Here is a 72,089-nt window from a genome sequence, read left to right on the forward strand (position 1 = left end):
TATTTAAGAGAAATATCAGGAAAAATTTGGTTAAAATTTAATATTTTAATTCACTGTAATTTGAGAGATATGTTTAGTGGATGTTAGGATTTGTGATTCATTAATAATGACAACTGAATGTTCCTGGGAGAAATATATGGCCAGGAAACCGCTTTACTTTGGGTTGTAAGCACTATTTTAAATTACATTTAAAATCAAGCAGATAATCACCAATGTCGGCTCTTGAATGTTTTTTGGTATCTGAGCCAAGTGACATGAGTATAAATATCAGCGAAGCAAAAATTGATTTAGTACAAAAATTTAGCAGACAGAGTTTCTTCACAACATTTCCGTTTAACTTTAACTTGCTTAAACACGTTCAGAGCGTTTTGTTTCTGTGGATTCGCAAGGCCCGGAAAAAAGTCTCATCCCTGTTGTTAGAGGAGATGAGACGGAAAAATATGGAGGGCCAAAATGGTGATGCCTTGTCTGTACGAGGACGGTCCCAAAACATAAACAAAAATAAGTCATCGAGTTGGAGATTTAAATCTAGAAGGAGATCTAAATCTCTAGGAAAACCTGTAAATGTGTGATGGAAATGCAGAAAGGAAGGGCACTTCAAAAGGGACTATAAATCTAAATTTCCTGAGAAAGGAAAGGGATCTGATGATGCTCCTTCTGCAGATGTGAGAAAACCACCTCAGATGAAGGTGGGGATGTGTACATGGATTCTTCTTCAAGTACACATGTAGATCATGAGTCATGGTTCATTGACTCAGGTGCATCCTTTCACTTCAATCCCCGTAGAGAGTGGTTATGCGAGTATGAGAAATATGATGGTGATGATGTCTTCTTAGGGGATGACAGGAAGGCAAGAATCATTGGTCGCGGAAAAGTCAAGTTGAAGTTGCAAGGTAGAAGGATTAGAACACTTTTGGGTGTTCTACATATCCGTGCATTGGTCAGAAATCTAATTTATGTAAGCAAGATGGATGTTGTAGGTGTAAAAAGAGTGTTCGAGAAATATACCTACAAGATGGTTCGGGGAGCACTGGTATTCATGCAGGGAGTTCAAACTGGAACTCTGTACAAGATTCAAGGTAGCACTGTTATCAATGGGTGCAATAGTTCTGTGGTTCCTGAAAGTGGAGCAGAAAATCTAGTGGTCTCTAGAGAAAATACCACGCCATGGCATCAAAGGCTTGGAAATATTGGAGAGAAGGGCCTTCAAATAATTCATGGTAAAGGTATGGTAGAACGTATGTCTAATAGCTCTCTGGATTTTGATTTCTGTGAAAATTGTGTGTATGGGAAGTAGAATCGGTCCACAAAAACATGGTATTTGCAGGGTCCACACAAACATTGTCTTTGCAAATGATGTGTCCCAACAACGTGCCAAACATAACTGCAAAGATACACTTCTTCATGTTTAGGGAGATTTGTAGTTGTCTGCACCGATCGAACATTACTCTAAGTAAGCTAGAATGCTTCTTCAACAGATTGTAAACTATCCAATCGTCCATGTATACCTCCAAGAACTGGTGAATGTAGTCTCTGAAAACAGTAATAATAATTCAGGAGAACACAAAAGGCGCATTCTTTAGGCCAGAAGGCATGATGTGGTATGCATACGAGCCCCATTCTGTGGTGAACATTGTTTTCTTCTTGTCGTCCTCTGTTATTCGAACCTGATGGTACCCTGAGAACCCATTTGTGAAGGATTAGGCTTCATTCCCCGCAACATTATACAAGACCTCATCATTGAAAGGTGTGGGGAATGGGTCATGGACATAAGCATTGCTAAGGTTGTAGTACTATACACAAACCCTTATTTCCATAGCAGCCTTTTTGTTCTGGATGACTATTGGCCTGATCCATTCTGCTTCGTCTACTGGAAAGATGATTCCTGCATCCACCATTTTATCTATCTCCCTCTTGAAATTTTATTTTACTCTTGGGTTCAGCCTATACAGTCTATGGTTCAGCCTATATAGTTGTAAGGGTACTATCATTCAAGCTCATTCATAGTTCGACAAATATATCATCATCTTCTATAGGGTAGTCATTGATGGTTACAGTGTAATGAATAATCTTTACTGGTATTATTTGTCCCTTCCATAAGGTAGTAGGACCTATAGTAATCAATACACTGCGTAGTATTAATCACGACATGGGAATTAAAAATCAAACCTAAACCTTGAAGGAAAATGTTATAATATATTTCTCCTCGAGTGTGTTAAATCTTGGGAATGTTTTTTGGTAGCAATGAACAATTTTAAAATATTATTTGGCCTCTTCCCGAGGCGGAGAAGCGCAAAAATTAGGACTAAGAAGCATATTTGTGAGGAAATTGCTTTCATAATGAAGAATTGCTAGCATCCTCTAAAATTACTTGCTTAACATTAATTTTTTAGTCTAATAGAAACACTTGGTATTGACATTTTTTTGGTATTGTTAATGAGTCTTGCCACAATTCCCTAAACCATTTGCTACAGAATTGCCTAATTGCTCTGCCTTCCACCTCGATGATCATTTATGCTTGCTTTATGTGCTTTCCCTTTGGTTTTCAGATTTGGTTAACTTTGCTTCTGCTCCTTTCTCAAATGTTATTCTTCACTTGATGGTCAGGTTATCTATGAAATTGAGGATATGGCAAGTAAAAGTAGTGTGAGAACGAGCATCTATAAAATTGAGGAGATGGAAAGTGGAAGCACCACGGGCAAGGGAATCAAAACATGCAAAACTTCTAGGAGCATCTAATATTCTAATTCCATTTAATCGTGTTGATATGCTTTGACTTGGGAAATCTTACATGGCATAAAAAAGAGGAATTCCCTTGTAGAGTCTACTAATTGGTAATCGGTGATCTTTTAACAATGAATAATACATGTGACGTAAGGAAGAGATGACTTCATGACGATCTGTGAGTACCCATTTTTCGAGACTATTTGTTACTATTTGTTCATACCATCATATTGAATGATCTTGGTTGGTTAATTTTCTAGGAGGAGAAAATAGGTTTTCCTAGACTAAAGCTAGAAGGGATGGAGGCTACTTCCTAAATGGGATGGAAGTACAAATTGATAGGTGCAAAGGTAGGAATAATGTCGTATCCCTTTTGAAATTTTATGAGTAGAGAAAGTGTGTAGTGCCACAACACCACTCCCTTCCACAAATGCCTCAACAACTCCACAAGGCAAGGCAAGCCTGTATCCCCCAACATAAGTTACAAATAAAAGAAGTTGCTATGGATCTCATCAATCTCTATTTGTTGAAAAAGTGAAGATAATGACCATATGGAAACATGTCACTTTACGTTGATATTTCAATTAGAAAGTTATTACTTTCTATTGTTTCTTATCTATTAATTCTATACTTTTCATTTAAAATTAATATCTTGACTTTATGCTTTGGGATAAATACATTTGCTTTCCTAACCATGGCTACCATGGCTATTTTCTATGTTGGGTGAGAGGGTAGCCATAACATTGTTGTTCATGGCATGGTGTTGCCTATATTTTTCTAAATAATGATATTATGAGTGTGATAAAATGCAAAACACTATGGTTTATAGACTATGCTTAATATCTTTGTTGTACAATTTCTATTTGAAGTGTAAATTATTACAAGCAATATATATAAATGTAAAAAAATTAATATTTTATTTAAATATAAAACAAACCATTTTCTAAATTTAAGAATCAAGGTTTAATATCTTTGTTGTACAATCTATATATATATAAATATACAAAATTTAATTTTTTATTAAAATATAAAACAAACCATCTTCTAAATTTAAGAATCAATAACTTCATGGTAAAAAAGTTATCGAGGAAATAAAGAAACGCTTGAAAAAATCGTAAATAAAGATAAACCTAAGAAATTAATTCCACTTAAAGCAAAAGAAACTACATATTAATTCCACATAAAGCAAAAAAAATCACTAATTTTTTTATTTTATTTTTATGGAAATGAAAATAATGAGAATGGTATATGATAGGGGTTTCCATAAATCACATCATCAACCATTTGTGGACAAATGATAGTGGTTGACAAATGATTGATGATGTCATTTACACATAAGCCTCTATTGTATTCTTATTCTGGATTACAGAAGCCTCAATTCAACAATAACAATGCTCTTGTGTGAAACTCATATAGCATCGGTAATAAACGGAATGCTTCTTCTAAGAGAAAGTAATAATGACAACAGAATAGCATTATTTTAAATTACATTTAAAATTAGGCGGATAATGACCAAAGTCGGCTCTTCAATATTTTTTGGTATATACGCTAAGGGACATCACTATAAATATCAGCTAAGCAAATATTGATTTTGTACAAAAAGTGAAGCGGACAGAGCATTTTGTTTCTATCAATTCAGCAAGGCTGCGAAAATAAAAATTCTCAGAATCTAATCTACTCGATCTCCACCAATATGGCGTTGTACGATGATAACGAGATATATGACAGCAAAAGCGATGAAAGGGAAAATGAAGGGGTTGATGAATATGAAGAATTGAGATATGAAAGCATGGTGGAAATAGCACGCAGCCGTCATGATGACAATAAAAGACATATGAAATATATGGTTTTAAGTCTGAACGACATCCATGAGCATCAGCATAATGCTACCAAAAGCGTTTCCACTTTGTTGGTTATCTCTAAAGCCGAGGCAACTATTCTTTTACGTCACTTCGATTGGAATTCTATTAATGCCAACGAACAATGGTTTGCAAGTGAGGAGAAAGTGAGGAATGGTGTGGTCCTACTGTTGCAGCCCGATGATAGTCAGATTAATGCACGAGCAGGGTGCGCATGAAGAAGCAATTATTATTAGAATCAACTGCAACTTATTATTAAGTAGTGCAAGAGGGCCACTGGACTCGGATTAATTTTTCTCATATTTTTCCATATCTCTGTTGGTTCCAGCAAAAATAAGGATCTCGGACGTTTGTGGCAACCAAATCCTTTAGATTGATTATACAGTCAATATTATTGTCTCTTATTAATATTTGATGATTATTTATTTGAATAAAATGTGACGATTTATATATATATATATTTAATGTGCGATTTTACCTAGGGTTAATCTTTGTTTTCAGTGGAAATTCATAGCTGGAAGCAAAGAGTTTAACTTGGAGTTTAAATTGTAATGCAAGGTTCAATTTTCATGAAGTGTTACTTTTCATGTATGTATCCAAAATGTGGACTTGTCTTATGGCCTATGTATAGATAAGTGGATTAAAGCACGTCTCCATGTCTAAGTAGTTATTTTCCCTTGAAGATTAATTTTTATTATCTCTATCATATTATTCATGTATATCTTTGTTCGAACATAATAAGGATCTTGGTTCAGGGCACCCAAATCCTTGTGATTGATTACTAGTTCAATATTATTGTATGTTGTAATATCTATTTTAATAAAAAGTGATGATTTATATTTATATTTGTGTGATTTCATTTATCAAGGTTATATTAAATGGTCTTATGACATTCATGTATAAGTCTAATAAATTACATTATATCTTTGTCAATTTAATGTTTAAAGGGTTGGATTCTATAGTGGGAAGCAACAAGTTCTTCATAGTTAGGCAAGGTTCAATTCTGGCTTAGCTTTGATGTAGTTATTCAACATGTTTTAGCACCTAGAGAGACTAGATAAAAATTGGTTTGTAATGCTTGCATAGATAATTGGATTAAATCTCATTCCTGTGTCCTTTTAAAGCAACTATTCCAGTGTAGAATGGCTAGTGACTTGGTGTTTTTTAATCCACTCCTTCTATAAAGGTCAACCATATAATTTAATTACCTTTTTCCATGGAAATGGTATATATGGGCACCTAGAAATTTCACAATTTCAAGCCTTCACTAGGCATATATTGGCACCTAAAGATTTTAGTGTAATTGTGTTTTTTTTAAACGACCATTGCATAATACATAGAATAGTATCATACTCACCTCTACTGGAAGATAATTGGGTTGTTTTTTCCTACTTACATCTAAGCACAAAACATCACCTGAATAAACTAAAGGAGTTTGTTTTCTATTCACAAAGTAATCAAACATTGTCATCTCCACTATTTGGGGAGGCTCATTTTCACATTTTCCTTCAGCTCTAACTTTCATTGGAAAACTTCAGATAGGAAGGCCCTAAATTATCTAGCCAAAAGAGAAACTAATAGCATTGATGAAAATAATAAATATAACATGTTAATCCATAAACAATAAAAAAATAGCTAGAATAGAGCACAAGGAATTATACAACTATTCCTTGCAGATTTTATCACTTAAACCAGAGATCTAAAACTGCATATTTCTATGTATTTTTTTAATTCTTATTCCTTTCACATATTGTTTTTCTTGCCAGAGAATAGAATTTCACAAGCCTTTAAAAATACCATATGACAGTAATCTAATATTTTACATATTTTTTGTTGCATTTGCCTTAGTCTCAAAAAAATATGTAAAAATAAATAAAATTGAGGAGAAAACTCATCTCACTTGGTGCCAAGTAATCCCTCTTGTAACTTGCCTTGATGAAAGTTGTGGTTTACCACCCAGAGTTTATCCCAGAACCTTAGCACTAAGCATTGTTTCCAAATCAAAAGACAAACATCATCGTGGTGAAATATGACTACCTATCATACCCACAAACAAAGGAGTGCACAACCTATATTAAGTCAAATTGCCTAAAGGCAATAGAAAACCTTAGTAAGGACATTCAATTTCACATAACTTGATTCTAGTTTATGATTAAAACCATACTTGATAATTTTTCATAGAATCACACACTCTAAAGCCCCCAATGACTATGGTTTGTTTCACATTACTCGTTCAATTAAAATAGATTTCATTTTTTTAAGGCCTGTACCACCTGAATTCCATGAGTTTCATAGTGATGAGCCTCAATCCAAGACTTAAACTGCATGAGAAAACTAGCCAACCTTTTTTAGGGTGGAGTGAAATTTTATTAGGTAGGGAGGAGCTCTTATGGGATATATTTTTGGGAATCATGCAAGGATGTCTCCAAAGTGAATGCCACCACTTGAGAAGCACTCAATTTATTCACATTGATGGTAGCTTTACACACCCATCCATATATGAGATAGATAACTCCATTCTAGGTAGAATTATAGGCTCTTGGCATTGCCTCGAGGTGTGAAGAAAGAAAGAGACACAGATAATCATATAATTTGGATGTAGAGAAAAGAGAGAAGCACAAATTGATTTTAGAGAAAGAAGTGAAGGAAATGACACTCATTGTGTGCATTTGTGTTTCTCTTATTGTCATTTTTTTAGTGGAAATATGATTGGATTTCAACTTCAAAGGATAACGACCTTATAAAATGTGGATCAAAATGCAACATCACACTGGGTAGAAATATCTTTAAAGCATATACCCCCTCCTGAAAAGAACAAATTTAAAACAAAATCTCATACAAATATCAAAACAATGAATCGTGTGGAGATATATATAGTCTAACATCTAGTCCTTTCACATTCTTTACAATTCCAGAGCTTCAAATATGTTGGAATGAGTTGTACAAATCTACCTTAATAGATATCCTTAGCAGAGTTTCTTCATAAACCATTGTTCCAAATAATTACTTAGCTAAGTGACTAGGGGCCTGAAGTTAACTTGGGCTCCTTGTCGTACTCACTTCCTCCTCTCCTTTTCCTGGATATGATCTACGTCTTGCCTCTATCTACTGAAATTTCTTTCCTCTTTAAGGCTTAAATTTTCCTGAAAACATGCCTTACCGAAAAAGCAAAGTAGTTTGCATGCAGTGGTTTTTGCATGCAATTTGATTTTGGTATAAGAGTTAACAGGACTTTGCATGAGTTTTGGATTGAAAATCGCAAAATGGTGGAGAAACCATGAAGAAAATTTTGCATAGGACCAATGTAAGAAACAAATCTTTTATGAAAAACCAGTTTTTCACCAATAAAATGAGAATTAAAGGATAACTACCTTATAGATTCTGGATCAAAATGCAACATCACATTGTTGGAAATATCTTCAACGCATATACCCCTCCTGAAAAGAACAACTTTAAAACAAAATCGCATACAAATATCAAAACAATGAACCACATGAAGATATATAAAGGCTAACATCTAAAACAATGAACCACATGGAGATATATAAAGGTTAACGTCTAAAACAATGAACCGCATGGAGATATATAAAGGCTAACGTCTAGTCCTTTCACATTCATTACAATTCCATAACTTCAAATATGGTGGAATCAATTGTATAAATCTACATGAATAATATTTACATAGATTTCCTTAACACAGTTTCTTTAGAAACGATTGTTCCAAATAATTAGGTAATTCATGAATGAACAAAGAATACCAAATAAGCATTTTCTGAAATAATTTTCTATTTGGGAAACTAAATATATAGAGGGCACCTTTTTACATGGATGTTTTTCGAACACAATTTGGCACCATAACCTAAATTTAAATTTACTCCCCTAAGTAAGACACTATTATTTCTGGAATTTGTTCCCATTATCATGGTCGAATAATACAATCAAGAATAAATATTGCTTACATATCCATAGAGTCATATTACCATGGAAGCACTGGAATATGGCAAAAATATCAACCAACAATGCAGAAGCCTCTTGAAAATTATTAATTATCTGGCAAAACGAAGGGATGGTTCATGCCAATAATTTGAAAAATGAATGGACAATGTATCTTGATATAGGAAAAATGAATAATATACTACCTCAATAGAGCAAACTTGTACGACGTGCCACATGTCATGATTTCTACCTTCGTCTCCGAAAAAGATACCCAACAAACTACAGTCTGTCGTCTTTATATCACTTCTTACAAAATTGGAATCTGAAGGTCAAAGAGAAAGTTATGACGATTTCCCATGCTGACCTGTTTGAGATCGAATTTAGGAGCCTCTAAATAGACTAACTTCCTCAGTTCATATCTTTGAAACTATAGCGAGATAAGATCTGAAATTCGGTCACGAGGTTTGTCACGATTTTGGCTCAAATGGATTTTAATTTCAGCTTCTGAAGCCTTTTAGAAACAAAATGTATAACAAAAATTCCACGATGACCTGTTTGAAGCAGCGAAACCCTAGAATCCAAATCTCTCATACCAATTGTTATGAAACAAGCTCACAAAAATAGAAGAAAGAGATAGATCAACGACTTGAAAAGTAGTCTCTTCGAGGGGGAAACATCCTTTACATTACATAAAATGAAAATGTTAATCTAGGTTGTCATTGATGTCAATATAGCAGTGTTTGTGATTACAAATTCTTTGATACATAATTTCCCATTGATGCCCATTGGTCATAATTCTCATAGTGATGAAAGTTTTGATATATGATGATATGATGAGATGGAGGACCCAAGTGGATTGAACAGCAAGAGGCCAATTGAATAGAAATTGAAAAACAAATGATGCGAGATCAATTGAACAACAATTTAACAGCAGGAGGTCAATTGAATAACAAATGACGCAGGAGTTCAATTGAACAGCAATTGAACAACAAATGACGCAGTAGATCCAGTAAAGCAATAGGAGCAAGAAGCCAAAGAATAAGAGGAAGAGTTCATCAAAAGCCATCAAGGAAGCAAGTTATCACATATGCCCAAGGGTAAGTGTTATCAGAAGAACGAAGAGCAACAACGATATAAGAGGAGAAAAGAAGAAATCATCGGAGGAGCCATATCGGAAGTATCACATGTAATACATGCCCAAGAAGAACCGATATGAAGAAAACAATGGAGGAGCATAAACAGAGTTATCGGAGGTCATAGGAGATAAGCCATAGGAGCAACAGCTATCGGAAGAGCGGAAGAGTGAAGAGTGATCACAGGAGCAACAACTATCAAAAGAGCAGAGGTTAGGAGTGTACGGATCTTTGATCGTGGCTAAAGGCCCACGCTAAATCCTAGTCATTGATCTCATTTTCAAACACTTACATCACAGTCAACGGCAAGGTTTAGACCTGTTTTTAAACCATGTGCTAGTTGAAGACCCACAGGCTGTAGATTTGATGACCTCATATACCTAATGGATATCGGGTCATAAAGTGATCGAACGTTAATCTTAAAACGGACTTGAACTTTTATAGATCAAGGATTTATAATCCTTATCGGCTCCGTAAGGGCAGTTAAGCGTCGTGAATGTTCCCTAACCGATATCGTTGTGAACCATTGGATCCAGCGTGCCTTGATCAAACGATGTAGTATCGGCTATTGGGTTTGTTGATCAGGTGGATCAAAAACCGTTGGATTAATGATGAGATCAACAGTGGAGAATTAATCCAATAAGACTTGGGATTGAGTGGACCCGAGAAGTTTACGGACAAAAGTTTATTTTATTTGGGGTCCGGTTGTCTGCATTCACGTCGAACCAGCGTTCGTTTGCAAGATTAAAGGAATAACTCCATTTTTTCATGAAGTTGCGATCGCAATTAAAGGTGATGACGTGGCATGTGGGACCTCCATATGGGTAACGTATCTTAGGCATCTATCATAGAGAGGAGGTAATAGTTCACGACTCATGAACTTGAAGGAACGGAGGAATCCGGAAGGTTAAGCGAAGGAAAGAAGAAGTCGAAAGGTCAAGAATCCAAAGGTTTTGCAGACGATGAAGATACAAAGGAAGCCGAAGATTGAGTGAGAGAGATGTAAGCAGAAGGACAGAAGTAATCTGTAGGTCCAGCAGGACAGAAGGAAGCCGAAGGTCCAGCAGGGCAGAAGGAAGGTGAAGGTCCAGCAAGACAGAAGGAAGCCAAAGGCCCAGCAGGACAGGAGGAAAGTAAAGGTCCAGCGGGACAGGAGGAAGCCAAAGGACGAGGCAATTCTGTTGATTTGGTTAATCTTTGAAAGGATCAGACCTGTGATTAATAAATCAAGTACATAACGCAACCTGAAGAACAATTATGTGAAGGGGAAAAATAAAGCTTCATCTGACATCATTTGAAGGGAGCAATAGCTAGCACCGACATTAAAGGATTTTTCAGTCTGGTTCTAGGAAGTAATAGATCGCGATAACAAGAATAGTGAGAAGTCACGCTTGAAACAGTTACCACAACAGTAAAGAACAGAGGCTTGAAAATAGAGAATTCCTTTTGTGCATACGTTGAGGCTTAGCACAAATATCCTGTTGGAAAGCTTCAACAAATCTTGGAAACATTATTGGAGATCATCATGTCTATTTGAAATCATCATGAGGTAACTTTGCAGACTCTATTAGGGCAATATGAAGACAGGTTGTCATTGATGTAGCAGTAAAGGTGTAGATAGACAGAATTCAATGAAGAAGATGTTGGGAGCAGAGAATTACTATCAAACATATCTAGACAAAATATAGCAGTGGGTTGGATCCCAGAGGGTTGGTGCCCTGAAGGTTGGAGCCTCAAACAAACAAGGTTGGTGCCTTGACAAGATAAGGTTGGAGCCCTTGGGGTTGGTGCCTCAGAATTGGAAAGATTGGTGTCCTTGGAGTTGGTGCTCCTAAACACAAGGTTGGTGCCTTGAGAAGACAAGGTTGGTACCCTAGATGTTGGAGCCTCACAAATGACCAAGTTGGTGCTTGGAAACATATTGAACACAACAATAACAATAGTGGGCTTCTATGGGGCACAATAATAACAATATGGGGACAACATGGGCACAACAATAACAGTAAGGGTTACAATGACAATAATAATAAGGGAATACACTAGTATTATAGGGACCTAACAAAGCCCATATCTTTATTAGGATCTTCATTCCGACAAAGCCTTGTATTTAATGGTGTTTCGATATCTTGAATATACGAAGTAAAAAAGGGAGAGGAGAAAACTTCAAAATGCACATGTTAACTTCAGTTATATTTCAAATCGCTTAAACAAGGAACAACCTCTCTTGTTCTCAATAAGTAACAATGCCTCTTCCACCTATACTACAAATATTCAATAAATGCTTCAAGCATACCTTTAAAGAAATAAAATAAAGGTTAAAGAAGAGAAAGGCTTCCTCCACAATGAGGTGATGCAAACAACTTCATCGTGGTATTAAACAGGTCTTCTGGCAATGAAGCGATGCTTGCATCTCCTTGAGGTGACTCTGTTGGGTTATTGAATAGGCTCGCTCACAGCGGAGTAACACGAGGGAATGTGTTTAACCCATATTATCAAAAGCTTGGTATACTTGTCATCTTTCTCCCCTAACAAAACACTTGAGGTGTGACTAGACTTATGTTGATATGTTTCAAGCTAAGAAAAAAATAGAAGAGGTTATTCCTTTAATCGAGATAAGTGATGTTTAGGTTAACTTATTACTTGATGTTCGCATATTAAATCTATTGTTAATTATGTTTTAATATGCTCATTTAATTTTTCAGGCAATCAGCTACAAGAAAATAATTTTGATGTCCATGAATGTATGAAACTGAGTCACCCCCGCCCTCTCAGTTTAGTCAAGTTTTCATCAAAATATACTCACCTCATTCAGTAGATGCTTTTGGGGACCAAAATCCTCCAAAAATATGGGTGTATGATCTGGATTGGATGAGTATCTTCTTTTCCATCCATCTTGATGCTTTCAAAGTAGAAAAAGTGGAGGAATCAATCCACAAGACTATTTTTTCCAACAATCCTACTTTGGAAAATTTCAAGTCAAAAATTTCAAGACTCTATGATACTTCAAATGGTGAAATTTTTGGCATATTTACAAGAAATATCAAGAAAAATTTGGTTAAAATTTAATATTTTAATTCACTGTACTTTCATAGATATATTTGGTGGATGTTAGGGTTTGTGATTCACTAATAATGACAACGAAATTTTTCTCCTTAAAAAAAAGAGTAATAATGACAACAGAATGCTTCTCCTGGTGGGAGAAATAGATGGCAAGGAAACCGCTTTACTTTAGGTTGTAAGCATTATTTTATATTACATTTAAAGTCAACCAGATAGTCACCAATGTCGGCCCATGAATGGTTTTTGGTATCTGCGCCAAGTGACATGAGTATAAATATCAGCTAAGCAAAGATTGATTTAGTACAAAAAGGTAAGGAGACACAGTTTCTTGACAACATTGCGGTTTAACTTTAACTCGCTTGAACACGGTCAGAGAGTTTTGTTTTTGTGGATTCCGCAAGGCCTGGAAAAAAGTCTCAAACTCTGATCTGCTTGAACTCGACCAATATGGCTTTATACGATGAAATGTTCGATAATTAGATATATGACAGCGAAAGCGATGAAAGGGAAAGCAACGAAAGCGAAAACGAAGATGAAGAATTGAGATATGAAAGCATGGTGGAAATAGCACGCAGTCGTCATGATGACAATAAAGGACGTATGAAATATACGGTTTTAAGTCTGAACGACATTGGTGAGCGTCTGCACAATGCTACCAAAAGCGTTTCCATTATGTTGGCTGTCTCGGAAGCCGAGGCAACTACTCTCTTGCGTCACTTCGATTGGAATTCTATTAATGCCAACGATCAATGGTTTGCAGATGAGGAGAAAGTGAGAAATGTTGTGGGCCTATTGTTGCAGCTGGACGATAAACATGAGACCAAAGAAGAAAAAATGGAGGAGTTAACTACCTGTCCGATATGTTTCTATGATTTCAAGATCAGAGACATGAAGTCACTCAAGTACTGCGACCATTTATTTTGCCAAGATTGTTGGTGAACTTTTATTCACACATCAATAAATCATGATGGTGCAGGATGCCTCAACCTATGATGTCCACATCAAGGTCCACGATGTTGTGCCATTGTGAGTGAAGACATGGTTTTTTCTCTGGGGTTATCTGAGGAAGATACAAACAAATATAGAACCTATCTTTTGAGGTCATATGTTGAACAAAATAGTATGGTTAAATGGTGTCCAGCGCCAGACTATCCGTACTGTGTGGAGGTTGACTCTGCTAATTCTAATGTAACTCATGAGGAGGTTGTCTGCAATTGTTCACATAAATTTTGCTGCAATTGTTTAGAGGAGTCTCATCGTCCAATAGGCTGCGACATAGTCAAAAAATGGATTGATCAAATTAATAATGGTGATTCACTCAATGCGTATTGGATATTTTGTAATTCCAAGCCGTGTCCAAAGTGTGATCGACCAATAGAGAAAAATCAAGGATGTATGCACAATTAAAAATAATGGAGAAATGGTTATATGGTTGTAACGTATCTCCTTAGTTTAGGATTAGTTCCTAGAGTTTAGGAGGTTGTTTACAACTACCTATTTTTCAGTGATGTATTAATATTGTAATATTCATTTGATGTAATATAGAGTGAATGAGAGTGAGAGTCTCCTCTTTGTTTGAGTGCAGTCTCCCAGGTGTCGTACACACTTGTGAGCTGCAACTCCTTCATTTAATTCAAAGTGTGATTTTTATCTTGGTATCAGAGCTTAGGTTAGAGATAGCCTCATTTTTTTTAGGGATGTATCATTAGTTACATTTTTGTAGCGGTAGGAGTGCATGTAAATGTGTCTGTGTGATCAGGTGGAACTATAGTAACACCTGGAGCGAAGGGTCTCAGACGACAGATCATCTCTGAGCCGAAGAAAGGGTTGAGCAATTGGCGCGGTATTTTTGAAGACAGTCACGCCGATCCAAAACAAAACAGAAAGACGTGATTTTTTAAAGAACAGAAGCGCCCATTGGCACGGGTTTGGGGTTGATAAGCACGCCAACAAAATTATAACTGAATTGGCACGGATCCATGGCTGTTAAGCACGCCAATTTCCGTGGACACTGTAAATTTTTCTTTTCTGCAATTGGTGCGGATTTGTAGCTGTTCAGAGCGGCACAGAGCCAACCTCTTTCTCTCTAGAAATCTGCAATTTTTTACAGATCGGAGTTGCCCGGTGGTGTCACGTGGAGATTTCTGCTCGACGGCAGCAGATTTGATTTGCCCGGTGGTGGCGAATTGAGGTTACTTGATTCGCTTGGATCAGACCTGCGCGATGGTGGCGAATTGGGGTTTCGTGATCCACTCAGAGGTAGCAAATCAGACCTGCCCGGTGGAGGCGAATCAGAGCTCTGTGATCTGCTCGGTGGAAGCATATCGATTTTTTGCCTGGCGATGGTGCAGTGTAGCTCCTTGATCTGTTCGGTGGAAGCAGATCGCCTTTGCCTGGTGGTGGCGTGTTGGAGCTTGCCTGTTGATCTGTTCGGTGGTAGCAGATCGGTTTTGTCCGGTGGTGGCACAGTGAAGTCCCTGATCTGTTCGGTGGCAGCAGATCGGACTTGCCCGGTGGTGGCACAATGAAGTTCCTGATCTGTTCAGTGGTAGCAGATCGGACTTGCCCGGTGGTGGCCGATTAGGGTGTTCAATTGGGCGAAAATGAACAACAGTATAGAATCATACCTCCACGAGTCTGGAAAACTCGATGGAACAAATTTCTCCAACTGGAAATTCAAAATGCAAACTTTGCTGGAGAGCGTAAATGCATGAGCAATCGTTGAGGGAAATGAACCGAAATCTGGAATAGCGACCCAAGAACAAGACTGGGATAAAAGAGAAACGAAAGCAAAAGTTATACTGAAGATGTCCGTTAAGGACAATATTATCCCACATATCAGAGATTCCAAGTCAGCCGCTGATATATGGACAACGATCAAGAGCCTATATGAGACTCAGAATACAAATCATGTTTTGGCACTTAAGGGAAAGTTGTTTGCACTGAAGATGGACGAGAATGAGTCCATTGGTGGATTCATGGCCAGATTCAAGGATCTGAGAGACAAATTGGGAGATATTGGAGAAAAGGTGTCTGACTCAGATCTAGTTACACTCACATTGAACAGAATGACTGATGAATACCAGACATTCATCACAGGACTATTAGTGAGGGAGAAAGCCCCTTCATTTGATGATCTGGCAACGATTCTACTCCAGGAGGAGGAGCAAAGACAAAATCTGAAAACTCATAGCAATGACCTAGCTCTGATGGCGAAGAGGCGACAGTACAGAGGAAAGCAACACCAGCACCAACATCAGCACCAGCAACCGCAGCAGCAGCAGCAGAAGGGGGCCATCTCTTTTCAAAAGAGACCATTCAGAGGTATGACTGATAATTATGTTAAGAGATGTTTTTATTGTGGGAAACCTGGTCATCAGATTAAAGAATGCTATAAGAGGCAGGCGGATGAAAGAAGAGGAAAACAGAGGAAACATCAGGGCTGTTTTGTTGGAGAAGAGGAGGACCACAACCATGATCTTCAACCATTCACAGTCGATTGTGCTCTTTCAGCATCAAAGGGAGATGAGGACGACATATGGTATGTTGACTCTGGCGCATCCTCACACATGACCGGTAACAAGGACTGTTTTGAATTTCTTGAAGAATCTGCATGTGGATCAAAAATTTATCAAGGAGATGACAGTGGGTATGAGATCAAAGGATGTGGAGATATTCGTGTGAAGCTACCTAGTGGCGACATTAAACATCTTAAAAAAGTATTATATGTTCCAGGAATTAAGAAAAACTTGATCTCTACCTCAATGATTACAGACTAGGACATGCAGGTGCAATTCTTTAAGAATGGTTGTGTCATTAAGGATAGCCAGATGGAAATAGTTACAATAGGAGTGCGCGCTTGGGGAATTTGTACAGATTGGATGCAAAGAGTATGCCACGACAAGCAATGGTTGCAGCAGGATCATCAGTTGAAAATCTCTGGCATCAGAGATTTGGACATCTCAATCTGCAAGACCTCATCTTACTTCAGAAGAAAGGTATGTTTGATGGACTCCCTGTTTTTCATAATGTCAAGCTGGAATGTGGTGGATGTGCATTAGGGAAAATGCATAGAGAAGAATTCCCTTTGCATGTCAACGGAAAGGAAAGAGACATCCCAGAACTAGTGCATACAGATATTTGTGGACCTATGCAAACTAGGTCCTTAGGAGGTGCTTATTATTTTATGTTGTTTACAGATGACTGCACTAGGTTTTCATGGGTGTATTTTTTAAGTAAAAAGAGTCAAGCCTTTCGGTACTTTAAAGAATTCAATTCTATGATAGAGAACCAAACTGGAAAGACAATAAAGATTCTCCGCTCGGACCAAGGGGGGGAATACAGGTTAGGAGAGTTCATGAACTTCTGCAACCAGCATGGGATTATGTAGAAATTTACAGTGCCACACACTCCACAGTAGAATGGAGTAGCAGAACACAAGAATAGAACTCTTGTGGAGTGTGTGAGAAGTATGCTTCAAGGTAAAGGTATATCAAATGGTCTTTGGGTAGAAGCCATTAATACTGTTGTTTATTTAAAGAATAGGAGTCCTACTAAATGTCTAGGCTTCAAAACCCCCTTTGAAGCATTGTTTGGACTCAAACCAGTAGTTATTCATCTAAGAATATTTGGATCTAAAGCTTATGCTCATATACCAAAAGCAGATAGAAAGAAGTTAGACCCCAAAGCCTTGAAATGTATATTTGTAGGATATGGCACAGAGTATAAGGCATACAAGTTATATAATCCTATGACTCATAAATGTTTTGCAAGCAGAGATGTTATTTTTCATGAACAAACTGAAGATGGAAAGGAAGACTCTAATAGTGACAGCCACATTCCATTGTTGATAGAGATGAACAGTGACGAAGATGAAGAGCAGGAGCAGGAGCAGAAACAGGAAGAAGTAGCAGTAGATAGTGTAATAAGTGATGATGTAGGCCCGGAAAGTGCTGAAACAGATAGAGATGAGGTAAGTCCTCTACCTAGAAGATCAGGTAGGAAGACTAGACTACCTGAAAGATTGAAATGCTATGCTTTAATGTCCAAAATTTTAAACATTGTAGAACCTTCAAATTATGAAGAAGCAAGTAAATCAGATGAATTGAGGGCTGCAATGCATAAGGAAATTGAATCAATATATAGAAATCATACTTGGGATTTAGTTGAGTTGCCTAAAGGAAAAACCCCTATAGGTTGTAAGTGGTTGTATAAACCTAAGATAAATGAAGATGGGAGTGTAGAAAAATTCAAAGCTAGACTGGTAGCAAAGGGTTATTTACAGCAAGAAGGCATAGATTTCGATGACACCTTTGCCCCTGTAGCTAAACTAAATACAATCAGAATGCTAATCTCTTTAGCAACAAAACATAAATGGAAGCTACACCAGCTAGATGTTAAGTCTGCATTTCTGAATGGAGAATTAAAGGAAGAAATTTATTTAGTACAGCCTCCTGGTTTTGTGAAAAAGGGGCAGGAGCATTTAGTGTGTAAATTGCATAAGGCACTTTATGGTTTGAAACAAGCACCCAGGTCATGGTATGAGAAAATTGATTCATTTTTTATACAGCATGGTTTTCATAGGAGCCTCAATGACCCAAAACTGTATACCAAGATAAATAAACGGAGGCAAATCATTTTGATTTCTTTGCATGTGGATGACATGATTATAACAGGAAATGCAAATAATTTGATCAAAGAAATCAAGCAGCAAATGTCACAGGTATTTGAAATGAAAGACCTTGGAGATCTTCATTATTGCCTAGGTTTGGAGGTGTGGAAAGATTCTGGTCAGACTTTTCTAACTCAAGGAAAGTATGCCAGAACCCTGTTGGAAAGATTCATAATGGAACAGTGTAAAACAACAACAACACCATTGCAGCAGAATCTCAAGTTAAGTAGTGATGATGGCACAAAACAGGTGGATGCCACTTTGTATAGACAGCTAGTGGGAAGTTTGATATATCTCACAACAACTAGACCTGATCTGGCATATTCTGTTAGTTTGATGAGCCAGTTTATGTCCAGACCACTTGAAATTCATTGGATTGCAGCAAAATGTGTGTTGAGGTACCTTAGTGGTACTTGTAACTATGGTATTTTATACACTGACATTTCTGATGTTACTTTAGCAGGTTATTCAGATTCTGATTGGGCAGGTGACCTAGATGATCGTAGATCCATCACAGGTTATGTATTTAGTATTGGATCCAGGGTTATCTCATGGAGTAGAAAAAAGCAAAGTATTGTAGCATTATCATCATGTGAAGCTGAGTACCAGGCGTTGTGTGCAGCAACATGCGAAGCCATCTGGTTGAGGAGATTGCTTAGTGATGCAGGAGAAAGTCAGAAAGAAGCAACCAACATCAAAACTGACAACCAGAGCACAGTAAAGCTTGCATACAATCCAGGTTTCCATAAAAATACTAAACAATTGACACTCAGTTTCATTTTGTTCGAGAAAAGATACAGTCAAAAGAAATATGTGTGGAGTATTGTAACACTTGTGATAATTTAGCTGATATTTTTACTAAGCCTCTAGGGCGAGTAAATTTTGAACTATTTAGAGGGATGTTAGGAGTGCAGAATAACCCTTTCTCCATTAAGGGGGGAGTTAAAAATAATGGAGAAATGGTTATATGGTTGTAACGTATCTCCTTAGTTTAGGATTAGTTCCTAAAGTTTAGGAGTTTGTTTACAACTACCTATTTTTCAGTGATGTATTTAATATTGTAATATTCATTTGATGTAATGTAGAGTGAACGAGAGTGAGATTCTCCTCTTTGTTTGAGTGCAGTCTCCCAGGTGCCGTACACACCTGTGACCTGCAACTCCTTCATTTAATTCAAAGTGTGACTTTTATCTTGCAGATGACATGTACGTCCCCGTGTGAATTTCAATTCTGTTGGTCATGCCTTGGTGATTGGTTTAAACATAATTCTTGCAATCAATATAGTATTGATTAGGTTGCAACAACATCAAGAAGAATTGATGCAGGGAATCAATCCAGGAATTCGGCCTCCATCGATTCTAGGAAAAGGTTTGAAGCTAAAAAATCTTCTTCAGATAGGTTGGTATTTATATGGAAACATGGAAGGCAAATGAAAAGTCAGAGGAAAAGGCGTTATATGATCTGCAGGCTGTGCGAGAGGTAGAGATTAAAAGATTGAATGAGTGTAAATAGACGAGAATGAGTCGATCTGGTTTAAAAAAGTTCTAATGTGTGGTAGATGCATGGTTGCAGATAGCAGAATGCAGGCACATGCTTAAATGGACATATGCATATGGCTATTATTTAACCCCAGCATCCAGCGATCATGATCAGGAAGCTGATATTGTTCGCAAAAAACAAATTCTTTTCGAATTCCTGCAAGGTGAAGCTGAAAGTAGTTTAGAACGACTTCATCATTGCGTTGAACAAGAGTTGCAAGACCATATAGAAATCGCCCTTAAAGCTGACGCTGATACTTCAACTGGGAAAAACTCGTTGCGCGATTTTGATGACTTCTGTATCAGGATTGAAAAGCTCACAAAATCGATGGGCCAATATTTTGAAAACCTAATTCAGGCTTTTGAAAACAATCTCTCCGAAGTTAGTCGGATTAATGCACCAGCAGGGTGCGCACGAAGAAGCAATTATTACTAGAACCAGCAGTCACTTATTATTAAGCAGTGCAAGTGGGCCGCTGGACTTGGATGAATTTTTCTCACATTTTGTCGTATCTTTATTGGTTCCAGCCTATTAACGATCTTGGACGTTTGTGGCAACCCAATCCTTTTGATTGATTATCCAGTCAATATTATTGTCTGTTATTAATATTTCATGATTATTTATTTTAATAAAATGTCATCTTTGTTTTTAGTGGAATCTCATAACGGGAAGCAAAGATTTACTTGTGATGTATCTATTCTTTATATGTGGACTTGTTTGGTTAAGTGTAACCTGTGTATAGATAAGTGGATTAAAGTATATTATTAATATTTCATGATTATTTATTTTAATAAAATGTCATCTTTTTTTAGTGGAATCTCATAACGGGAAGCAAAGATTTACTTGTGATGTATCTATTCTTTATAGGTGGACTTGTTTTGTTAAGTGTAACTTGTACACAGAAACCTCTATCGTATGCTTATTATGGATCACAGAAGCCTCAATTCAACAATAACAATGGTGCTGTGTGAAACTCATATACCATCGGTAATAAACGAAATGCTTCTACTCAGAGAAAGTAATAATGACAACAGAATAACATTATTTTAAATTACATTTAAAAGCAGGCAGATAATGACCAAAGTCGGCTCTTCAATAATTTTTGGTATATACACTAAGGGACATCACTATAAATATCAGCTAAGCAAATATTGATTTTGTACAAAAAAGTGAAACAGACAGAGCATTTTGTTTCTGTCGATTCTACGAGGTTGTGAAATAAAAATTCTCAGACTCTGATCTACTCGATCTCCACCAATATGGCGTTGTACGATGATAATGAGATATATGACAACAAAAGCGATGAAAGGGAAAACGAAGGGGTTGATGAAGATGAAGAATTGAGATGTGAAAGCATGGTGGAAATAGCACGAAGTCGTCATGATAACAATAAAAGACATATGAAATATACGGTTTTAAGTCTGAATGACATCCGTGAGCATCAACACAATGCTACCAAAAGCGTTTCCACTGTGTTGGTTATCTCTGAAGCCGAGGCAGCTATTCTTTTACGTCACTTCAATTGGAATTCTATTAATGCCAATGAACAATGGTTTGCAAGTGAGGAGAAAGTGAGGAATGGTGTGGTCCTATTGTTGCAGCCTGAAGATAGTCGGATTAATGCACAAGTAGGGTGCGCATGAAGAAGCAATTATTATTAGAACCAACTGTCACTTATTATTAAGTAGTGCAAGAGGGCCGCTGGACTCGGATTAATTTTTCTCATATTTTTCCATATCTCTGTTGGTTCTAGCAGAATAAGGATCTTGGACATTTGTGGCAACCAAATCCTTTAGATTGATTATCCAGTCAATATTATTGTCTCTTATTAATATTTGATGATTATTTATTTTAATAAAATGTGATTTATATTTATATTTAATGTGTGATTTTACCTAGGGTTAATCTTTGTTTTCAGTGGAACTTCATAGCTGGAAGCAAAGAGTTTAACTTGGAGCTTAAATTGTAATGCAAGGTTCAATTTTCATGAAGTCCTACTTTTGATGTATCTATCCAACATGTGGACTTGTCTTGTGACCTGTGTATAGATAAGTGGATTAAAGCACATCTCCATGTCTAAGTAGTTCTTTTCCCTGGAAGATTAATTTTTATTATCTCTATCATATTACTCATGTATATCTTTGTTCGAACATAATAAGGATCTTGGTTCATGGCACCCAAATCCTTGTGATTGATTACTAGTTCAATATTATTGTAAGTTTGTAATATTTATTTTAATAAAAAAGTGATGATTTATATTTATATTTTATGTGTGATTTCATTTATCGAGGTTATATTAAATGGTCTTATGACATGCATGTATAAGTTTAATAAATTACATTATATCTTTGTCAATTTAATGTTTAAAGGGGTTGGAATCTATAGTGGGAAGCAACAAGTTCTTCATAGTTAGGCAAGGTTCAATTCTGGCTTAGCTTTGATGTAGTTATTCAACATGTTTTAGCACCTAGAGAGACTAGATAAAAATTGGTTTGTAATGCTTGCATAGATAATTGGATTAAATCTCATTCATGTGTCCTTTTAAAGCAACTCTTCCAGTGTAGAATGGCTAGTGACTTGGTGTTTTTTTAATCCACTCCTCCTATAAAGGTCAACCATATAATTTAATTATCTTTTTCCATGGAAATGGTATATATGGGCACCTAGAAATTTCACAATTTCAAGCCTTCACTAGGCATATATTGGCACCTAAAGATTTTAGTGCAATTGTGTTTTTTTGAAACGACCATTGCATAATACATAGAATAGTATCATACTCACCTCTACTGGAAGATAGTTGGGTTGTTTTTTCCTACTTACATCTAAGCACAAAACATCACCTGAATAAACTAAAGGTGTTTGTTTTGTATTCACAAAGTAATCGAACACTATCGTCTCCACTATTTGGGGAGGCTCACTTTCACATTTTCCTTCAGCTCTAACTTTCATTGGAAAACTTCATATAGGAAGGCCCTAAATTATCTAGCCAAAAGAGAAACTAATAGCATTGATGAAAATAACAAATATAACATGTTAATCCATAAACAATAAAAAAATAGCTAGAATAGAGCACAAGGAATTATACAACTATTCTTTGCAGATTTTATCACTTAAACCAGAGATCTAAAATTGCATATTTCTGTGTATTTTTTTAATTCTTATTCCTTTCATATATCGTTTTTCCTACCAGAGAATAAAATTTCACAAGCCCTTAAAAATACCATATGACAGTAATCTAAGATTTTACATATTTTTTGTTGCATTTACCTTAGTCTCAAAAAAATATGTAAAAATAAATAAATTTGAGGAGAAAACTCATCTCACTTGGTGCCAAGTAATCCATCTTGTAACATGCCTTGATGAAAGTTGTGGTTTACCACCCAGAGTTCATCCCAGAACCTTAGCACTAAGCATTGTTTCCAAATCAAAAGACAAACATCATCGTGGTGGATTATGACTGCCTATCATACCTAAAAACAAAGGAGTGCACAACCTATATTAAGTCAAATTTCCTAAAGGCAATATAAAACCTTAGTAAGGACATTCAATTTCACATAACTTGATTCTATTTTATGATTAAAAACATACTTGAGAATTTTTCATAGAATCACACACTCTAAAGCCCCCAATGACTATGGTTTGTTTCACATTGCTCCTTAAATTAAAATAGATTTCATTTTATTAAGGTCTGTACCACCTGAATTCCATGAGTTTCATAGTGATGAGCCTCAATCCAAGACTTAATCTTCAGAAGAAAACTAACCAACCTTTTTCAGGGTGGAGTGAAATGTTATTAGGTAGGGAGGAGCTCTTATGGGATATCTTTTTGGGAATCATGCGAGGATGTCTCCAAAGTGAATGCCACCACTTGAGAAACACTCATTTTATTCACATTGATGGTAGCTTTACACACCCATCCATATATGAGATAGATAACTCTATTCTAGGTAGAATTATAGGCTCTTTGCATTGCCTTGAGGTGTAAATAAAGAAAGAGACACAGAGAATCATATAATTTGGATGTAGAGAAAAGAGAGAAGCACAATTTGATTTTAGAGAAAGAAGTGAAGGAAATGACACTCATTGTGTGCATTTGTGTTGCTTTTATTGTCATTTTTCAGTGGAAATATGACGAGATTTCAACTTCAAAGGATAACGACCTTATAGAATGTGGATCAAAATCACAATGGGTAGAAATATCTTTAACGCATATACCCCCTCCCGAAAAGAACAAATTTAAAACGAAATCTCTTACAAATATTAAAACAATGAACCATGTGGAGATATATATAGTCTAACATCTAGTCCTTTCACATTATTTACAATTCCAGAGCTTCAAATATGTTGGAATGAGTTGTACAAATATACCTTAATAGATATCCTTAACAGAGTTTCTTCAAAAACCATTGTTCCAAATAATTACTTAGCTAAGTGACTAGGGGCCTGAAGTTAACTTGGGCTCCTTGTCGTACTCACTTCCTCCTCTCCTTTGCTTGGATATGATCTACGTCTTGGCTCTATCTACTGAATCTAATCTACTGAATTTTCCTTCCTCTTTAAGGCTTAAATTTTCCTCAAAACATGCCTTACCAAAAAAGGAAACTAGTTTGCATGCAGTGGGTTTCGCATGTAGTTTGATTTTGGTACAAGAGTTAACAGGACTTTGCATGAGTTTTGGATTGAAAGCCGTGAAATGGAGGAGAAACCATGAAGAAAATCTTGCATAGGACCATTGTAAGGAACAAGCCCACGGGGCTTTGGATTGACGGTGAATGGGTGCACTGTTAAGGCACTCCTTGCGATAGGTCACTGGTTCAATTCCCCGTGGGTACTTAGTTTAGTCTTAACCTAGAAAAAAAAAAAAGGAACAAATCTTTTATGAAAAGCTAGTTTTTCACCAATAAAATGAGAATTAAAGGATAACTACCTTATAGACTGTGGATCAAAATGCAACATCACATTGGTGGAAATATCTTCAACGCATATACCCCTCCTAAAAAGAACAAATTTAAAACAAAATCTCATACAAATGTCAAAAAAATGGACCACATGGAGATATATAAAGGCTAACGTCTAAAATAATTAACCACATGGAGATATATAAAGGCTAAGGTCTAGTCCTTTCACATTCATTACAATTCCACAGCTTCAAATATGGTGGAATCAGTTGTACAAATCTACATGAATAATATTTACATAGATGTCCTTAACACAGTTTCTTTAGAAGTGATTGTTCCAAATAATTAGGTAATTCATGAATGAATAAAGAATACCAAATAAGCCTTTTATGAAATAATTCTCTATTTGGGAAACTAAATATATAGAGGGCACTTTTTTACAAGGATGATTTTTGGACACAATTTGGCACCATAACCTAAATTTAAATTTACTCCCATAAGTAAGACACTATTATTTATGGAATTTGTTCCCATTATCATGGCCGAATAATACAGTCAATAATAAATATTGCTTCCATATCCATAGAGTCATGTTACCATGGAAGCAATGGAATATGGAAAAAATATCAACCAACAATGGAGAACCCTCTTGAAAATTATTAATTAATTGGCAAAAAAAATGGATGGTTCATGCCAATAATTTGAAAAATGAATGGACAAGGTATCTTGATATAGAAAGAATGAATAATAGACTAGCTTAGTAGAGCGAACTTGTACGACGTGCCACATGTCATGGTTTCTACCTTCGTCTCTGAAAATGATACCCAACAAACTACAGTCTGTCCTCTTTCTGTCACTTCCTACAAAATTGGAATCTGATGGTCAAAGAGAAAGTTATGACTATTTTCCCAAGCTGACATGTTTGAGATCAAATTCAGGAGCCTCCAAACACCCTAACTTCCTCAGTTTGTATCTTTGAAACTATAGTGAGACAAGATCTGAAATTTGGTCACAAGGTTTATCACGATTTTGGCTCAAATGGGTTTTAATTTCAGCTTCTGTAGCTTCTTAGAAACAAAATGTATAGCGAAAACTCCACGATGACCTATTTGAAGCAGCAAAACCCTAGAATCCAAAGCTCTCATACCAATTGTTATGCAACAAGCTCACAAAAATAGAAGAGATAGATCAACGACTTCAAAAGTAGTCTCTTCGAGGGGGAAACATCCTTTACATTACATAAAATGAACATGTTAATCTAGGTTTTCATTGATGTCAATATAGCAGTGTTTGTGATTGCAAATTCTTTGATACATGATAACCCATTGATGCCCATTGATCATAATGATAATAGTGATGAAAGTTTGATATATGATGATATGATTAGATGGCGGACCCAAGTGGATTGAACAGAAGGAGGTCAATTGAACAACGATTGAACAAAAAATGACGCAGGAGGTCAATTGAACAGCAATTGAATAGCAATTGAACAACAATTGAATAGCAAATGACGCAGTAGATCCAGTAAATCAACAGGAGCAAGAAGCCAAATAATAAGAGGAAGAGTTCATCAGAAGCCATCAAGGAAGCAGGTTATCGCATATGCCCAAGGGTAAGTGTTATCAAAGCAACAACGATATCAGACGAGAAAAGAAGAAAACATCAGAGGAGCCATATCGGAAGTATCGCATGTAATATATGCCCAAGAAGAACCGATATGAAGAAAACAGTGGAGGAGCATAAACAGAGTTATCGGAGGTCACAGGAAGATAAGCCACAGGAGCAACAGCTATCGGAAGAGCGAAAGAGTGAAGAGGGGTCACAGGAGCAACAGCTATTAGAAGAGCGGAGGTTAGGAGTGTACGGATGTTTTGATCGTGGCCAAAGGCCCGCACTAAATCCTAGCCGTCGATCTCATTTTCAAACGCTTACGTCACAGTCAACAGCGGGGGTTAGGCCTGTCTTTAAACCATGTGCTAGTTGAAGACCCACACACCGTAGATTTGATGACCTCATATATCCAATGGATATCAGGTCATAAAGTGATCAGACGTTAATCTTAAAATGGACCCGAACTTTTATAGATCAAGGATTTATAATCCTTATCGGCTCCGTAAGGGTGGTTAAGCATCATGAAAGTTCCCCGGCCGATATCGTTGTGAACCATTGGATCCAGCACACCTTGATCAAATGATGGAGGATCGGCGACTGGGTTTGTTGATTAGGTGGATCAACAACCGTCGGATTAATGATGGGATCAACGGTGGAGAATTAATCAGATAAGACATGGGACTGAGTGGAACCGAGAAGTTTATGGACACATGTTTATTTTATTTTGGGTGTGGATGTGTGCATTCACATGGGACCAACGTTCATTTGCGGGATTAAAGGAATAACTCCATTTTTTCATGAAGTTGCGATCGCGATTAAATGTGATGATGTGGCATGTGGGACCTCCATATGGGTAACGTATCTCAGGCATCTATCACAAAGAAGAGGTAACAGTTCACAACTCGTGAACTTGAAGGAACAGAGGAATCCGGAAGGTCAAGCGAATGAAAGAAGAAGTCGAAAGGTCGAGAAGCCAAAGGTCTGGTAGACGATGAAGGTACAAAGGAAGCTGAAGATCAAGTGAGAGAGATGTAAGCAGAAGGACAGAAGTAAGTCGTAGGTCCAGCAGGACAGAAGGAAGCCGAAGTTCCAGCAGGACAGAAGGAAGCCGAAGTTCCAGCAGGACAGAAGGAAGCCAAAGGTCCAGTAGGACAGGAGGAAGCCAAAGGACGAGGCAATTCTGTTGATTGGGTTAATCTTTGAAAGGCTTGGACCTGTGATGAATAAATCAAGTACATAACACAACCTGAAGAACAATTTTGTGAAGGGGAAAAATAAAGTTTCATCTAACATCATTTGAAGGGAGCAGTAGCCAGCACCGACATTGAAGCGTTTGTGAGTCTGGTTCTGGGAAGTAAGAGATCATGATAGCAAGAACAGTGAGAAGCAGTCACGCTTGAAAAAATTACCACAACAGTAAACAACATAGGCTTGAAAACAGAGAATCGCTTTTGTGCATACATTGAGGCTTAGCACAAATATCTTGTTGGAAAGCTTCAACAAATCTTGGAAACATTATTGGAGATCATTATGCCTACTTGAAATCTTCATGAGGTAACTTTGAAAACTCTGTTAGGGAAATATGAAGAGTTGTGAAGACTCGTTCATATGAAGACAGGCTATCATTGATGTAGCAGGGAAGGTGTAGATAGACAGTCAAAAAATTGATTGATCAAATTAATAATGGTGATTCCAAGCCATGTCCAAAGTGTGATCGACCAATAGATAAAAATCAAGGGTGTATGCACATGACATGTACGTCCCCGTGTGAATTTCAATTCTGTTGGTTATGCCTTGGTGTTTGGTTTAAACATGATTCTTGCAATCAATATAGTCCTGATCAGGGTGCAACAACATCAGGAAGAATTGATGCAGGGAATCAATCCAGGAATTCGGCCTCAGTCGATTCTAGAAAAAGGTTTGCAGCTAAAACATATTCTTCATCAGATAGGTTGGTATTTTATATGGAAAGATGGAAGGCAAATGAAAAGTCTGTACGAGAGGTAGAGATTAAAAGATTGAATGAGTGTAAACAGACAAGAATGAGTCGATCTGGTTTAACAAAGTTCAAATGTGTGGTAGATGCATGGCTGCAGATAGCAGAATGCAGGCACATGCTTTATCAAGAAGCTGATATTGTTCGCAAAAAACAAAATCTTTTCGAATTCCTGTAATGTGAAGCTGAAATTAGTTTAGAATGACTTCATCATTGCGTTGAACCATATAGAAAGCGCCCTTAAAGCTAACACTGATACTTCAACTGGGAAAAAGGCGTTGCACAATTTTGATCACTTGGCTTGAAAAGCTCACAATCTCTCTGAATTTAGTCGGATTAATGCACCAACAGGGTGTGCATGAAGAAGCAATTATTACTAGAACCAGCTGTCACTTATTATTAAGCAGTGCAAGTGGGCCGCTGGACTCTGATGAATTTTTCTCATATTTTGTCGTATCTTTGCTGGTTCCAGCTAATTAAGGATTTTGCACATTTGTGGCAACCCAATCCTTTTGATTTTGGACGTTTCAAACCAGCAATGGTGGTTCATCTTCATGATTATTTATTTTAATAAAATGTGATCTTTGTTTTTAATTTTAATAAAATGTGATCTTTGTTTTTAGTGGAATCTCATAACGGGAAGCAAAGATTTACTTTTGACGTATGATTTGTTTACTTTTGAAGCAAAGATTTACTTTTGGTGGAAAGTTCAATTTTCATGAAGATTTACATTTGATGTATCTATTGCTTATAGGTAAGTTGAGCATATCTCCATGCTTAAGCAGTTTTTTTCGGTGCAAGTAACCTCGAAGATTAATTTTTATTTTCTTTATCATATTACTCATGTATATCTTTGTTTGGACATAATAAGGATCTTGGTTTATGGTACCCAAATCTTTGTGATTGATTACTAGTTCAATATTATTATATGTTTGTAATATTTATTTTAATAATAAGTGGTGATTTATATTTATATTTTATGTGTCATTTCATTTATGGAGGCTATATTAAATGGTCTTATGACATGCATGTATAAGTTTAATAAATTACATTTTATCTTTTTCAATTTAATGTTTAAAGGGGTTGGATTATATAGTAGGAAGCAACAAGTTCTTCATAGTTAGGCAAGGTTCAATTCTGGCTTAGCTTTGATGTAGTTATTCAACATGTTTTAACACCTAGAGAGGCTAGATAAAAATTGGTTTGTAATGCTTGTATAGATAATTGGATTAAATCTCATTCCTGTGTCCTTTTAAAGAAACTCTTCCAGTGTAGAATGGCTAGTGACTTGGTGTTTTTTTAATCCACTCCTTCTATAAAGGTCAACCATATAATTTAATTACCTTTTTCCATGGAAATGGTATATGTGGGCACCTAAAAATTTCACAATTTCAAGCCTTCACTAGGCATATATGGGCACCTAAAGATTTTAGTGCAATTTTATTTTGTTGAAACGACCATTGCATAATACATAGAATAGTATCATACTCACCTCTACTGGAAGATAGTTGGGTTGTTTTTTCCTACTTACATCTAAGCACAAAACATCACCTGAATAAACTAAAGGAGTTTGTTTTGTATTCACAAAGTAATCGAACACTATCATCTCCACTATTTGGGGAGGCTCATTTTCACATTTTCCTTCAGCTCTAACTTTCATTAGAAAACTTCATATAAGAAGGCCCTAAATTATCTAGCCAAAAGAGAAACTAATAGCATTGATGAAAACAACAAACATAACATGTTAATCCATAAACAATAAAAAAATAGCTAGAATAGAGCACAAGGAATTATACAACTATTCTTTGTAGATTTTATCACTTACACCAAAGATCTAAAACTGCATATTTCTGTGAATTTTTTTAATTCTTATTCCTTTCATATATATTTTTTTCCTACCAGAGAATAGAATTTCACAAGCCCTTAATACCACATGACAATAATCTAAGATTTTACATATTTTTTGTTGCATTTACCTTAGTCTCAAAAAAATATGTAAAAATAAATAAATTTGAGGAGAAAACTTGTCTCACTTGGTGCCAAGTAATCCATCTTGTAACGTGCCTTGGTGAAAGTTGTGGTTTACCACCCAGAGTTAATCCTATAACCTTAGCACTAAGCATTGTTTCCAAATCAAAAGACAAACATCATCGTGGTGGACTATGACTACCTATCATACCTAAAAACAAAGGAGTGCACAACCTATATTAAGTCAAATTACCTAAAGGCAATAAAAAACCTTAGTAAGGACATTCAATTTCACATAACTTGATTCTAGTTTATGATTAAAAACATACTTGATAATTTTTCATAGAATCACACACCCTAAAGCCCCCAATGACTATGTCTTGTTTCACACTGCTCGTTAAATTAAAATAGATTTCATTTTGTTAAGGCTTGTACCACCTAAATTCCATGAGTTTCATAGTGATGAGCCTCAATCCAAGACTTAATCTGCATGAGAAAACTAACCAACCTTTTTCAGGGTGGAGTGAAATGTTATTAGGTAGGGAGGAGCTCTTATGGGATATCTTTTTTGGAATCATGCGAGGATGTATCAAAAGTGAATGCCACCACTTGAGAAGCACTCATTTTATTCACATTGATGGTAGCTTTACACACCCATCCATATATGAGATAGATAACTCTATTCTATGTAAAATTATAGGCTCTTTGCATTGCCTCGAGGTGTAAAGAAAGAAAGAGACACATAGAATCATATAATTTGGATGTAGAGAAAAGAGAAGCACATTTGGATTTTAGAGAAGGAAGGGAAGGAAATGACACTCATTTTGTGCATTTGTGTTGCTTTTATTGTCATTTTTTCAGTGGAAATATGATGGGATTTCAACTTCAAAGGATAACTACCTTATAGAATGTGGATCAAAATGCAACATCACAGTGGGTAGAAATATCTTTAATGCATATACCCCCTCCTGAAAAGAACAAATTTAAAACAAAATCTCATACAAATATCAAAACAATGAACCATGTGGAGATATATATAGTCTAACATCTAGTCCTTTCACATTCTTTACAATTCCAGAGCTTCAAATATGTTGGAATGAGTTGTACAAATATACCTTAATAGATATCCTTAATAGAGTTTCTTTAGAAACCATTGTTCCAAATAATTACTTAGCTAAGTGACCAGGGGCCTGAAGTTAACTTGGGCTCCTTGTCGTACTCACTTCCTCCTCTCCTTTGCTTGGATATGATCTAGGTCTTGGCTATATCTACTGAATCTAATCTATTGAATTTTATTTCCTCTTTAAGGCTTAAATTTTCCTCAAAACATGCCTTACCGTAAAAGGAAACTGTTGAAATTTGGTACCGGAGGACAGGTGGTTCCCTTAGGCTTTGATCTTTGGCCTAGGGAAAAGTGTCCAAAAGAATTTAATTTTTCTCCTAAAGTAACTTTATAATTTTATAAAGTTAAATCTAATTTAAAAGTGACTTTAAGTGATAAATTTACTAAGTCTAATTTTAAAATGACTTTTATAAAGTCAATGAAAAATTAGAAAGGAAAAGTGACTTTGGAAATAAATGACTAAGTGGAGTCTTTATTAAAGTGGGATGAATTAAAAAATAAAAAGTGAGATTTAAATGAGCATTTAATCTCAGCCTTAGATCTCAATCTATTTCAGCCATTGGATTTAGGGATCACCCAAAAGTCACTTGGGGTTAGATTAAAGGAGGAAAAGGTCATTCATTCTTTCATGAGCAGATTGAGAGAAGGAGAGCAAGAGAGGAAGGGATATTTCTGGACAGTGAGCTGCGGAGTTTCCGCAGCCGAGTTTCAGCAGCGGAGTTTCAGCAGAGCGAAGTTTCAGCAGCGGAGTTTCAGCAGGGTGGAGTTTCAGCAAGTCTGTACAGCGGAGTTTCAGCAGGGCAGAGTTTCAGCAAGGCTGAGTTTCAGCAAGGCTGAGATAAGTTGTAAAAGTTTGCTTGCTGATTTTTGCTGAATATTTCTCTTACTGTAAAAAGGGATTTTCTAGAAATAAAGAAGAGCTCTCAAACTGGTTTTCCCCATGAGTTGTAGGGGGTTTTTCCAGGGTCACATTGACCAAAAATCTCAATGTTTAAATGTGTTTTAATGGCTGTTTATTACTGCTGATTTTTATTTCTGCAATTTCCAGCATTCTGTAAAATTTCCAGAATTTGTGTTTTCAGCAAATTTATTTTTTCCAGCTTGTTAAATGTATGGTTATGGGAAAGGGCATTTAACTATATGGGAGAAATAAGGAGAAACTGAAAACTGGGGTGGGAAATGAGAAATTTCTGCATGGTATCAGAGCTTGAGTACTAAAGGATAGTTTGGGACAGCAAAAGGAAAAATTACAGCTGCTGATTTTTCACTCAGAAAATTCCAGCAAGCTGATTTTTTTCGTAAACATCAGTTTTATCTTTACTACAGCAGTGCTATTTTTCATTTTTAAGATAGCAGGATGTCATTGGGATTGAGGGTGGACGATAGGCTGGATGGGCATACAAATTACAGCGTTTGGAATGAGAGAATGCAGAGTATCTTTGAGGAGGTAGAAGTCTGGGATATCATGGTGCATACCACACAGAATCATGTTGTTGTGCCTACTGATGCTACTCAGTTGACAGCTTATAATAAAAAGAACAACAGGGGTAAGATGTTGATTCTATACGAAATCAAAGACCATTGCATTCCACATGTGAGAGGAAAGAGCAATGCCCATGAGATGTGGACAGCATTGTCCAATCTCTACCAGAGTACCAATGAGAACCGGAAGATGGTCCTGAAGGAGAAGCTTAAGAACATTAAGATGGGTAATGATAGTGCAGCTGGATATCTCACAAAGATTACTAATGTGAGAGATGAGTTGGCAGTGATTGGAGAGGCCATTCCACCAATGAGTTGGTGCAGATTGCAGTGAATGGCCTCCCATGTTCATGGTTGAACTTTGCTGATGAGGTTTGTGCACGTGAGACTCTTCCCACATGGGAGAGGTTTTGGGATGATTGCATTCAAATAGAGATCAGGAAAGGTCAGCCAAGCCAGTTGAGCAGGATGAGGATGTAGCACTGGTGGCAGGAGGAAAGAAAGGCAAAGGGAAGAAGTAGGCTTCCACAACCAGTGGTAGGGGCAAAGGCAAAGGTAAAGGTAAACAGGGGAACACACGGAAGGACTATTCCAAGGTGAAGTGTTGGAATTGTCAAAAGATGGGACACTATGCAGTTGTGTGTCCGGAGAAGAAGAATAAGAAGGGGAAGAACCAGGACGTGGCAGCTTCAGCAGAGATTGAGGACTTTGCAGGTCGTTTTGACCAGGAGTTTACGTTCGCTACGTGTGAGTCCTCTAGTGCAGGATCACCTGCCACACAAGTTCAGAGGGAGCATGCTTTTCCCTCGATTAGCAGAGCATCTTCAGGTATCTGGTATGTGGACAGTGGGGCTTCACGTCACATGACAGGAGTTCATGAGTACTTCTCATAGCTTTCAGAGAATGGCACTGATATAGAGGTAGTACTCGGTGATGATAGAGTTGTTAGAGAAGTCGGGGTGGGGAAACTGACATTTCAGAGGGAGTCCAAACCTCCCTTGAAGGTGTTAGATGTTCTTTATGTGCCATGGATGAGGAAGAACCTCATATCCATCTCAGCTTTGGAGGACAGAGGATATGAGGTACTGTTCAGGGGAGGACAGGTGTTGATGTATCCCAGGGGCACTCTAGCTGATTCAGCTAGAGTGATAGGTGTATGCCATGTAAAGGTGTACAAGTTTGCATTCTAGCCCCTTTTGGCATTGAGCAGTAGTACCGACAGCAAAGCTAGCAGTTCTGAGCTGTGTGAGATTTGGCACCACAGGATGTGACATATGTATCATGGAGCCTTGAGGACATTACGGGAGATCACTACAGGTGTGCCAGATTTCAGTACTGATCACTTTGATACTTGCATAGGTTGTGCGATGGGAAAGTTTGCTAAATCCCCTTTTCCCAACAGTGACAGCAGAGTGACTAGGATACTTGATTTGATTCATTCCGATGTGAGTGGTCAGATGTCTCATGTTTCCTTGAGTGGATATGAGTACTATGTTTTATTCATTGATGATCACTCCAGGAGGACCTGGATTTATTTTTTGAAGACCAAGAGTGAGGTCTTCAAGCGGTTTCAGGAGTTCATAGCTCTTGTGGAGACACAGACAGGTCGAGAGATCAAGTCCCTGAGGACGGACAATGGAGGAGAGTACACCCTTGGAGAGTTTGTTCACTATTGTGCGGAGGCAGGCATTAGGAGGGAGTTCATTGTTCCTTACAACCCCCAGCAGAATGAGGCTGCAGAGAGGAAGAACAGATCCATCATAGGGGTTGTCAAAGCCATGTTACATGATCAGGGGTTTCCATTGTTCTTGTGGGCAGAGGCCTGCAAAACAACTGTTTACTTGCAGAACAGGAGTCCGCATCATGCCTTGGGGCACATGACTCCAGAGGAGGCTTTCTCTAGGAAGAAGCCTGATATTGGTCATCTTCATATCTTTGGATGCATTACATACTCCTATATACCCAAGGAGAAGAGGACCAAACTAGAGCCCACCACAGAGAAGGGTATCTTTGTGGGCTACAGTGAGACCTCAAAGGCCTTTCGGATTTACATTCCTGCATAGAGGAGAGTTGTTGTCAGACGGGATGTGAAGTTCGAGGAGGACAGGGCCTTTAGGAGGTCACGGGAGTTAGATTATCTGGATCAGCCAGACCCTCAGCAGCAATTGAGTCAGTCGTAGGGATCCAGTGGGAAGGGATCAGGAGGATCAGGAGGTACATCTATGAGGATGTCAGGTCCGTCAGTGAGCAGTCGCTCACCGAGCCAGAGGGGTGGTGCTCCAGGCAGCATGCAGAGTAGTTCACAGAGCAGTTCACTAGGGAGTCCACTGATGGACAGTTCACACGGTACCTCAGCTTCTACAGGTTCAGGTGCAGGCAGGAGGACAACAGACAGATAGTCAGGAGTTCAGGCTCCTGATGATGATGAGGAGGAGGAGTTTCATTCTCCGGTGGGAGAAGTGTGCTCAGGGAAGAGGAAGCCCAAGTGGCTTCAGCACACCTTGAGAGATGCCTCATCTGTTGGTGAGCCGAAGAGGCCGGTGAGAGAGAGTAGACCACCTGGGAGGTTTTGTATCTATATGGTGATGGTTACCAGCATCCTTGACTCTGAGCCTTCTAGCTACGAGGAGGCAGCTAGCTAGCAGGTCTAGAGAGAGGCCATGCAGGAGGAGTATTCTTCTATCATGAAGAATGATGTTTGGGAGGTGGTTCCGAGGCTTGAGGGAAAATCCGTGGTTACTTCCAGATGGCTTTACAAGGTAAAGCATGCTGCAGATGGCAGCATTGAGAAATTCAAAGCAAGGTTTGTGGCTAGAGGGTTCTCCCAGGTAGAGGGAGTTGATTATGAGGAGACCTTCGCTCCCGTGGCTCGATATACTTCGATCCACTCCATTATATTGATAGCAGCAGAGATGGGTTGGAAGATCCACCAGATGGATGTGAAGACTAAATTTCTCAATGGCTTCATACAGGAGGAGGTGTACATTGAGTGGCCACAGGGCTTTGAGGTGCATGGGAAGGAGTCCCATGTGTGCAGACTGAAGAAGGCCCTTTATGGATTGAAGCAAGCTCCTAGAGCTTGGTACTCCAGGATAGATACATATTTGTAGGGGATGGGTTTCACAAAGAGTGAGGTAGATTTGAACCTTTACTTTATTGTGATTGGTGAGGAGCCTCTCATTCTGGTGCTGTATGTGGATGACTTGGTCATTATAGGTGTAGAGAGACTCATAGAGCACTGCAAGAGATATCTTGCGACGGAGTTTGAGATGAAGGACATCGGCTTGATGCATTACTTTTTGGGCTTGGAGGTGTGGCAGGAGGAGGGGCATTTCTTCCTGGGGCAAGGGAAGTATATTGTGAACATCCTTAGCAAATTCCACATGGAGGATTGTAGACCCATGTCGACACCGATGATCACCAACTGGAAGAAGCTTCATGCTTCAAATTCCGAGTTGGTGGATCCCACATTGTATAGGCAGATGATTGGTTCCTTGATGTATTTGGTCAAAACTAGACCAGATATCTGTTTTGCAGTCAACACGATGAGTCAATTTATGTGTGAGCCTAGGAAGGTTCCCTGGGTGGCTGCAAAACACATTTTGTGGTACTTGCAGGGGACAGTGGATTATGGTCTGGACTACAGGCAGGGAGATGGAGTGAGATTGGCAGGATACACTGATTCTGATTGGGCAGGTTGTGCTTCTGATAGGAAGAGCACTTCGGGGTGTTGTTTTGGGTTGGGTTCAGCAGTAGTGTCATGGTTCAGCCGGAAGCAGTAGTCAGTAGCAATGAGTTCAGCGGAAGCGGAGTATATGGCAGCCAATCTAGCTAGTTGTGAGGCTATCTGGCTTCGCAAGATGTTGTTTGGCTTATTTGGTCAGTCGTTGAGACCTTCAGTGATTTACTGTGATAATCAAAGTTGCATTAAACTCACGGAGAATCCAGTATTTCATGATAGGTCAAAGCATATCGGGATAAGATATCATTTCACCAGAGACTATGTTCAGAAGGGAGCTGTGAAGCTTGAGTATATTTCCACTGATGAGCAGGTTGCAGATATTCTTACCAAAGCCTTACCACGGGGCAAGAATGTCTACTTCAGAGACAAGATGGGTGTGGTGAGGAACACCTTCCTCGGTAAGAGGGAGTGTTGAAATTTGGTACCAAATGATAGGTGGTTCCCTTAGGCTTTGATCTTTGGCCTAGGGAAAAGTGTCCAAAAGAATTTAATTTTTCTCCTAAAGTGACTTTATAATTTTATAAAGTTAAATCTAATTTAAAAGTGACTTTAAGTGATAAAGTTACTAAGTCTAATTTTAAAGTGACTTTTATAAAGTCAATGAAAAATTAGAAATGAAAAGTGACTTTGGAAATAAATGACTAAGTGGGTCTTTATTAAAGTGGGGTGAATTAAGAAATAAAAAGTGAGATTTAAATGAGCATTTAATCTCAGCTTTAGATCTCAATCTATTTCAGCCATTGGATTTAGGGATCACCCAAAAGTCACTTGGATCACCCAAAAGTCACTTGGGGTTAGATTAAAGGAGGAAAAGGTCATTCATTCTTTCATGAGCAGATTGAGAGAAGGAGAGCAAGAGAGCAAGGGAGATTTCTAGACAGTGAGCAGCGGAGTTGCAGCATCGGAGTTTTAGCAGCAGAGTTTCAGCAGATCGGAGTTTCAGCAAGTCTGTACAGCGAAGTTTTAGCAGGGCGGAGTTTCAGCAAGGCTGAGATAAGTTGTAAAAGTTTACTTGCTGATTTTTGCTGAATATTTCTCTTACTGTAAAAAAGGAAATTTCTAGAAATAAAGAAGAGCTCTCAAGCTGGTTTTCCCTAAGAGTTGTAGGGGGTTTTTCCAGGGTCACATTGACAAAAAATCTCAGTTTTTAAATGTGTTTAAATGGCTATTTATTACTGCTGATTTTTATTTCTGCAATTTCCAGCATTCTGTAAAATTTCTAGAATTTGTGTTTTCAGCAAATTTATTTTTTCCAGCTTGTTAAATGTATGGTTATGGGAAAGGGCATTTAACTATATGGGAGAAATAAGGAGAAACTGAAAACCAGGGTGGGAAATGATAAATTTCTACAGAAACTAGTTTGCATGCAGTGGATTTTGAATGCAGTTTGATTTTGGAACAAGAGTTAACAGGACTTTGCATGAGTTTTGGATTGAAAACCATGAAATGGAGGAGAAACCATGAAGAAAATCTTACATAGGACCATTGTAAGAAACAAATCTTTTATGAAAAAACAGTTTTTCACCAATAAAATGAGAACTAAAGGATAACTACCTTATAGACTGTGGATCAAAATGCAACATCACATTGGTGGAAATATCTTCAATGCATATACCTCTCCTGAAAAGAAAAAATTTAAAACAAAATCGCATACAAATATCAAAACAATGAACCACATGGAGATATATAAAGGCTAACGTCTAAAACAATGAACCACATGGAGATATATAAAGGCTAAGGTCTAATCCTTTCACATTCATTACAATTCCATAGCTTCAAATATGGTGGAATCAGTTGTACAAATCTACATGAATAATATTTACATAGATGTCCTTAACACAGTTTCTTTAGAAGTGATTGTTCCAAATAAGTAGGTAATTCATGAATGAATAAAGAATACCAAATAAGCCTTTTATGAAATAATTCTCTATTTGGGAAACTAAATATATAGAGGGCACCTTTTTACAAGGATGTTTTTCAGACACAATTTGGCACCATAACCTAAATTTAAATTTACTCCCCTAAGTAAGACACTATTATTTCTAGAATTTGTTCCCATTATGATGGCCGAATAATACAATCAAGAATAAATATTGCTTTCATATCCATAGAGTCATGTTACCATGGAAGCAATGGAATATGGCAAAAATATCAACCAAAAATGGAGAACTCTGTTGAAAATTATTAATTAACTGGAAAAACAAAGGGATGGTTCATGCCAATAATTTGAAAAATGAATGGACAATGTATCTTGATATAGAAAGAATGAATAATAGACTACGTTAGTAGAGTGAACATGTATGACGTGCCACATGTCATGGTTTCTACCTTCGTATGTGAAAATGATACCCAACAAACTACAGTCTGTCCTCTTTCTGTCACTTCTTACAAAATTGGAATCTGATGGTCAAAGAGAAAGTTATGATGATTTTCCCAAGCTGACATGTTTGAGATCGAATTCAGGAGCCTCCAAACACTCTAACTTCCTCAGTTCATATCTTTGAAACTATAGTGAGACAAGATCTAAAATTCAATCACAAGGTTTATCATGAATTTGGCTCAAATGGATTTTAATTTCAGCTTCTGTAGCTTCTTAGAAACAAAATGTATAGCGAAAAATCCACAATGACCTATTTGAAGCAGCAAAACCCTAGAATCCAAAGCTCTCATACCAATTGTTATGCAAGAAACTCACAAAAATAGAAGAAAGAGATAGATCAACGACTTCAAAAGTAGTCTCTTCGGGGGGGAAACATCCTTTACATTACATAAAATGAACATGTTAATCTAGGTTGTCATTGATGTCAATATAGCAGTGTTTGTGATTGTAAATTATTTGATACATGATTGCCCATTGATGCCCATTGATCATAATGCTCATAGTGATGAAAGTTTGACATATGATGATATGATGAGATGGAGGAGCCAAGTGGATTGAACAGCAGGAGGTCAATTGAATAGCAATTGAACAAAAAATGACGCAGGAGGTCAATTGAATAGCAATTGAATAGCAATTGAACAACCATTGAACAACAATTGAACAGCAAATGACGCAGTAGATCCAGTAAATCAACAGGAGCAAGAAGCCAAAGAATAAGAGGAAGAGTCAATCAGAAGCCATCAAGGAAGCAGGTTATCGCATATGCCCAAGGCTAAGTGTTATCAGAGCAAAAAAGAGAAACAACGATATCAGAGGAGAAAAGAAGAAAACATCGGAAGTATCACATATAATATATGCCCAAGAAGAACCGATATGAAGAAAACCGCGGAGGAGCATAAATAGAGTTATTGGAGGTCACAGGAAGATAAGCCATAGGAGAAACAGCTATCAGAAGAGTGGAAGAGTGAAGAGGGGTCACAAAAGCAACAGCTATCAAAAGAGTGGAGGTTAGGAGTGTACGAATGTTTTGATCATGGCCGAAGGCCCACGCTAAATCCTAGCCGTCAATCTCATTTTCAAATGCTTACATCATAGTCAACAACGGGGGTTAGGCCTGTTTTTAAACCATGTGCTAGTTGAAGACCCGCAGGCCATAGATTTGATGACCTCATATATCCAATGGATATCGGGTCATAAAGTGATTGGACGTTAATCTTAAAATGGACGCGAACTTTTATAGATCAAGGATTTATAATCCTTATCGTCTCCGTAAGGGCGGTTAAGCGTCGTGAAAGTTCCCCAACCGATATCATTGTGAACCATTGGATTCAATGCACCTTGATCAAACGATGGAGGATTGGCGATTGGGTTTGTTGATCGGGTGGATCAACAACCGTCGGATTAGTGATGAGATCAATGGTGGAGAATTAATCCGATAAGAATTGGGACTAAGTGGACCCGAGAAGTTTATGTAAACATGTTTATTTTATTTGGGGTGTAGTCTTGTGCATTCATGTGGGACCAACGTTCGTTTTCAAGATTAAAGGAATAACTCTATTTTTTCATGAAGTTTCGATCATGATTAAAGGTGATGACGTGGCATATGGGACCTCCATATGGGTAACGTATCTCGGGCATCTATCACAGAGAAGAGGTAACAGTTCACAACTCGTGAACTTGAACAAACAGAGTAATTTGAAAGGTCAAGCGAACGGAAGAAGAAGTCGAAAGGTCGAGAAGCCAAAGGTCTGGCAGATGATGAAGGTACAAAAGAAGCCGAAGATCGAATGAGAGAGATGTAAGCAGAAGGACAGAAGTAAGTCGTAGGTCCAGCAAGACAGAAGGAAGCCGAAGTTCCAATAGGACAGAAGGAAGTCGAAGGTCCAGCAGGACAGAAGGAAGCCGCAGGTCCAGCAAGACAGGAGGAAGCCGAAGGACGAGGCAATTCTATTGATTGGGTTAATCTTTGAAAGGCTCAAACCTATGATGAATAAATCAAGTACATAACGCAACCTGAAGAACAATTCTGTGAAGGGGAAAAATAAAGTTTCATCTAACATCGTTTGAAGGGAGCAGTAGCCAGCACCGACATTGAAGCATTTGTGAGTCTGGTTCTGGGAAGTAAGAGATCATGATAGCAAGAACAGTGAGAAGTAGTCACGCTTGAAACAATTACCACAATAGTAAAGAACAGAGGCTTGAAAACAGAGAATTGCTTTTGTGCATACATTGAGGCTTAACACAAATATCTTGTTGGAAAGCTTCAACAAATCTTGGAAACATTATTGGAGATCATTATGCCTATTTGAAATCATCATGAGGTAACTTTGCAAACTCTGTTAGGGCAATATGAAGAGTTGTGAAGACTCCTTCATATGAAGATAGGTTGTCATTGATGTAGCAGTGAAGGTGTAGATAGACAGAATTCAGTGAAGAAGATGTTGGGAGCAGAGAATTACTATCAAACATATCTAGACAAAATATAGGAGTGGGTTGGAGCCCAGAGGGTTGGTGCCCTGAAGGTTGGAGCCTCAAACAAACAAGGTTGGTGCCTTGACAAGATAGGGTTGGAGCCCTTGGGGTTGGTGCCTCAGAATTGGAAGGATTGGTGTCCTTGGAGTTGGTGCTCCTAAACACAAGGTCGTGCCTTGAGAAGATAGGGTTGGTACCCTAGAGGTTGGAACCTCACAAAAGACCAAGTTGGTGCTTGGAAACATATTGGAGCCTTATATATATTGTACTAGATTTATTGTAAAGATTATATTAATAAAAGCATTTATTCCTATTGTTCATTTTGTGTTCTAAATATAAATGATTTAACTGGTAAAAATAACAAATGAAAAGGAATACTGATTCACCCCCCCCCCCCCCCCCCCCAATATTTCCAACAAAACAATTCTTGTATGATACAAATGACAAGACCTCCTTTCTATATACAGGAGTCTAATGGGTCACAATATAATGAGAGCCAACATAACAATAATAATGTAAGCGCACAACAATAATAATAGTGGGCTTCTATGGGGCACAATAATAACAATATGGGGACAACATGGGCACAACAATAATAATAAGGGTTATAATGACAATAATAATAAGGGAATACACTAGTATTACAGGGACCTAACAAAACCCATATCTTTATTAGGATCTTCATTCCGACAAAGCCTTGTATTTAATGGCATTTCAATATCTTGAATATACGAAGTAAAAAAGGGAGAGGAGAAAACTTCAAAATGCACATGTTAACTTCAGTTATATTTCAAATCGCTTAAACAAGGAACAACCTCTCTTGTTCTCAATAAATCACGATGCCTCTTCCACCCGTACTACAAATATTCAATAAATGCTTCAAGCATACCTTTAAGGAAATAAAATAAAGGTTGAAGAAGAGAAAGGCTTCCTCCACAACGAGGTGATGCAAACAACTTCATCGTGGTATTAAACAGGTCTACTGGCAACGAAGCGATGCTTGCATCTCCTTGAGGTGACTCTGTTGGGTTACTGAATAGGCTCGCTCACAGCAGAGTAACATGAGGGAATGTGTTTAAGCCATATTATCAAAAGCTTGGTATACTTGTCATCTTTTTCCCCTAACAAAACACTTGAGGTGTGACTAGACTTATGTTGATGTGTTTCAAGCTAAGAAAAAAATAGAAGAGGTTATTCCTTTAATCGAGATAAGTGATGTTTAGGTTAACTTATTACTTGATGTTCGCATATTAAATCTATTGGTAATTATGTTTTAATATGCTCATTTAATTTTTTAGACAATCAGCTACAAGAAAATAATTTTGATGTCCATGAATGTACGAAACTGAGTCACCCCCACTGTCACGACGCCGTAGACGACAGTAGTCTTTCAGCCACTCTTGGTGAGGTGCGACACCACCAAACACTTTCTTTTCACCAATACTTATGTTTGTGGACTATGCCTAACCATATGTCCTACTTAGTTTGTGTTTCTCAACTAAGTAATTATTATGTTTCCTTTATACCAATGAACACCCATACACATTCATTATCATCAGCAATTATAAACGAGAACACAATTGCACAGTATAAAGGGAGGGGCAACTCCCTGAACAATGAGTCTGCCCGAATAATATATTATACAATCTTTCAATGTTACAAAGCTTACAAGTATATTGGGAAACACCAAGTTTCATACTTAGCCAATTTTACAACTTCATCACACCTCCATGTGATAACCAAGATCCTTTGCCCAAGTCGGGTGGGCACACCCTCACACGAGCTACCTTCTGCACTTCACAACCGAACCTTGTTTTCGTGCACGACGGGCGGGTGACTCCACCAAGTCCCCAAGACACCCTCTTTGCACAACCGACTTCACCAACATTCCACCGTTCACCAACTTCGCACCGACGGGTGACTCCACCAAGTCTCCACCGTTTATCCTTGCACAACGGGTGGGCGCTCACCTAAGCCACCCGATACACCTGTGTCAAGTTTCGGCGCCTTCACCGCGCCCTTCTTCACCGAACGATGGGCACTCCTTGCCCACGCCTTCCACCCGATACACTTTTACGCGATGTTCTCGTGCGGCCTCGCCCAAGTTTGGGTGCATAGAGCTGCGCCACTCTTTGTTGTGGCTTCACTTTTCTTTTCGCACCTTTCTTGTATCCTTGATGAATGACCGAGCTTTTTGTGTGAAGATCGATGGTTCAAATGATCCATCCACGCGCATAATATATACGCTCCATAAGTGGTTGTGCCATTGATGGCAGACCTGAATTTTGTTTACCAAGTCGAAGCCCTCATTTGTCTTCCCATTCGGTCGGCTCATTGCCAATGCCCAAACTAACAAACCTTCCACCATCAGCTTATTTCGATGAACGCCCTCACTCATCTCTTATAAACATGTGACTCACTCAACACTTGTACGCACGCACGCTCCAAGTGTTTGCTCATCCTTTTTGCAAGCTCATGCACACTTTGCCTTTAGCCAACCTTTGCACTTCGCATCAGCAGAAGAGTCAAGGACTGCAGGTCCTTACACCCTCCCTCTCAGTTTAGTCAAGTTTTCATCAAAATATACTCACCTCATTCAGTAGATGCTTTTGGGGACCAAAATCCTCCCAAAATGGGGGTGTATGATCTGGATTGGATGGGTATCTTATTTTTCATCCATCTTGATGCTTTCAAAGTAGAAAAAGTGGAGGAATCAATGCACAAGACTATTTTTTCTAGCAGTCCCAGTTTGGAAAATTTCAAGTCAAAAACATCAAGAGTCATTTTGAGGCCTTAAATGAACATATTTTGCATTCTCGACCTTACTATGAAATATGTAAATGTATATGTAATAGGATCATCCTAATAATGAAGGGATTGCATATATAGTGATGATGTATTCATTATGGATAGTATGGATGTTATTTCGATGTATGAATCTATTTGAAGTATTTTGAGGAATTTCTGCTATTATTATCTATATTTGCGTTGTCATTAATGCTCACATTGTTGTACATGGTGTGAACTATTGAATTTTATGTATTTGGGTTATAACATTTGTTATGAGAGCATATAATCCTAAGTTTTCTATACTTTGAATGAACCACTTTTACATTTTCATTACAATTTTTCTGGAATACTTCAAATGGTGAAATTTTTGGCATATTTAAGAGAAATATCAAGAAAAATTTGGTTAAAATTTAATATTTTAATTCACTGTACTGTAGAGAAGGCATTCAGGTTAGCAAGAAAAATGGAAAGCAAAATTATGGCAACCAGGAAGCATACCACTCACAACTATAAAGATGGAAGTGTTGTTTCCCCTAGTCTTCCACAACCTATAAGGTTGACACCACAACAATTGGAAGAAAAAATAGCAAAAGGGCTTTGTTACAGTTGTGATAGCAAATATACTAAAGGTCATAAGTGTGCTGAGAAGAAATTATTCTACATAGATTGTGAAGAGGAAGAAGAAAAGGAGCAATAAAGGTCAAAAGAAGACGATATACTCCAGAAACAAAGCCTAGATGAAGAACAATTAAATCCGACCATATCTTGTAATGAATTGGCGGGAATTACCATTCCTCAAACCATAAAGATAGAAGGACAAATCAAGAAGAAAAATGTAATAGTGTTGATTGATTCAGGAAGCACCCACAATTTTATTCATTGTAGGGTAGCAAAAGAATTGAATTGCTTCCTATATCTAGCACCAGAGTGTCAAGTGATGATTGCAAATGGAGGAACAATAAATTTCTCTCGAAGGTGCCATAATATCAAGCTATCCATGGGAGAATATGTATTGACTATCCCAATGCTTTCCATTCCAATTGGGGGTGTTGATGTTGTACTAGGAGTCCAATGGCTACAATCCTTGGGTACAATAGCTTTTAATTTTCAAGAACTTTTCATCAAATTTTCTACGGAAGGAAAGGAAGTTGAATTAAGGGGTATTGCAGGGAAACCAGGAAAGATAATCAGCTCTAATGGTATGACAAAGCTTCTAAAAAAGGAGCAAAGAGGTGTAATTGCACAATTATGTTCGCTAGATGTTTCCACATCGGAATCATCTATTTCTCCAAATCTCCAAAAAGTCGTGGACAATCATTCCAGGGTATTTGAGACTCCCAAAGGTCTCCCACCTATGCGTGATCATGATCATGCTATTCATCTGATTCCAGGAAGTGTTCCTCCAAACATCAGGCCGTACAGATATCCCTATGTCCAAAAAAGTGAAATTGAATGTATGGTTGCAGAAATGCTAGAGGCTGGTATAATTCAACCGAGTCAAAGTTCTTTCTCTGCTCCAGTAGTATTGGTGCACAAGAAGGATGGATCATGGCGCATGTGTCCAGATTATAGGGAGCTCAACAAGCTCACTATTAAAGATAAGTTCCCCATTCCTGTCATTGATGAATTACTGGATGAATTGCATGGATCAATTTACTTCACCAAGTTGGATCTTCGTTCAGGATATCATCAAATCAGAATGAAGATTGAAGACATTCCGAAAACAGCATTTAGAACTCATGAGGGTCATTATGAATTTTTGGTCATGCCTTTTGGCCTTACCAATGCACCTTCAACATTTCAAGGTTTGATGAATTCAATTTTCAAACCATTCCTTAGAAAATTTGTGTTAGTATTTTTTGATGATATACTAATCTACAGCAAGTCTTGGAAGGATCATGTTGAACATGTTGACAGGGTGCTACAACTATTGGAGGAGAAACAATTATATGCAAAAAGATCCAAATGTTTCTTTGGAGTCCAGGAGGTGGAATATTTGGGTCATATTGTATCTCATGAAGGAGTTAAGGTAGACCCTAGAAAATTAAGCCATTAAGGAATGGAAAATCCCCACATCCATAAAGCATTTGCGAGGATTTCTTGGGTTGACAGGGTATTATCGCAAGTTTGTTAAGAATTATGGGAGAATAGCAGCACCTCTAACAACATTATTGAAGAAAGATGCATTTTCATGGACTCCGGAAGCAACAAAGGCCTTTGAACATCTTAAAGAGGCAATGTGCCAAGCACCGGTCTTAGCTACACCGGACTTCACAAAAACCTTTATTGTGGAATGTGATGCTTCAGGAAATGGAATTGGTGTTGTTCTAATGCAAGATGAAAGACCCATTGCTTTTGAAAGTCGTCCAATCAAGGGAAAGTTTTTAAGCAAAGCTATTTATGAGAAGGAAATGTTGGCAATACTCCATGCACTTAAGAAATGGCAACCCTACCTAATGGGAAGACACTTCAAGGTAAAAACGGATCATGATAGCCTTAAATACTTTTTAGAAAAAAAATTATCCTCTGAAGAGCAACAAAAGTGGGTCACAAAGATGTTGGGTTATGACTTTGAAATCATCTACAAAAAAGGGAAGCAAAATGTGGTGGCAGATGCACTCTCAAGAAAGGATGAGGATGTGGAAGCATTGTTGTGCACCATTTCTATTATCCAACCAGATTGGATAAATGAAGCAAGGGAGGAATGGAAGAATGACGAAGAAGTGTGGGCACTTATTCGAAAGCTACAACAAGATTCCAGTAAGTCTGATACATTTAGCTGGCAAAATGATTCGTTATGGTACAAAGATCGCTTATACCTCTGTAAGAATTCCCAGCTAAAACAAAAGATTCTTATGGAATTGCACACTTCTCCCTTAGGAGGGCACTCAGGATTTTTAAAAACTTACCACAAGGTTAAGAAGGAATTTTTTTGGGATGGCCTTAAATCAGATATTCAAAAGTTTGTGGCAGAATGTTTGGTTTGCCAACAAAATAAAGTTGAAACAATTAAGACACCGGGTCTATTACAACCTTTATCCATTCCAAGCCAACGTTGGGAGGAGGTTTCAATGGATTTTATCACAGGTTTACCCAAGTCTGAGGGAAAAGTGTCATCATGGTGGTAGTTGACAGACTTACCAAGTATGCACACTTTTGTGCATTATCACATCCATTTAAAGCCAGTACAGTTTCTACTGCATTTATGGAAACAATTCAAAAGCTACATGGAAACCCAAAGATTATTGTAAGTGACAGAGATCCCATTTTCACTGGAAATTTTTGGACATAATTATTTTCTTGTCTTGGTACTCAGTTAGCTCATAGCTCATCTTATCATCCTCAATCTGATGGGCAAACTGAGATAGTAAACAAATGTTTGGAAGGATATCTTCGTTGCTTTGTATCTGATAAACAGACACAATGGGTCAAATGGTTGCCTCTGGCTGAATGGTGGTATAACACTTCCTTCCATACAGCAACAAAAATGACCCCATTTATGGCACTTTATGGGTATCAACCACCATCCATCACATCATATTTAAGAGAAAATTCTAAGGTTTAGGCAGTGGAACATCACATCGAACATCAACAACAAGTCCTCCAACTCTTAAAGGATAACCTCGTGTTGGCACAAAATAGAATGAAACAACAGGCAGATCAACATCACAGTGAAAGAAATTTTGATGTAGGTGATTGGGTATTCCTACGGCTACAACCATATAAGCAAATGTCCCTAAAGCAAGCTAAGAAGGATAATAAATTATCACCAAAGTATTATGGTCCATACAAGGTGTTGCAAAAGATTGGTACTATGGCATACAAATTGGAGCTTCCTGCAGCTTCTCGATTGCACCCAGTTTTCCATGTTTCATTTTTAAAGAAGGTTATAGGCGACAAGCTCCCAGTTCAAACAATATTGCCAGAACTTGATGAGGAAGGAAAAATTATATTGGAACCAGAAGCAGTCACAGAAACAAGAACTCGACAGCTACGAAATCGATCAATTTCAGAGTATCTTATCAAGTGGAAGAACTTATATGCTGAAGATTCCACATGGGAGGATGAGAATTTTATGCAAAAGTATCCAGAACTACTCAAGCATTGAGGACAACACTTTTTTGAAGGAGAGGGGCATGTTGGGTCCCTATAATACTAGTGATTACCCCATTACTATTGTAGTTATACCCCTTATTTATATTGTTGTGCCCCTATTACCCCCATATTGTTATTTCTGTGCCCCATAAAATCCCTCTATTGTTATTTTTGTGGCTTTATATTATTATTGTTAGGTCAGCTGGATTATATTGTGACTCCTTAGATTCCTATATATAGAAAGGAGGTTTTTTCATTTGAATCATCCAAGAATTGTTCATTTATGTAATGTAAAGGAGGTTGCCCCCTCGAAGAGGCTGAATTCTAAGGCGTTGATCTATCTTTTCTATCTTTTCTTGAGCTGGTTTCATAACATGTACTTTCAAAGATATATTTGTGGATGTTAGGATATGTGATTCATTAATAATGACAACAGAATGTTTCTCCTCAAAAAAAAAAAAAGTAATAATGACAACAGAATGCTTCTCCTCGGTGAAATATATGGTGGGGAAACAACTTTACTTTGGGTTGTAAGCACTATTTTAAATTACAGTCAAAATCAAGCGATAATCACCAATGTCGGCTGGAATTGTTTAGAGGAGTCTCATCGTCCAATAGGCTGTGACACAGTCAAAAAATGGATTGATCAAATTAATAATGGTGATTCACTCAATGCGTACTGGATATTTTGTAATTCCAAGCCGTGTCCAAAGTGTGATCGACCAATAGAGAAAAATCAAGGGTGTATGCACATGACATGTACATCCCCGTGTGAATTTCAATTCTGTTGGTTATGCCTTGGTGATTGGTTTAAACATGATTCTTGGAATCAATCAAGGAATTCGACCTCAGTCGATTCTAGGAAAAGGTTTGCAGCTAAAACATCTTCTTCATCAGATAGGTTGGTATTTTATATGGAAAGATGGAAGGCAAATGAAAAGTCAGAGGAAAAGGCGAGAGGTAGTGATTAAAAATTGAATGAGTGTAAACAGACAAGAATGAGTCGATCTGGTTTAACAAAGTTCAAATGTGTGGTAGATGCATGGTTGCAAATAGCAGAATGCAGGCACATGCTTAAATGGACATATGCAACTGGTTATTATTTAACCCCGCCATCCAACGATCATGATCAGGAAGCTGAAAGTAGTTTAGAATGACTTCATCATTGCGTTGAACAAGAGTTGCAAGACCATATAGAAAGCGCCCTTAAAGCTGACGCTGATACTTCGACTGGGAAAAAGGCGTTGCGCGAATTTGATGACTTCTGTATCAGGCTTGAAAAGCTCACAAAATCGACAGGCCAATATTTTGAAAACCTAATTCAGGCTTTTGAAAACAATCTCTCTGAAGTTAGTCAGATTAATGCACCAGCAGGGTGCTCATGAAGAAGCAATTATTACTAGAACCAGCTGTCACTTATTATTAAGCAGTGCAAGTGGGCCGCCGGACTCGGATGAATTTTTCTCATATTTTGTCGTATCTTTGTTGGTTCCAGCAGATTAAGGATCTTGGACGTTTGTGGCAACCCAATCCTTTTGATTGATTATCCAGTCAATATTATTGATTATTCATGATTATTTATTTTAATAAAATGTGATCTTTGTTTTTAGTGGAATCTCATAACGGGAAGCAAAGATTTACTTTTGATGTATCTATTGTTTATATGTGGACTTGTTTTGGTGTTACTTGTGTATAGATAAGTGGAAAGTTCAATTTTCATGAAGATTTACTTTTGATGTATTTATTGTTTATATGTGGACTTGTTTTGTTGAGTGTGACTTGTGTATAGATAAGTGGATTAAAGCATATTTCTATGTTTAAGTAGTTCTTTTCGGTGCAAGTAACTGTAGAGCATTGGAAAGGTATGTTTTAATGCATAATTTAGTGATGTTTCAAGCAATGTTTGTAATCTTTTCTTTGTTATAAAGTAAGGAGAATGTAATGAGAATGAGCACGAATGACCCAATCACTAATAGTTATCTTCTCTAAGCAGAAAAAGACAAAAGTAGGAAGGCGCGGTGCAAAACTGGAGTTCCATGAGAAGATAACGGTTGTCCCTTCGAAACTAACTAAAGTCCAGACCAGGGCAAGCAAATCTCGGCAAATCAATCTAGGACGAGATAAGGGACTGTCAGTTCGGGAGACTAGGCAAAGAAAAGAGAGGAGTTAACAGTTTAACAGATCCCTCAGGATCTTTGATCCTGAGGGATCGTTACTTTCAATTATTTTGTTGTTTGGTTAACTCCGCCATTACTAGTATAAAAAGGGTAGAATTGAAGACTTTGGGAGTCTCTCTTTATCTTGTATCTTTATTTTCTGTTTATAGACTTCACAGTCAGCTGAAACTCAAACTATCAAGTCTCTTTGAGACTTAGTTTTTGTTGTACCATCGTTGATGCGTTAATATAATATATTTGGTGTTACTTTCTCTCTGCGTCTGAAGTAAGTTACGGCAGTGTGCCATTGGAAGCTAAGGGCCTGGCTCCAACGGACACTGGCTGATTGTATCATTACAGTTTGGCTTTGTGTGGTTTGTTTATCATTCTTAATAATCTGATATATTTACATGCTGTTCCATACTCGTTCATCAGTAGTTTTTCCTATTGTAAATCTTTATAACAAGTTCACATCATATTTCCAGAATTGGTCACATAACGTTGTTCTGAGTTGTTCACTTCTGTTACAGAATTTATAAGTGGAATGCTTTAGCTACATATGGTTGGAGTGACGATCATAAGAAAATGGAATTAAAGTTGTAGGTGGACTACTGGTGATCATTTCAGATTATCTGTACATATGATTGACGTTTCCTGTTTATTTGATTCAGCTGTCTACTTTTATATATGATTGACGTTTCCTGTTTATGGTGGTTTGCTGTTCCATTTGGTTAAGCTGTTTACTTGTACAAAAGATTGCTCTGTCTTTGTATATAAGTTGATGCAAAGGATTGAGAGTGTTGAACTCGCGAGATTTAGTTTCCTTACTGCTGTTCCTTTTACTGTTGTTCCATTTCTGCATTGCCGTTCCATTTTACTTTCCTGTTGTTCCTTTTTACTCGCATTCATTGGTTTGGTGTGAGAGGAGGATCAAGGCTGTCGTGAGACACAGCAGACGCTATTATGCTCCCAGATCCATGATCCATACTCTAATTTCTTTTCTTTCATCAGTTTCTAGAGGGATGGGTTACTATTTCCGCACCCTCGACTGGTAAAGTTGTTGCGTGTGATTTCTTTCTGCAAAAGTAATCTAGCCATAGTTTAGCATCCGTTTACTCTTGTATTTCTTAGACCTATACTACTAAGCATTACTCTGACAAATAGCCTCAAATTGAGATACCCTTTGCAATAACAAAACGCTCCCGGATTGACTTGTAATGTGAGATAACTAGAGGTGAAAAAGGCCCTTGTTACAGCTCTACATTTTGGCGCCGTTGCCGGGGAAAGGGTATAGCCATTTGTCTTTTAAACAGGGTAGTGTACGAATCTGCTAGGGGAGAGTTGGATTTTAAAAACGAAAGGTAAGAACCTGCGTGCGGAGCATGTAAAAGCCCTGCTCCACCGTCCGCTTTCCTAGCAGAATTGATTGGTTAAATAGGATTTAGCAGTTTAATTGGAGTGCATGACTAAGCAGAAAAAGCCAGAGAAAGATCAAAAGCCTCCATCCAAAGCCAAGGGGCCGGTGACCCTTGGACGAACGACCTTCATAGATGAAATCTATAAGAAAGCCGACTCTCAGCCATCGGTAGGTTATAGGAAAGTCAATTCTAAACAGCCTGCTAGTTCCCTTCAGGCCTCGGGATCACCATCTGAAGCCTTTGCTGAAGTGCACAGTCAAACAGAGGAGCAGGATTTTCAAGAAATTGAAAATTTGACTCCTGGACCATTGCACGAAGGGACCCAAAGTAACCTTTGTGAAGGAGAAGGAGAAACAGGGGAAATCGGGGAACCTAGATCTCCTATTGAATTAAACCAGCCTTTAAATAGCCCGGACAAGGGAAGCGCTGCAAAAATCCTCGTTGAAGGAATCCATTCACCGCAGACAGTTGGGGCCATTATCATCCCTGATCAAGGGAGTGTTGTCAAGACAATCCCTGTTAAGACTACCCCTCCTCAACCAAGGAACACTCTCTTGGAAATTCCTGAAGATTACTGGCATATATTCGATCCCATGGCGCAGAATCAGCCAAACACCCAGACCTCCACATTGCAATATCCTATAGTAGATTCTGCAGCAAATGCGCCCATGAAAGCTATCCCTCTCCAGCATATCCCCACATTTCATGGCCTTACATCAGAAGATCCGGACGCATTCTTGTTCGAATTTGATGTATTATGTAGAGGATACGATTACACCACCGATCCCCAAAAACTGAAATTGTTCCCCTCTACATTAAAAGGGGCTGCGTTAAGATGGTTTATGGGCTTAGGTGGTGGGGTTATTAACAATTGGGATCAAATGAAAGAAGCCTTTTTAAAGAAATATCAGGATTACTGTAGGTCAAGAGAACTAAAAGATGAAATTTTTCAAATGTCAGCCAGACCAAACGAAACCCTAGAAGAATATGTGGAACGTTTCCAATATAACTTGCAAAGATCTCCTTATGCATCGCTACCTCTGCCTGATAACGTGTTGAAAACCGCATTAATTAGAGGTATGAAAGAACAATGGATTGAAACGTTAAATATTATGGGGAAAGGAGACATTTATCAGGAAAATTTTGCTGATATCATTGATCTGTGTATCAGGAGCTCAAGAGGCAGCACGAGGATAAAACCAGCAGAATATGATCGCTTCACCAGAGATAACAGAACATCAACAGAGGGAGTAACACGGGTGGAACTTGGGAATTTGCTAGAAAATTTTAAAACTAATATCCTGGGGACATTAACTACACAACTTGACATTGTGCAGGCTAAACAGAAGCAAGCAGAGGCGGAACAGAATTTAGCAGTTTTTTGCCCACGATGCAGGAAGAAACATAGCCACAAGGAATGCCCGCTAGATACAGTCCAAATATGTGTTATCTGTACCAAGGACCACCTGACCGAAAGCTGCCCCTCACTTCCTGGTTTGAAGGCAGTATACAAAGAAGCAGAAGAGGAGCCAGAATCAGCATATTTTATTAACCAGCGTCGTCAATGGCAGCCTAGGCAATCAGGTATGTTTTCAGACCCCTCCTCTTCTTTTCAACCCCCGCAGTTCAATACTCAGCAACAGAATATGTGGCAAAACCAGTCTCAACCCCCGTTTTCGAATTGGTCACCTCAAATGTTTCCTACTCCGAATCCTTGGATGTCCCAATTTGGTTGGCCAAACTTCCCTTATCCTCCACCATATTGGCAGAATAATTCATATCCTCCACAGTGGACCCCTTCTACTTCGCAAAGCTCATCCTGGCAGACAAGCTGGCCAAGATCGACATATCAGCCAGCAGGATCAATTCCATTCCCTCAACCAACTCTGCCAGCCTTGCAACAAAACCCCCAGCCTAATCTGAGACCGCAGCTCCCAGCCCAACCTAACCCTAATCCAAATAATAGACCAGTTCAATCTCTTCAAATTATAGAATCCTCAGAAATTGAATCTGATCTGCGGGAGTGCAACGATCTTCAGTTAAGATCTGGGCGAATAATAGAAACTGAGGGACATAGAACAACTCACATTGAAGATCAGTTACCTATAGAACAGCCATCACAACAGGAAGATGTAAATAAAGACCAGGCTCATCAACAAGTAATTACATCTCCTCTACCGTTCCCAGAACGATTAGCCATTCCACGACCAACACAATATCCAGACTTTGATATTCTGGGAGAACTACAAAACTTGTATATAAGAATTCCATTCCTTCAAGCTATACAGGATATCCCCATATATGGAAAAACCATAAAGGACCTATGTAGTAGAAAACCAAAAAGAAATGTAACTTCTAACCCAAGAGTCCAGGTAGTCGGCACCTTATCCGACCTCCTATCAGGAAAAGAAACACCAGTTAAATACGAGGACCCTGGAAACCCAATTGTCACTGTTCAAATCTATGGGCAGACCTTGACCAACATCTTAGTTGATCTAGGGGCTGCAATTAACATCCTGACAACATCGACTTGCCAGAAGCTCGGAATTACATCGGTAGAACCTACTTCCACTTTGTTAGAACTAGCTGACCGATCAGTAATTAGACCAGAAGGCACCTTGTATGATGTCATGGTTTCAGTAGATTCCTGGGAATACCCGACCGATTTTCGGATAATTAATCTGAAAACCCGACTAGATGGACATCCGCTAATTCTAGGTAGACCGTGGCTCGCTACTGCTGACGCCTACATTGGTTGCAGGCAGGGAAACATGACCATAACTAGAGGGCCGGATATCAAAAATTTAATTTTGTACCCTCCAGCTCAGCCAAGCATCACGATGATGAAAGACAACTTGCGCCCTGCCTCATATATCACTGACAACATTAGACCCCCATTAATAGTCCAGGAAGCGCTAGATTTCAAAGATCAAACCGAAGATGATGCCATTAATAAATTCATTAATCAAACAGAATCCACATCGTATACACAATGTTTTATGATAAAAGCGGCATTTGACAACGAATTAGAGGAGGATCCTCTGAAGGACGAACATGACCAAAATATACCGGTGACTTCTGTCGCTAATAGCAAAGTAGTGAAAATTGAACCGGGGAAAACTTCAAATATTAACGCTAATCTGACACCAGATCAAGAGACAAAACTCATCCAGCTGTTACGAAAGTATCAGGAGGCATTTGCATGGGACTATCCCGATATGAAAGGGATTGATCCCCAGCTATGCACACATCATATTTATATCGAAAAAGATGCAAGACCTGTTCGCCAACCGCAAAGAAGACTCAACCCCCATTTAAAAGATGTTGTAAAAGATGAGCTTCAGAAACTTTTAGATGTTGATTTCATTTATCCTATTTCTGACAGCAAATGGGTCTCCCCACTTGTGGTAGTACCTAAAAAGAACGGGAAATGGAGGATCTGTGTGGATTATAGAGAATTAAACAAAGCCACACAAAAAGATCACTTCCCTCTGCCATTCATAGATCAGGTACTGGACACCTTAGCAGGAAAGAAATTCTTTTCTTTCCTGGATGGCTTCAGCGGATACAATCAGATACAGATTGCCCCTGAAGACCAAGATAAGACTACCTTTACTTGCCCCTGGGGAACGTTCGCTTATCGAGTCTTACCTTTTGGTTTATGTAATGCTCCAGCCACATTCCAAAGGGCTGTTCTTAGCATCTTTGCAGATTTAATTAATGATGGATTGGAAGTCTACATGGATGATTTCACACCATATGGAGAGGACTTTGATCCAGCTCTAGATACTCTCGAAAAAGTCCTACAGCGCTGCATCGCTACCAGACTTTGCTTGAGTCACGAAAAGTGTTACATGATGATGACTGAAGGACTCATTCTGGGACACTATATTTCAGCAGCTGGTATTCAGGTAGACCCGGCTAAAATTCAAATACTTTTGCTTATTCCAACCCCCACTAATCAGACAGAGGTACGCAGTTTTCTTGGTTTTTCTGGCTATTATAGACGATTCATACAACATTATTCACATATTGTCGCACCTTTACATGCATTAACTGGAAATGTTGACTTCTTATGGACAGAGAAATGTGATCGAGCCTTCAAAGAATTAAAGAAGCTGGTATCTACAGCTCCAGTTCTCCGAGGACCTAATTGGAATTTACCATTCCAAATTTCAACCGACGCCTCAGACACAGCAATCGGTGCAGTTCTGGGCCAAGAAGAGGATAAAAAACCATACGCCATCTATTATATCAGCAAAAATTTGGTTCCAGCTGAATTAAATTACACTGTCACCGAAAAAGAATTTTTAGCTGTGATACACGCTGTTAATAAATTTAGACACTATATTACAGGCTATCCTGTTATTTTGTATACAGACCATTCTGCTATTAAGTACTTAGCAAACAAGCCTGTTACAAATGGAAGAATAACCAGGTGGTTGATCTTGTTGCAGGAGTTTGATATTACAATCAGAGATCGACCGGGGAAGGAGAATCCTGTAGCCGATTTCCTCTCACGAATACCAAAATCAGTTGAAGCAGCAGCAGTCGAGGACCAATTTCCAGACGAACACTTATTCGCTGTCGCTGTTCAGACTCCCTGGTACGCTGATGTTGCTAATTATCTTGCAGTAGGTAAGCTTCCAAAACATTTAACCCCCAATGAACGGAAACAGATTGTTCAGAGAAGCAATCGATTTTCGTGGGTTGGGGGCTATTTGTTTCACACAGGAGCAGATATGGAAATCAGAAGATGTATTCGGGAGGACGAAATCTTTGATATCTTGAAAGCCTGCCATGACGGGCCATGTGGAGGACATTTTGCTGAATGAAGAACAGCACATAAAGTATTACAAACGGGATATTACTGGCCTACAATTTTCAAAGATGCGAAAAAATTTGTCCAGGCCTGTGATAGCTGTCAGCGTGCAGGACGACCTGGTCCAGCCGACGAAATGCCTTTGCGGCCTCAATTAGTGATCGAACCTTTCGAACGCTGGGCTCTGGACTTCGTCGGCCCCATCAGCCCGCCATCAAATCAAAGAACCTACATTTTGGTGGCAACTGAATATGTTACCAAATGGGTTGAAGCGGAGGCATTGACTAGAGCTACAGAAGATTCGGTAATACAGTTCTTGCTCCATTTGTTTGTACGTTATGGTCTTCCAAGGGAAGTAATTACAGACGGAGGACCACAATTTGTAGGGCACCAATTAGCTGCAACACTCAATAATTATCGTGTCCAGCATAAAATTACTACCCCATACCATCCTCAGGCAAATGGGCAAGTGGAGAGCAGCAATAAGGTAATAGAGTCGATTTTGACAAAAACAATTGCCTCACATCAGCGTGATTGGGCCGCCCGATTACCCGAGGCACTGTGGGCTTATCGAACCACATGGAGAAGCACCACCGGCTATTCACCATATCACTTAGTGTTTGGAAAGCAGCCCATTTTTCCTATAGAATTCGAAATCCAAACGCTGCGAACGGCCCAAGAAGTCGGATTGGATTTAAGTGAAGCATAGAAAAATCGATTACACCAAATTAATGAATTAGATGAAATAAGGCTCTCTGCATTACAGAATACAGCACTCATTCAACAGCAGCGAGCCAAATGGCATGATGCGCTTATCAAAAACAAGATATTTCATGAAGGAGACTGGGCTCTGTTATATGATTCTAGATTTCAGGATTTCCCGGGGAAGCTTCAGACTCGTTGGTTGGGACCATACGAGATTCAAAAAGTCCATGACAATGGGACCCTTACACTGACCACAATCGATGGGTCTGGATATACATTTAAGGTAAACGGTCATCGAGTTCGTCTGTATCGCAAACCGCTCACTCGGGAATCTTTTTGTCAGCAGCTACGCCAAGATACTAACATTGAGATTATGGGCGAGGAAGCAAAAACTTCCTCACCTATAGATCAGTAAGAATTCACCTTTTATTACCACATTTTGTATATAAAATTGTAAATTTTGTATATATGTTTTTAGTATCTGTGTGTGCTGTTCCTTTTGAAAAGGAACAGCACCTTTGCGTTTTTGCTGTTCCTTTTCAAAAGGAACAGCACTTGTGTGTTTTTGCTGTTCCTTTTCAAAAGGAATAGCACTTGTGTGTTTTTGCTGTTCCTTTTCAAAAAGGAACAGCACTTTTGCGTTTTGTTGTTCCTTTTCAAAAGGAACAGCACTTGTGTGTTTTTGCTGTTCCTTTTCAAAAAGGAACATCACTTTTGCGTTTTGTTGTTCCTTTTCAAAAGGAACAGCACTTGTGTGTTTTTGCTGTTCCTTTTCAAAAAGGAACAACACTTTTGCGTTTTGTTGTTCCTTTTCAAAAGGAACAGCACTTGTGTGTTTTTGCTGTTCCTTTTCAAAAAGGAACAGCACTTTTGCGTTTTGCTGTTCCTTTTCAAAAGGAACAGCACTTGTGTGTTTTTGCTGTTCCTTTTCAAAAGGAACAGCACTTGTGTGTTTGAACAGCACTTTTGCGTTTTTGCTGTCCCTTTTCAAAAGGAACAGCACTTGAGTGTTTTTGCTGTTCCTTTTCAAAAGGAACAACACTTTTGGGTTTTTGCTGTTCCTTTTGAAAAGGAAACAGCATTTGTGTGCTTTTGCTGATTTTTTTTAAGGCAATGCATCAAATGAACTCCTCCTCACCCTTCCTTTCAAAAACAAGTAGTATGCTCTTGTCCCTTTCACATAAAGGATGTGTTGTCCATCCTCTTTCCAAGGTCATAAGTAGCAGCTATACCTTTATGCAATGAATATAAAAGTCAGGACATATCGAGATCAGAATATCATAAATCGCTATCTTTAACAAGCCCTAGTATTGATGCAACAACAAAGGAAGGATCCACACACTCATCATTTTTGCTGTCATAGTCTCACCTCCTCTGCCTTGTTGGATAATTTTATCATGTTGAGTTCCTACAATTTTCTCTATTATTACTTGGAAATAAGAACAGAAGATTTATATCTTCCGAATTGAGATGACAAGACTTCTTCCGCCATTCCCACTCTTAAGGAGGGCTGAACCACCCTTATGTGTAATTATACAAGAGCAAAATCTGTTGTTAAAAAAAAAATATATATATATATATATATATATATATATATATATATATATTTGTCAAATGCAGGATAGGGGGTTTCATTAAAGAACCAGCCTACTATGATCATAAGATTGGAAGTGAAGTGGCATTCCCATCATGGCCACCACACCAGGGATATGGTCCAACAGGTTCACTACATAAACAAACCTTGGAACAGGGGGTCTCATCACGAGCCGGCCTGCCCACGATTCGCGCCTCTCTGGTGAATAGCATCATGGTTATCTGGTTACCAAGCCAGCATGATGGCCTGCATTTTGACAAGAATTGCTCTTCAAAAACACACAAAGGACCATGGTTCCAGGGTGAAATAAACAACTCTGCCAAGGTTATGAACACCTGTCGGCAGCAGAGCTCTGTTAATGGTATCAGAGTCGTAATATATACACCAATTTGGATGATATTAAATACTTCCTTCTATCCTTGTAATAATGATAGCTTACATTTTGATGGATACGTCGCATGAATATCTATCACTACCAATCATGGCAGAGGTATTGACTATGACTACCTTAGACTTTATATGAGTGCCAGACGTCCTATCCTCCTGTTTTGCATCACATCACGAAGGCTTATGCAAAACGCGATCTACCTGTTGCCTCGATCTCGGTATTTCTTTGTCTAATCTGAAACATGGCAAAACTCTACATGCTGTTCCTTTAATGACTTGGTGACGGGATGGCGGCTCCTCCTTCATTTGACGGCTGGGACAGCCTATCATATTGCGAGGGGGGAGGTGACCTCATTACTCCGCCGGCCACGTGGTAACACACCATTCGGAAATGATATGGTACGAAGGTACGATATGGGTTAACGGCATGATAATACTATTTTTGCAATAAGTTGTTATTTACAATCAATTTTCATGCATGCTCTGTGTTTTTTCTAGCTGCGATTACGTTCTTTGCGACAGGTAATTGCTGTTCCATCTAGGAGCCCGAAACAGAACCATGGGAGGCAAGGCTATCAGAAGCGAGCCTAGTGAGCTAGTAGTCTTCGAAGCCGCTCGGGAGATCCTAGAAAGGGCGGAGTGGTTAACTTATTTTAGCCGCCTGCGTGAATCAAATGAAACTGTGGCCATGGAATTCCTGCAGAATTTGCAGGAAGAACACTCTGTAGTGGGTGGAAAGCAGATAACGGTCACGAAGGAAATAATCGCGGAGGTAACAGGATTACCAGCCTCAGGACCAATATGGACGACAAAGAAAGAGAGGTTGCAGAAGATCATAGAGATTTTCCAAGACGAAGGATAGAATCTAACAGTAAAAGGAAAAGGAGTGCTGCCGGCAACGTTAGGAGAACCCTGGAGCGAATTGGCAAAAGTGGTGCAGAGCTACATCACCTGCAAGGGCCGAAAAGATGTGGTAAGACCGCGTCACCTTAAGCTCTTGGCTGTGTTAAAAGGAAAATGTTCTGTGCATCTCCCTGCATTGTTAAATTCATTATTGCATGATGCTTCTCGGAGCCTGAAAAAGGCACACCATGAAGACGCAGTAGTTAGCCACCATGGGTTGATCCGCCTGATAGTGAGCTACAGTCTCACTCAGCAGCAGAGTAGCTGGGGGGAGCTTATTACAGCAATTGGAGGGGGAGTGGCATCACCATCCCCAAAGGCTAAGCACCCTACTAGTACCTCTGAAGCACCCAAGGAGCCCAGAGCATCACCATCCCCAAAGGCTAAGCACCCTGCTAGTACCTCTGAAGCACCCGAGGAGCCCAGAGAATCACCAAAACCTAAGCGTCCCTCGGATACACCCGAGCAACCCAAGAAACGCACGGAGTTAGTAAAACGAAAACGTTCCTCTAGGGCATCTGGACATGCAGAAAAACATAAGGAACTGGCCGCAGAAGAGCGTGCTGCCTCGAAACGTAGGCATTCCTCTGGCACGCCAGAACAATCTAAAAAACGTAGAAAGGTGGTGGTGGAAGAACAGGCGGCCAGTACACCTGAGCGACCCGAGAGACCTAGGAAGTCAGCTCGGCTGGCAAGAATAAAAGGCAGGCTGGAGAAAATCCAGCCAAGCATTGACCAGCCGATTGAAATAACAGATGAGCCACCAGTGCCAGAACAGGAACCTTCGAGGGAAAATGTGGAACAAATTGAGGACGAAGCAGAAGCCGAGGAAGGAAAGAAACCTTCTGACTCTGAGGCCGAAGCTGACTATCTGAAGGCAGCCACTGAGCAGCCAATTCAGGAGGAGGAGATGGAACAGTTGGGGGGCAGCCCTCCACAGGTCGCCATGGAGGAAGAAGAGTTGGCCACTATCTTGGCCAGCCTGGGAGATTATGCTTCACCTTCCAGTCCAGCAAACCCTCCTGAAGGACTCTCTGGGGAAGAGGCGCATGAAGAATTGCATGAAGAGATGGCGGGAGGAGAAAACCTCCCTGTTGTTGACGGAGAGAATGTAAATACCGACCGGGAACAATCCGTTCCCAAGACACCAGAAGAAAACCCACCTGCTGATGACGTGGGGAATGAAAACGCTTATCGGGAACAGTCCGTTCCCAGAATGCCAGAAGAAACCCTCGATGAAAGAGGAACAGAACTGAGGGCCACTCATACGCCCACTGCCGAGGCAAGAGAAATTAAGAAATTGAGAAAGAAACAGCAGAGACTGCTGAATATTATAGCCCAGCTTCGGCAGAAAATTAGAAGTTTGAAAGCCAGTCTGAGAATAAGAAGGACCATAAGGAGAAAAAGAAGAAAAAATGCAGCAGGGTCCTGTCAGAAGAGAAGGCAAGGGGCTTATAGGTGTTTCGTAGGTCAATACTCTGCTGATAGACCTACGACTCTTCCGACCAGCACTGAGGAACAAAATGCCGTTCCATCTGATATGGAACAACAGAATGCCGTTCCGGAATAGACTGTTGTCCCAAATAGCCCATTGGGACCAACTGTCGTTCCAATCAAAACCGAGCCGCAAGACGATATTCCATTTACAGAGGGGCCATCGTACCCCTTTATCCATGTGAAGAAAGAAAGGGAAAACAAAGAAGTCCAAACTGAGGCATCACCGTTAGGGATAATTCGGGACACGAATTCCAGGCAGCGAAACGTGAAGGTACAGGTAAGACTCCCTGCCTCTGAGAATTCATGGAAAAGGGATCCAAAAACCAAGGCCTTGCACCACAAAATGAAGCAAGCCCGACAGGAGGCTGACCAGCTGAGGGAACAAATGATCCCTCGGGAAAAATATGAGGAGTTGCAGCAGGAAGCTGAGCAGTTAAAAGAACAAATGATCCCTCGGGCAAAATATGAAGAATTGCAGCAGCAACTGCGGAACATGAGTCAATCAGAGAGTCAGGCCTTTGAAGGATGGCAGAAGGAACAGGAAAAGGCTGCCAAGGTAACACGTCGACTAGATGCTGTTATTAAACAATTGGACACTGTATGTTCGCTGTATGATGATGTTTTGACTTGCAGGGCCCCTGCAAAGAATTATGCTTTATTTCTCCTTGAAAGATACTTAAGATTGAAAATAAAAGCTGTCAGGGCAGGTGCCCCTATTCAGATTAATACTGTTAATGATTTTATTGATTGTTGCAAACATTATGGGGTTAAGGTTCAATAGTTGCTATGTGAATTCTATTTGCACAATATGGTGCTCGAACAGGAAACTGACTTAAACCCTGGGCCCTTCGTGGAAGATATACAACTCCAAGCCTTTGTCTCATTTGGAGTCAATCAGTTAAAGTGGCTCAGGGCTTACAATTCCTTTCAGAGGCAGGAGCACAGCCTAGATCTATGGGTCAGGGCCGAGCCTAGAGACCCAGTTCACCTATGGCAATCACACAAAAGCCTTATGAGAACCCAGGGCGTCATGGAACTGTTAGGACCCATGCATGAGGACTTGATCCGAAATAGCGTGGAATTCTTTCTGGCTATTAAAGATTCTGCCCTGGATGCTGCCAAATTCCGTTATCGGATTTCTACACCAAGCATCCAGCTCAGGGAGCCATTCAAATACAAGAATTTTGAGCTGGCTGCTGAACAGTTGAGCCTTTATGGCCAGCGCCTTTTGCAAGCTGGGCCGTCTTGGTTAGGATACTGGTTCCGTAGCCCAATTATTTGGCACCCTGCACCTGGATACCAGGCCTTGTATGATATGCCTGCAGATCAATTGAATTACTTTTTTGATAATCTGGTTGCTCACCATGGTTGCAAACCTCCTCACGAGATACCCTCTCCCGCCTATTCTCTTACCGCTCTCCATGTTAATTATAACATTTTCATGAGGCCATGAAACAGAGTAAGCCGGGGGGTGTGTAGAGCATTGGAAAGGTATGTTTTAATGCATAATTTAGTGATGTTTCAAGCAATGTTTGTAATCTTTTCTTTGTTATAAAGTAAGGAGAATGTAATGAGAATGAGCACGAATGACCCAATCACTAATAGTTATCTTCTCTATGCAGAAAAAGACAAAAGTAGGAAGGCGCGGTGCAAAACTGGAGTTCCATGAGAAGATAACGGTTGTCCCTTCGAAACTAACTAAAGTCCAGACCAGGGCAAGCAAATCTCGGCAAATCAATCTGGGACGAGATAAGGGACTGTCAGTTCGAGAGACTAGGCAAAGAAAAGAGAGGAGTTAACAGTTTAACAGATCCCTCAGGATCTTTGATCCTGAGGGATCATTACTTTCAATTATTTTGTTGTCTGGTTAACTCCGCCATTACTAGTATAAAAAGGGTAGCATTGAAGACTTTGGGAGTCTCTCTTTATCTTGTATCTTTATTTTCTATTTATAGACTTCACAGTCAGCTGAAACTCAGACTATCAAGTCTCTTTGAGACTTAGTTTTTGCTGTACCATCATTGATGCGTTAATATAATATATTTGGTGTTACTTTCTCTCTGCGTCTGAAGTAAGTTACGGCAGTGTGCCATTAGAAGCTAAGGGCCCGGCTCCAACGGACACTGGCTGATTGTATCATTACAGTTTGGTTTTGTGTGGTTTGTTTATCATTCTTAATAATCTGATATATTTACATGCTGTTCCATACTCGTTCATCAGTAGTTTTCCCTATTGTAAATCTTTATAACAAGTTCACATCATATTTCCAGAATTGGTCACATAACGTTGTTCTGAGTTGTTCACTTCTGTTACAGAATTTATAAGTGGAATGCTTTAGCTACATATGGTTGGAGTTACGATCATAAGAAAATGGAATTAAAGTTGTAGGTGGACTACTGGTGACCATTTTAGATTATCTGTACATATGATTGACGTTTCCTGTTTATTTGATTCAACTGTCTACTTTTATATATGATTGACGTTTCCTGTTTATGGTGGTTTGTTGTTCCATTTGGTTAAGCTGTTTACTTGTACAAAAGATTGCTCTGTCTTTGTATATAAGTTGATGCAAAGGATTGAGAGTGTTGAACTTGCGAGATTTAGTTTCCTTACTGTTGTTCCTTTTACTGTTGTTCTATTTCTGCATTGCCGTTCCATTTTCCTTTCCTGCTGTTCCTTTTTACTCGCATTCATTGGTTTGGTGTGAGAGGAGGATCAAGGCTGTCGTGAGACACAGCAGACGCTATTATGCTCCCAGATCCATGATCCATACTCTAATTTCTTTTCTTTCATCAGTTTCTAGAGGGATGGGTTACTATTTCCGCACCCTCGACTGGTAAAGTTGCTGCGTGTGATTTCTTTCTGCAAAAGTAATCTAGCCATAGTTTAGCATCTGTTTACTCTTGTATTTCTTAGACCTATACTACTAAGCATTACTCTGACAAATAGCCTCAAATTGAGATACCCTTTGCAATAACAAAACGCTCCTGGATTGACTTGTAATGTGAGATAACTAGAGGTGAAAAAGGCCCTTGTTACAGCTCTACAGTAACCTCCAAGATTAATTTTTATTTTCTTTATCATATTACTCATGTATATTTTTGTTTGGACATAATAAGGATCTTGGTTTATGGCACCCAAATCCTTGTGATTGATTATTAGTTCAATATTATTATATGTTTGTAATATTTATTTTAATAAGAAGTGGTGATTTATATTTATATTTTATGTGTGATTTCATTTATGGAGGTTATATTAAATGGTCTTATGACATGCACGTATAAGTTTAATAAATTACATTATATCTTTTTCAATTTAATGTTTAAAGGGGTTGGATTCTATAGTGGGAAGCAACAAGTTCTTCATAGTTAGGCAAGGTTCAATTCTGGCTTAGCTTTGATGTAGTTATTCAACATGTTTTAGCACCTAGAGAGACTAGATAAAAATTGGTTTGTAATGCTTGCATAGATAATTGGATTAAATCTCATTCCAGTGTCCTTTTAAAACAACTCTTCTAGTGTAGAATGGCTAGTGATTTGGTGTTTTGTTAATCCGCTCCTTCTATAAAGGTCAACCACATAATTTAATTACCTTTTTCCATGGAAATGGTATATATGGGCACCTAGAAATTTCACATGTTCAAACCTTGACTAGGCATATATTGGCACCTAAAGATTTTATTGCAATTGTGTTTTCTTTTAAACAGCCATTGCATAATACATAGAATAGTATCATGCTCACCTCTGCTCGAAGATAGTTGGGTTTTTTTTTCCTACTTACATCTAAGCACGAAACATAACTTGAATAAGCTAAAGGAGTTTGTTTTGTCTTCACAAAGTAATTGAACACTGGCACCTCCACTACTTGGGGAGGCCCACTTTCACATTTTCCTTCAGCTCTAACTTTCATTGGAAAACTTCACAAAGGAAGGCCCAATGTATACAAAGTAAAAAAATGCAGTTACAACTATACTTACAGAAATGGCTAAAACACCTCTTGTTGAGATTTCCATTTACTAGTATCTAAATCCTATGTAGATGGCTATGTTACTCTCAACTCAATGCAAATAGACAATTCACCCCATATGTTAATTTGAGCCTTAATGTTATAGCTCTGATACCACTTGTTATAGATCTAACCCAAGAATATTATAGATCAGATACAAAAATGTAAGATAATGCAAATAAACCCAGAAATAATATAAAATGATTCTTTATTGATCAAAACCCTTAAGGTAGGGCAACACCATACATTCACTCCTTAAGGAAGGAGAGCACTCCACAAGCCATATGCCTATTCATACAATAATCCTTCACTTCATATCTCTCCATGTGGAGTCTCTAGCCTCTATATAGGCCTCATACATACAATACCATGCATCATTACCATGGTTTCCTCATACCATCAACTAATACCATGGGCCTATTACATTATTATTAACTACTTGTGGTCCCTTACATGACATGGGTTAACCACCTTATTTATTACTATGGCCCATCCCATTATTACATTATTACCTTGGGTACCTCCCTTGGTACCCCATATTATCCCCCCTAGGTATATAACACTTAACACATGGCCAACAACATTGATTTGGAGTCTCCCAAAAAGACTTGTTCATAAATTTGGGGCTACAAAACCTTTTTCATGCTAAGCCTTACATACATTCTTATATTGTATATTGTTTTTAAACATATTTATATTTATGGTATGAATACATTGTTTCCAGTTCATGGGAAAATTAATTGCAATAGACTACTTTCATTTGCAAAGTCATCATTTCAGGACCTGATGTAATTATCATTTGATGATGTTGTAGACTGTTAGAAGGGCAATGTTTACATTGTAGCTAGTGGTTATAAGCATTGGTTATAATGGGAAAATCTCACAATAATGGTCTTGTATTTCAATAGCATTTTTCTTGACAGATATAGCAACTTATAGTTTCATGGAAATCTCCAAACTATCCTCTAGAACAAGAGTGAAAGTCCATATTTATATATTCTAATGAAAAGGTCTTATCCATACTCGATCAGGGGTGAGGACATTAGTGCATTGGTTAAGGTCGACGTCTAGGTAGATATTTCAGCAAGACTACCTTGAACTCTCGTCAGGATCAAGTGCACATGGAATCATGTGATAATTAGAAGAGGAAATTTAAAACCAATTATCTAATTTTCTAAATGGCATGAGATGTGCTATGGCCACCATAATTCTATAGCAACTTCTATGCATCTTATTAATAACATTTTTTATATATGTTTGGGAAAACTTGTTGTGGCCCTATTTAGGTGTGTTGGCACAAAAATGACAACATGGAAGAGACCCTAGGTTGTTCAGGCTCAAGGGGCCAACAAGGCTCCGTTGTAGTCTAGGACAATGCTGGCATTTTCACCTTACCCATAGGGCAAGGAATCTCAATCGAGGTGTCACGCTACCGAATTTAGATGGGGTTGGGTGGGGTATCAAGTAAATGCAAATATTGTACAACAATAGCTCATCACACTCAATTCTCAGTACTATCTAAGACTGTCATTCTACTCATACCATCGTAGGAAACTACCTAGTTATTGATCATTCATTTAAAAATTAAATAACCCATAAGGAACACAACAATATAATAAGCAACCAAAATTGCTTCTTTCATTAACTGCAATATAAGAGAGTACATGACAGAGTATAAAAGGCTTGAACCATGTTCATAAAATACACAAAGAGTACATTTTCATAGAATGCAACTCACGAGAATGGACATAAGTAGAGAAGAGGATAGTCCTACCCTTTCTCACACTTCATTGCCAACCTCTTCCTCGTGCTATATTTTTCCTTTTATCCTTTGCTCTACATTCCCATTGCCAGTTCCACTCGGCTGACTCCATGCTCAGATGGCTTCTATTTCCCTTGATTGGTTTCTTTTGTATTCTTCCACCACCTTGCCGCAATTTCTCGTTCACTCCTGGTTCCTGTCCCTTTCCTTTGGTTATCATCTCCGTAACCTGAACCATTATCCCTGCCACCTATTCTTGACCTTTCTTCCCTCCAAACTCCAAAATTCAAAACGAAGGCCCCAAGAGGCCCTAACCATCTATCTCAAGTGTTGTCGGCTCTGTTTTTGTTCCTGGTAGAGACTCTGCTGTTATTTCTTGTTGTTGTCCTGGTTCTTCTTCTTTCGGTGTTGTTGATTCTTCCTCTGGTTGTGTTGGTCTTCAGTCATGCGGAGATACTTCCACTACACTTTTGCCTTCTTTTCCAAATGAAGGCCCCAACTCAGAAACTGTGACAATCGTTTCCTCGCGGAAGCGGCTAGAATCTTCCAAAGTCATCTCCCAGATGCATGTGAGTGTTTCACCCTTTTTGAGAAATTCAGGCATTGATATGCAGTTTGGTTGATCAGGGTGGGTGTTCTGTAGTGTGCTCCACTATTCTTCGACCTCGTCTGATCTGGAATTTATCCAGGATAAAGAATGAAAGGTATTACAGACTCATGTGCATGGAGGTGCCTATGTTACTTATGCAATGGATCGATAAGATTCCTAGAATACATAGACACTGAGGCAATCAGAGAAAACATAATAGTCAAACATGTAAACGAAACAAGTTTAATAAGGGGTTCACCCAATGATCCTAGGCTACGTCTCCTGATCCAGCCTTTCAGTGGTGGCCTCTCTATTATGTTTTCAAGCAGATTTTTTACAACAATGAGCTCGATTTGAGTCTCACTAACAAAATGAGGTCAGTAGGAATGGAGTGCATAGATTCTCCTTAGTGAACTCGACCTCTGAGGGTCACAGTAGTATGACAGGTCTATACCGAGGAGCTTGCTTGAACCTCTCAAGCCTTCAATGGAGTACACAGACTCTCTGACTCTCTCTGGCTCTGTCTGGCTCGATGCTGCCTTCAGGTCAACTCAGCTTCTACTCTCTGTTCTCTGCTATTGTCTTTCTGCCTCTCTTCACTGTCTACCTCACTGTGTGTTGCCCCCCTTTGCTTCTGTCAGTTCATGGCTTTAAAGCCAGTCTACTCTTTGACTGCTCGTTTCCGCTTCTCGACCTTCTGGTTTCCTTTCCTCTGTCCGTTCGAATTCCTCTGCTCTGCATCATCATCGCTGGGTAACGCCTTGCAGGGAGGTGGCCACCTGTTTACTAACGAACTGGGTGTCAGATTCCCTGAATCATACTCGAATGGTCGTTAAATATTTTTGCTTCAAGATCGCCCGCGAACACGAATCGTTTGCCAACTCATCATCCATGTCGCACGTCAAATCCCTATCATCTTGATATTTTACCTGTCAAATCCAGTCAGTCATCGTGACGTATCTCCACCATCGATCTGGACCCCCCAGATCCTATGGTCATCCTTCATATCGGGCGGACAAGTCACACGATGTTTACCCATCTGATGCGGGCGTTTTTCTCTCTCTTCCGCCGAACACATGTTGCTCGATGTGTGGCATCAGGCGGGACTCAGTGAAAACTGCTTACCGCCTTGAAGCCTTCTGATATCCTGCCGGTTTTGGGGAATCCGTGCCACGGAACTGAAACAGTTAATTTTCCGAGTTTTATAGCGTTTTCGGGTCTGAGCGTTCCAGGGCTTTCCTTCACTGAGGGGGACGCCCTGCGATAGCGCTAATCGCATATCAGAATCCACCTCCATTTCTTGATCTGGCCTCCAGTTTTGCCAGTTTCATGCCATTGCGCTTTACCATGGGCCAACGGTCTGCGTGTAATAGTACAAAGTAAATATAAAGTTAATTTCCTATTTAAAATCATAATCAAACAAATAAGCACATACCTATATTACCTATGATCGAAGTCTACCAGATGACAACAAGGTTTTGGGGACGACTCTCCACCCAACCGTAGGCTCAATTGTGCAAGGATTTGCTACAACTAGCCACCCTCGAGCCCTCAATCAACATACTACTGCCAGTGACTCCTAAGTCTTAGAACACCATTCTCACAAGAGAATGAAAGATAGAAACTCGGAAAGATGGAATGCCTCCCATCCTCCTCACCTCTAATAAATAGAGCAAACATTGGATGAGGAACCACATGCACACACTCCATGTGTCTACATGCGACTTTGATTTTTAGCTTTCTTTACTTTTCTTTTGATTTTTTTAGTTTTCTTGTTTTATTTCTTTTCTTTTCTTTAGCTTTCTTGTTTTATTTTCTTCGTTTTCCTGTTTTTCTTGTTTTATTTCTATTTATTCTTATTTAGAGAATAACCATTTTTATTTTTATTATTATTATTATTTTATTTTTTTTGTATATATTTTTAATATCATTTATGATTTATTATTTTTATTATTATTTATTATTTTTATTATTATTTTATTATTTATTATTAAGGGGAGGGATATTACATACTCTCCCACTTTAAGGGACTTCGTCCCAAAGTTATGTTTTTTTTACTATTTATTATTTATTATTAAGGGGACTTTAAGGAATTTCGTCCCGAAGTTATGTTTTTATTATTATTTATTTTTATTTACTTCATGCTGCCAACACCCTTTGCTGAACTAGTATAACCAGCAGGCATTGAAAGTCCCAACACCCCGGGAAATCTCAAGGAGTCTCTGTCCTTTTTCCCACTTTTGGCACCAGGCATAAGCCTGACCCGGTCTGTATCCTAATCCAAGGCTAGCCCCAAGGCTCGTGCCTTACTCAGACCTCATCTGTCCCAAGGCAAGCATCCAGTACAGTACTCAATGGTCGAGCCCCTACCGGTCCTTTGGTCGAGCTAGTTCCTTCCTGGTCTTTCTGACTGGGAGAATCTAATGTTGCCCGACATCTCGCAAGGCTGGCCCACTCCCTCCACAACTACTAAGGTGCACAACCCCAGGCATCGAAGTCCTTTACATCCCTTCAAGACTTCGGCATCCCAATCCAATAACAGGCACCTAGCCTAGAACATCAGGCACTTGGCCTCCTCAAAATGGTTCCATAGCCCTTCAAGAGCTATCCATCAAGAGTTATTCACAAGACAAAGGAACCACTGGCATATGTAGTGTTGATTGAGTTTTGTCCCCAGCCCATATGGTGTTACTTATTCTCCCTCGTGCGTATGGGCTCGCACGAGATCATCAAATAAACCGACCTTCTCGACCCATTTATGGAGTCCTGTGAATCATCACACCTCAACATGCATCCAATGCATTAACCATACCATCATAGTATCATAGGAAATAATTCACATGCCAAGTCTTGCATGTCATCATGAGAATGTTCATCTTTGTTAATCATAACATTATGAATAATAACAAACTGTACGCTCATGCATGTCATAGATTTGTATGCAACTATCGCATGCTTCAGTTATACCATCAACATAATTATATCAAAGACATATCATGACTTCACATAATTGAACCACATGTCAATAATCCTCATATTATAGCATCATAATTCCTATGCCACGTTATGCATATCATATCCATCATGATTATTGAACATTAAATACCTATCATCACGTAGTAAATGAACATGCCAATATACCTTGACATAACGTCATAATACCTGTGCATATCACTATTATCATATGGATACATTCTCACTATAAGAACCATATGTACATCATTATCTTCCTACCATGATATCATGAAACATTTGTTTTCATCAAGTTGTCAATTACTTTTCAATAATCATTTCCACTTCTTTCTACTAGGTAGCTGATCATTTACCCCATCGGTATAATCATCTAAGTACATGAACTTCATGATCTTGAGTCTTAATGTCTCGTTATACCATCATTATTTAAATCCAAATTAAAATCCCTTGGTTTTACATCCAATTACCCTTTGGCTTACTGATTCCAATACCGCTATATGCAATTGTATATAAACACTATTTCATCATGATTTAACTTTATATCATGCTTAATTTACTTGTATGAGGATTTGTTGATCCATGTTGACTTATTTAACAATTAGCACTTCATGCACAAAATATTTTCTTATCTCGTCGAGTTCGTCAAGTTCGTATCTCAATACCACTTGATTGCTTTATCATAAATTCACGCTTCCTCAAGTTGGGCAAAAGACTCTTTCTTATTAAATAGTATCATTATTTTATATTTTGAAACAGTTGGAAACACTAATACCATCATTGTCCATGAAAACTTAAATGT

This window comes from Pinus tabuliformis, chromosome 4_2 (genome assembly GCF_031772625.1).
Source record: "Pinus tabuliformis cultivar Carrire ecotype Pingquan chromosome 4_2, CPIR1, whole genome shotgun sequence".
Classification (NCBI taxonomy): Eukaryota; Viridiplantae; Streptophyta; class Pinopsida; order Pinales; family Pinaceae; genus Pinus; species Pinus tabuliformis.